At 37.7% G+C, this 72,089-nt stretch overlaps 2 protein-coding genes, 1 long non-coding RNA gene and 1 pseudogene across 3 annotated transcripts; 2 read left to right on the top strand and 2 right to left on the bottom strand.

Moving 5' to 3' along the window:
* Nucleotides 1-20,442: 20,442 nt before the first annotated feature.
* LOC140139762 (uncharacterized) lies at nucleotides 20,443-26,006 on the bottom strand. The gene is made up of 5 exons (XM_072161469.1): nucleotides 25,726-26,006; nucleotides 25,217-25,420; nucleotides 24,451-24,507; nucleotides 23,367-23,442; nucleotides 20,443-22,148 (listed from the first exon to the last, which is right to left on the bottom strand). The coding sequence occupies exons 1-5, from the start codon at nucleotides 25,970-25,972 to the stop codon at nucleotides 21,647-21,649; spliced, it is 1,086 nt and encodes a 361-aa protein (XP_072017570.1). The 5' UTR covers nucleotides 25,973-26,006; the 3' UTR covers nucleotides 20,443-21,646.
* A 662-nt stretch (nucleotides 26,007-26,668) lies between these two features.
* Nucleotides 26,669-29,205, top strand: LOC140139684 (uncharacterized). The gene is given in 4 exon segments (XM_072161386.1): nucleotides 26,669-26,688; nucleotides 27,037-27,818; nucleotides 27,821-27,998; nucleotides 28,470-29,205. Coding segments are annotated over 4 exon segments (1,716 nt in total).
* A 3,682-nt stretch (nucleotides 29,206-32,887) lies between these two features.
* Nucleotides 32,888-51,179, bottom strand: LOC140139559 (uncharacterized). The gene is made up of 3 exons (XR_011857169.1): nucleotides 51,054-51,179; nucleotides 49,989-50,100; nucleotides 32,888-32,993 (listed from the first exon to the last, which is right to left on the bottom strand). It is a non-coding gene; the product is annotated as an uncharacterized lncRNA (long non-coding RNA).
* Nucleotides 51,180-70,875: 19,696 nt separating this feature from the next.
* Nucleotides 70,876-72,089, top strand: part of LOC140139566 (regucalcin-like) — a 4,505-nt pseudogene continuing 3,291 nt past the window's right edge.

The raw sequence follows: 72,089 nt of genomic DNA, 5'->3' as shown, positions 1-72,089 counted from the left end.
TTCATTCGTCGAGTTTCGAGTTCGATAGCAACATTATAACAAGTTGCAATACACCGAGTGACAAACTTTAATGAGCTATGACATCATCACCCAATTTACATCTCGCCGTGATTTAATAGTGTATTTACTATGCAAATAACCACTTAACTTGCTCCACAATGTAATGGAAACTAACCCTTTGTTATGCTAGATAGCTTTCCCAATTTTACGTGCTGAAGGCCACACTCGCCATACTTCATTAAACATCAAAAGAGAAACTAGCTGTTTTCCGTGTGTGGGAATTTCAAGCGTGAATATTTCTGTGTATAATATTTGTGCATTGGCCAAATGCCAAATATGGACATTATGACCAATATGTATTATTACCAGGTATCTATATGGCAAATAGCCGGATGGTTTCCAAATTTGGCTAGAATATGCCTTATGGTCGAAACTATCGAATGAATTTGATATGTTTATGAATGAACTGAAGTATTAATGGTAGTTCGCCGTCATCCACATCCACATTAACTACGAAACAGTAATATGAAGATAACATACCGTAAAAACCTCGTCTACAAGCATATACAGTGCTTTCATTGAAATCTAAAATAATTCAGGCGCTATCCATCGACAAAATTATATCATTATGAAGTGTTGGCAAATAAATTACTAATACAAGCATATACAAACACGTACTGTTGTTAGACCAATCTTTTGTATTAGCATATTTAAGGGTGTTACGTATTAATTTAGGTTTGATCAAAAACATTCTATATGCTTGTAGACGAGGCTTTACGGTATTTAAATCAATATTAATTGTGATATTTTGGCCTAAATACATTTGTTTAGCAAGATACGGCTTTCGAAAGGAGTGGATACGTGCAATTCGTCTATACCCTTGAGCATGTTGAGTGTGTGATTATTACGTAGTCAATTCACCTACCTACCTATCTATCCTCTTCGGGCCCTGTGGCCCATAAGGCTGCAAGTCTCCTCCTCCAGCTGTCCCTGTCTCTAGCTATTGGCTTGGCTTCGTTCCACGACCTCCATCCTAATGTCTTCCTTGCTTTCACCTTGAACCATTCTGACTCCTCCCCTTCATCTGTGTTCCAATATCTGTGATCTAATACAGCACACTCGCTATCTTTATACAAGATCTGGACCATTTTTATTATCTTTGATGGAATTCCATAGCTAGCCATAATTTCCCACAGGCTTTCTTGGTGTACAGAGTCAAAGGCTTTTTCAAAGTCCACAAACGACTTGCTCAATAATATTCCGCAAAGTAAAAATCTGCTCTACAGTACTTCTTCCCCTTCTTAATCCAGCATGTTCATCTTTAAACTTGTTGTCTACTCCATATCGAATTTTATCAATATACACTCTTCTAAATACTTAATGCCTCGCCAATTTCCACATTCGGTGAGATTACCTTTCTTTGGTAACTTGACAATGAGCCTCTGATTCCATGTTTTAGGTACTTTATCTTTATCCCAGATTGTGTTTCAAATTTAAAAGAAGAAAATAAGGCATAAATTGAGTTTTGAAATAATGAAAATTGACATATGAATGAGGTTAATGACCTTGCATCTGTTATTTTTCGGGTATTGTGAAATATCCAAACATTGTGCTGTGAACCTCGGGATATTCCTCGGTTCCAAACCACAATGTTAAGATATTTCACAGTACCCTCAAAACAACTAATGCGTCATTAACCTCTAATTACCAGTATTATTATCTTTAATATTGTCATCATCATCATTATGATGATTAATCATGATAGAAACAAAGCGATGTCCCGCTGAGTGTTGGTGTACTTATAATACCGGAAAGTTCCATACAAATTGTCGACAATGGAATTATGAAACACTGGGCAACATCGCACGGATCACTAAGATTCTGTAAGTTCGAAAGTTGGATCTAATTGTGTACAATATAATACAGGCAACACAACTTCTATGTTCTAAATTCATTTGTAACACTTTGGGTTTTGTAAGACACCAATGCTATGTTTCTGATGTTTCATGACCAAATCTTTGGAAAAAGGGTTTGAAAGTGCTTTTGGCGTGCTTGAAGGGTTCTGAATAAAGTCGGCTTAGGTCTACCTTAATTGGCCCGACCAATCCCTGTCATTTTCACCGCAATTCTCATTATTTTATTTATTTATTACACTTTATCACTGGTATATACAATATTTATAATATAACATCAAAATATATTGCACATGAATATTCAAAAGTACATACAAAAAAAAAAAAAATTTACTCATGCATGTTTTCCCGGTTCAACATTCTCGCAGGTTTTCACCGCGTTCTCTGATTTCCTCCTGCATCTAAAACTGATCTTCCCTATATTTATCGATCCGCCTTGTCTCCCGTAGTATTGAATATGATAAATAAGGGTATAATTGGAAAGTGGCTCAAATGGTCTGAGTAACTGAAAAGCGCCAATAAATATTTCAATATTTATTTATCGACGTTCAGCATCTCGAATTCTTAATATCACCAACGTGTAATTAAATGCTAACGGTACTGTATGAATTTCGTTTAATACAGGAAGCTTTCGGACAGGAATTTTCCTACAATTGTTTATGATGATATGTTCAAATCTCTCATTAATCTACAAGAAATGTGAGAAGGTTTATCAATGCCTTTTTAGTTAATACGTTTAGTTACTTAGTTAAAATCGTTTAGATTTAAATAAACATTTTCAATAATTTGAAGCTGTTAATTTGAAGCTGTCACACTCCAAGTGTGCTCGATCGCGTCATTCCGCTTACGAATGCTGTAGTAGCAACAGCTGCAAATGACGGAGGTAAATATTTTTGTATTGAGATCAAGAGTTACAATATTTTCTATAATTATGTGGATTACCAATGCAAATGAACTTTCATGCTAATAATTGTTTTGTTATTTCGTTTGTGGTTGTATTAGATCCCTCGAATATAGTACGATAACTGAGGTCAACACGAATGCATTCCGGGGAATCCACGATGTAACATTGCTGTAAGTAATATAGTCGTTCGGGAGCTCCAAAATCATCGGACCAAACCAGACAGAAGTCCGAGGGTATATTCCTAGAGAAGCCTATACATAACTTTTATGATAGAATTGTTGGTTATAAGTTCATTGCTAGTCTAGCTCAGCTTCTAAGCCTTTATATGAGTCCTTTAAGTTGTTATAATAATAATAATAATAATAATAATAATAATAATAATAATAATAATAATAATAATACACCCCATTCTCTACAACTTATGTGTATATAACGCAAAATCCAACGTGGAATATTGTGCGTTATAATTTGCTTTTTAAAGCTCAACTCAGTAGTGACCAAAACAAGAGTTGAACTGCGCATAACATGTGATAAGCTTACCACTGTTATAGGCCTAGAAATAATAATAATAATAATAATGATACCCTAACCCTAACCCTAAGCCCTAAACCCTAACCCTAAACACTAACCCTAACCCTAAACTCTAACCCTAAACCCTAACCCTAACCCTAAACCCTAAACCCTAACCCTAACCCTAACCCTAACCCTAACCCTAAACCCTAAACCCTAAACCCTAACCCTAAACCCTAACCCTACACCCAACTCTCCTTTTTTGTACTTTTTACCCCATAATTTCCCTCATTCTTCAAGCCCTGCCCTCTATCGGGGGCTAATTTATAGTTTCAGCTTGTTGGATAGCCATATTTCGCGGTTAGTGCTGCTTTGTAGCCCTGCGGGGCAAACTAGTTAAATTTATCCACATTTCGCGGTTAGTGTTTCTTTTTTTAACGTTCCAATTGTTTATTTTTCAATTAAAAGCGATCTTTCGGGAAATCCAATTGTAGATATCAGTAACAGCTTTATGAAACAAATGCCGAAGCTTGAACAATTGTAAGTACTATTGCATTAAAGCATTTTCTCAGTATATTCTTTTATTGATATTGAAGAAAAGTAATACATCCTGGCAAATATTTGCATCATTATCGGGTCATATTCAATTATCAATCAAGAGCTGCTAAGCTCCAAAACTGGTAGCCATTGTGCACTTTCTGAGAAAAGCATGAGAGTTTCCACACATCAAGTTGTGCGACGAGTAGGAGTTATTTGAGTTACGAGGCCATCTACTCAGATTGTAGGAATTATTTTTCGGGGGGGGGGGGACAAGGGGTAAATGTACCGATGGAAATTTTTTTGCCGACAAAAGTTGTGTATTGTTGACCCTTAGTTTGTTTACTCAGTGCACTCAAGAATAAAAAGTGGGGGGAGCATTTCAAAATAAATGATATAATCCGATTAGTCCAAAGGAGTATGACCTGTGTTTTCTTAGCTGCCACACTATTTGCTCATACTTTGGTCGCTCAAGAAAGATTAACCGCAAAAGTCTACTAACCACGTCCTCCTCCCCCCCCCCCCTCCGAAAAAAATAGTTTCGGTCACATTTATCTATATGTCTATGGTCAACTAAGAAACAACAACATGTTTTATTCTCGTCGGACTAGATAAGATATGAACTGGTGCGATGTGATACGATGTGATGTGTGTTGATGTGATATGAGATGTGATGTGATCATAATCGTCATCGTAGTTGAATAGTAGTGTAAGAATAGTAGTAGATAATCACATGGTCTCGGTAAAAGAATAACTTCCGATTTTACTTCTTTGTACTTTATAGATTCCTTTATAACGTCTCGTTGTCAACCATCAAAAATGGCAGTTTTAATGAAATAAAGAATCTGAAAACATTGTAAGTAATAGTTAAATAGTATTCGTTTATTTTCCATTTTGTGATCCTTATTGAAACATCACTATGCTGAGATTTCATAATTGACTTTGCATCGGTGATTAGTTGTTTCGTTATCAAAAACTTCCTTCACCCAATGGAATTTGGGGAGCTGCAGAAAATGGGTGTATTGTTACAATCTAAGTGCGGATAGGTTTGCGCCGGGTTCGGCTGCAACTAGCCTAGTTGATGCGATCTGATTGTGAGGATTCACCACGCAGCGAAATTACAGCGCTTTGAATCCTCTGGAAAAAGCGCTATATAAATTCCGAAATGTATTTATTTATTTATATTTATTATTTTATTTATTTATTTATTTATTTATTTATTTATTTATTTATTTATTTATTTATTTTATTTATTTATTTTTATTTATTTATTTATTTATTTATTTTATGCTATATAAATTCCGAAATTTATTTTATTTATCTATATAAATTCCGAAATTTATTTTATTTATTTATTTATTTATTTATTTTATTTATTTATTTATTTTATTTTATTTATTTATTTATTTATTTATTTATTTATTTTATCGTAAACAAATAATCGACCATTTCGCATATCACTAGTATTATATTATTTGTACATTTTAGGGTTCTTATTTCTGAAACAATCGAAGTGGACGTTGAAAACGGCGCACTAAATGGACTTGCAACGTTATTAGAATTGTAAGAATACGTAATACGTTCATTCGATACTTTGTAATAATTATGAGCCCCAGCAAGGGTAAAATGTAGAGGTTGGATGCATTTTGGCAAGCCAAGGGGCAGGCAATTTTTGGCAGGTCAAAAAAGAGGGGGCTATTTTTTTAAAAATAAATGACGACAATATTACCGCGGGGTTAAACAGTGGTGAACGATATAAAAGAGATCCCTCCATCGTTTATGAAATTACTCGTCTATGCCCAATATTCTCTCAATATGACCTATATACTGGTTCATACGTTATGTCGCGCATGAGGTCAGGTTTTAATTTAAAGGTTTTACAGGGGTCAGTCATTATATAATGAAAGACGGAGATAAAAAGACTTTATCACGTCTGACGTCATTGTCAATCAAGTTCCCTACGATCCTTGATTTGGATAATAGCGCGTAAAAGGAAGCCCGATTTATCTGGTGCCGATCGGAGAAAAGGAATACCAGAAAATGGCGAAAACGTAATTTTACAAGGCAAAAAGCAACTTTTTCTAGGCATTGTTGACATGGTGCCTTCGCGAAAGAAAGTTTCCTTCTATAAAGTTTGAAGGTTCAAAATTAACAATAAGGCGCCCTTTTATACCGCCGCGTTCAGAAAGGCATCATCACGACACTTGTAAACAAACCCTGCTCGAGTTTGATGACGTCAGACGCGATAAAGTCTTTTTATCTAGGTCTTTCATTATAGTCGCTAAGATTTTCATGAAAGTCAAGGTTCAATTTCATTAACGACATATGTGACGTGTCATGTCAAAATCAGACACTTTTGGGCAGGTTATAAGTTTTGAGGTTTTTACATATCTTAAATATAGAGATATTTTGCTCCATAACGCCATTTTCCCCCAATGAAATCGGACATTCCTAAGCGAAGATAATGAGTTCATAAGTTATGGTATTTTATGTTGAGAGTAGGAATTACCTTGAAAAATGTCTCAAAAAATACAAGATGCCAGTTATATCCGGTCTGAAAGTATCAGGCAATATTTTTAACATTAATAACATCACAAATTCGCAACAAACCAAATTGTGAAAAAATCACCCCGGGCAAATTGTTGGCTATTTATCCATTTACGATCCTGCCCAAAAGTGTCTGCTTTTGACATGACACGTCACATATGTGCCCACCTTACGGGACAATGGAATGAAGCCGACGAATTATATCATCTTAATTATTTTCAACTAGGTAAAAAATCCTTTTTGTTGAGTGGATCCGTCAGAGGTTAATAGCCTACTTTTGAGATCCGCCTATTTGTAATGTACGGATTAAATGTTGTAAAGTAAATTTAATTGGCGTTCTCAAATAAACTGTGCACAATCATTGGTTATTTCAAACAGGTATGTCAGCGATCATAGACTGTGTTGCTACTTGAAGCATTTGGAATCCTGCATCGTATTAGAGAAACAACCGGTTTTATTCCAATGCGGAAGTCTGATGCAGAACAACATTCTCAGGATACTAATGTGGTTACTTGGACTGGGTGCCGTGTTTGGCAATCTTTTTGTGATAATATGGAGGCTTTTTGCAAAGACAAAAAATGACATTCAAATAGTACAGGCAATATTCGCCGGTAATTTGGCAGTTTCTGATCTTATCATGGGCATTTATATGCTATTTTTAGCTATAGCTGATGCTTATTACGGGGACGAATTCTATAAATTTGCTGATGATTGGCGTTCCAGTGTTCCGTGCAGAGTCGCTAGCTTTCTTACACTCCTCTCGAACGAAACCTCTCTTTTCTTGTTAATTTTCATAACAATAGACAGATATTTGTGCCTTGTTTATCCCTTTAGCCCACACCATTTCAGGAAATTCTCTGCAGTAATCGTTGTAGTTGTGATTTGGTGTGTAACAATGCCTTTAAGTTTGCTGGCTTCTATTTTTGCTGATTCTGATTCTGATTTCTATGCACTCTCAGACGTTTGCATTGGTCTCCCTTTGATAACAAAACCAGCAACATACGAGAATAAACTTGATCATATTGAAAATGATATCAAGGAATATACTTTTAAGATTCCTACACCAATGAGTTTTAAAAACTCGTTTTATTTTTCTATAGTTATTTTTCTGGGAATTAACTTCTTTCTGACGGGTTTGATAGTTATTTTGTACATCATTATATTTTACTCCGTACGAAAATCTGGAAGAGCTGCTAAGAAAACGCCAAATGTAAAGGAAGAAGTGAGCATGTCATTGCGCATGTCTGCAATCGTTGTCACCAACTGCATGTGCTGGATACCAGTGATAATTATGGGTATAGTGTCGCAAAGTGGGTATATATCAGTTCCTCTAGATACATACATTTGGTCTGTGGTTTTTATTATACCTATTAATGCATCACTTAACCCATTCTTGTATACAATTTTTGCTTTACTTAGTGGCTAGATACCAACTATACAAGAGAATCGCATAATCAATCAATCAATCAATCAATCAATCTTTATTTCATTCAAAATACAACAATACAATAACAGCATAACATACACATTTGAATGAGGAGATGCTCAGAAGACCAAAAAGGCCTGAAACAAACACCCTTTTAACAGAATGGCCTAAGTTTCATTATTTATCTAATAAAAAACAAATACATACATACAAACACACCCCCACACACCAACCCTTTTTCGTACATTCATATAGAACTAAGCAGAAAAAAAAAGATGGATAAAGAACATGCAGAACATAAGTGTAAGACAAATTAAGATTTCATAACATATAATGACGTATATCACACAAGAAAGCTGATATGTTGTGAATAATAAACACCTCATATAAAGAAAGTCCGCAGCCATGTAACCCGTCCTACACCAACACCTGATCTTGTTATGACAATTTGATTGATACGGTCGTGTGCAGAATCTTGTTAGCCGCAATTTGACACCAAATTTGCTACCGAAAATTCTAAATTCACAGAGATTGATACCAGTATATGAAATTTGGTGCATTTTCAAAAGTTGCAAATTAAAAACGGACCACGCGGACCTGTAGAGGTGAGTGGCAAAGCGCGACTATAGCCCGAAACAACCGCTAGGTCATATCGATCGCATCGTGCCCTTGAATTCATCAGTAAAGCACTGTAGCAATCCATGCGTTTTAAATTAACAAATGAATAAAGCGCGCACTTAGGATAGTCGACAGGGGCCCATCGTGGGCAAGCAAGCTTGACCATATTGCCACGCTAAGCAATTTTCGCGTGCTTCGTTTTGTTTTACAACTTTTGAAAATGCACCAAATGCCATAAACTGGTATCAATCTTTGTCACTCTTGAGTGTTTGGTAGCAAATTTGGTATCAAATTGGAGCTAACAAGTTTCTGCACACGACCGTATCAATCAAATTGTCATAACAAGATCAGGTTTTGGTGTAGGATGGGTTACATGACTGCGGACTTTCTTTATTTGAGCAGTTTAGTATAAATTCTAGGAGATCAGTTAAGTTTAAGCGATTTTTTAAAAGGAGAAAAAACACAATTAAGAAGTAAAAACCAAACTAAGAGGTATTAAGTGTACATTTCCACAAGCGTTGTTTTAATTTGGGACCTAAAGAGTTTTACCGATGAAGCCGTTTTGGCGCATTGGATGCCATTTTCTTGGCCCGACAGTTCTTATTGTTTTGTTAGCAAACTTTGATTCTTTTTTAATCATGATTAAGCACTTATATATTCTACTCGGCACAAAACCTATTATGATAAGCACTACGAAAAAGTGGACACAATTCCCCTATCTTAATATCATTTAGTGTTGACAAAATAGTTTGAACAATGGTTTTGCAATAATATGTTTTTCATATATAACTGTTTAAAATGCACTGACCTCTATAATACGCCACAATTTAAAATGTTCTTAAAATATTTTAATATATATAACCAAAACGCGTTTATAACAAAATGTTAACATTTTAATAACATTTTTGTGTTTGCTGGATTCTCACTGTTTTTTCAAGCACGCTTGATTTTGTTAAATGATAAATCAAATTGTTGGGATCAAATTTAATCGTTAATATCATTTTAAAAAGACAATAATTAAAACATTATAACATTTGCTGAGGAGAACGCCCTCAATATTTTTCTAAATAAGACGGTTTATTATTACGATGGAAATATTAGTCGAACGAGTACACGATGTGCATAACACAGTACGTACATGGCGGACGGGCAGTCGTGACATATCAAAAGAACCGGCACGACCCACGTTCGAATGAGTGAATTGCATTGTCGACATATGCGCTGGTATTAAATAGCGATTTTCTTTGTATTGCCTCGTCTGTTTGGGCCTAACTTAAAAGAGGACATATCTGACAGTGAAACCAAAAGAACACAATTCTATTTCTAATGGAAATTTTATGATATGGCTTTAAAGGGCCTGTTTGCATAATGATCCAGGTATGTAAGGAGCGACCGTATAAACAGACATATTAGAGAGATTGCGATTTGCAAACGTAGCATCGAACGTACGTGGAATCCATTCAAAATCCCGTCACAGGAGAGTGGTTTTGAATAGATTCCACGTACGTTCGATACGTACGTTTGGAAATCGCAATCTCTCTATTATCACATGCACTTGTTACGACGCTTTTATAACAAAATTATTGAACATTGTAATGCCACTCCTTTTTTCGTCACCATACCAGCAAGTTCAATTTGTAAGTTGCAAAATAAATAAAATTAAACATATTCCACTTCCATTTGTTTTTATTCGTGTTTTGTCAGCATGGTCCATCGGTCCCGCGATAATCGTGGGGATTTATGGGTTACCGTTCGTGGTATACAACAAACAAATTAAAGGTCTGAAATATATATTTGGTACTCCAATCCACACACCCCTTCCGCCCACTTTTTATATGCTTGAGTGCACTGGCGAAAACACTGGAATCAACAATTCAGTAATCGGCAAGAACAGTGGCGTAGCCAGCGGGGAGGAGGGGAGGGACATACTGCCCCCGGACACCTAAAATGGGGACGGAGAAGCGCGAAAATGGGACGAGAAGAAGGGGAGAAGAGAGAGATTATAACGTCCCAGCGTAAAAATATACTTACGTTTGACCCCCCTCCCCGACTGACAATGCTGGCTACGCGCATGGGCAAGAAATATTTGAGCAACATTGAATCGAAACTCGCGCCCCTAGCTACCTTTGTTCGGTACATACATCATGCAGTTATTGTTGCCTACATGTATGCACACAACATAGGGGCACTCACAATAGGCAATCGTAGATATAGGAGATGAACTAGTTAGCGTTATATATCAAAAAGTATAAAAGCTATGATTTTAGTACTTGCTCTATGTTTCAATTCCTTATTTTTTTCAAAATATCTGAATTTTCAACCCGGTACAGGCTTTAATAACGGGGGACCATTACATTTGTATGAGAAAGAAATCCTACCGTTATATTCAAACTCCCGTGTTATTCCAATGCACATTTTGCCCTGGGTTGGTCGCATTTGGAAGAGGGGTGTCACGATTACAAATTTAGTACTATCTGCCAAGCAAGTATGGTTTATTCTCTATGTCAATCTTTAAATCATTAGCATAGTCCTTATAATAACGGGGGACCGCCTTGATGAGTAAATAACAGCAAACCATTTAAAAATACCCCAAAACTCTGTCAGTGGAGCTCCGCCCGTACATGTCAATAGCGTCATTATCGATTGGATTAGTCGGTCGTAGCGGACAATTCGATCGCTCATTGGATTAATATTATCACGTGGTAATAAATTTGCATTGGACAATCGATTACTATAATGGTTTAGTAAATTGCATATCTCGGTTTAATCTTCACTAAGCGGGTTTATGGCTGGAAATGTCACGGTGAATTTGCCGTGGACATAACTGCACTATGATACAAGTTTGATAGGTCTGTCACACTACGACGGACTGGATTAACGTACATCACCGAATACAAAAATATTTTATTCGGTGGAAAAATCACCAGTCCGGCAGAAGATTCGGTGGGATTTTGGGTCCGATTCCCGTTCGTCTCTCTATGCGTTGTGGCCGCTAATATTAATAACCCTGCAGGCGTCTTATATCCGATCGTTCAACGTCCGACAAATGACCGGATTTGGGGGTCCGATTCCCGTTCGTTTCTCTATGCGTTGTGGCCGCTAATAATCCTGCAGGCGTCTTATATTCGATCGTTCAACGTCCGACAAATGACCGGATTTGGGCGTCAACGTCCGACAAATGTCCGGATTTTGGGATCCGATTCCCATTCGTCTCTCTATGCGTTGTGGCCGCTAATAATCCTGCAGGCGTTTTATATTCAATCGTTCAACGTCCGACAAATAACCGGCGAATCCGTGGCATGTGGCACCAACAGGGACGTCCACACTATCAGAAAAGTGGGGGAGGAGAGGGTGTTTAAGAGGGTTTTTGACCCCTTAGAGGCAGTGACGTAGCAAGCACTTTTTCAGAGGGTGAACAAAGTGGGGAAAGACAACTTTTAAGGGGGAAAACTTTGACGAAAATGGTCAAATATTGGCTAATAAGTACAAAAGGGCTACAAATCTGATATATCAGGGCAACCAGAGTCCGGGGGCAATAGAGGTGAGAAACCTTTGGACAATGAAGGCCCAATTGAAGCCATTTGTCATTTTTTAGATCAATTTTAGCACTATTATTGGGTACTATTTTAGTTTGAAACAGCCGCAAATTGGTGAAACGAAAGCCTAATTAAAGCCATTGAAAAGTTTTCACAATTATTGTATAATATAAACAATTGTTTTAAAAATAACACGTGGATGTCCATAGCAGAAGCAAAAAGGAAGACTTGTCCATTTTTCAAAATGAAGGTCCAATTGCATGGGGACTGTAGGGCCTATTAGGCCTGGGCCTATTGTGTAAAAAATTTAGTTTTAAAATGGAAAATTTGGACACTTGTTTTTGGTGCATAATTTTTACACTATTATTGCCTTAAACAAAAAAAAAAGAAGGCCCGAACTGAATTTGCAAAATTTAAAATGTTACACTGATCCACTGACACTTTAAGATATAAGACTTCAGTCAGTAATAGACCTAAGTCCGTCTTAAATACTGATTTTGGTGACAAAATGGGAGTACAAAATGTCACGGGCCCTACATATCGACGGGCCGGCAGTAATTTTCACAGGCTTTTGGGCCAAGGAACGACATTTAAAGCACTGCCTATAATAATCACAGGCCTATACTTAGGCTTACTATATACTATCCTGGGCCTACTCAATAACATACAATTTAACCTGTTCCATGTTTTCTCTTCTTTTTCTTTCTTGTCAATCACTAAAACTGGTAGGAATTTGATATTGCGTCCTCTACCCTTCAGAAAGTGCCCTCCCTCAACATGCTCAATACTACTTACATGCATAGGCCTACTAAATTACGTGCAATTTAACTTTTTCTTCTCTTCTCTCTTCAATTTTTCTCACTTTCTTTTTTTTTCTCTCCTTTCCCCTTTTTTCTACTTGTCAGTCACTAAAGTACTGGGGGAAATATGATATTGCGTCACACACCCTTCAGACCCCCCCCATGATTGATGCACATGTTCGCCATAGGCCTACATCCGGCACAAGCGCCTGCGAAACCTTGCAAACACCTGCGGTATATAAACGAAAGAATAACGAACAAACCCAGGGTATATATACAGAACTGTACGAACACACATCGGACAACTTCCGAACATGTGTATTCGGCACCCTCCGTTTCAAGTTTTGTGCATGCACAAAACTTGAAACGTATTGTCGACGGACTAAACAATCATCACCTAACACGAAACGCATTTGGCGGATAATAGCAGGACATATGAAGAACATAAAACGAACATTGACGAACACTAACGGATTTGCTAAAATACCATCCGTTTCTTATACGGAAGACCGATCCGGTGTAGTGTGACACTAACACGGTCTGGGTCAACGTACATCACCGAATGCATAAATATGCTATCCGGTGGTGAAGGCCTCACAGGAACGTATTTGCAACGAACACGGGCCGAGTGCAACGAACAAAGAACGAACATGAACGAAAGGAGAGCGAACAAACTCCGGCAATATTCAGCACCATACGAACACACATCGGATAAATACCGAACATGTGTATTCGGTACACTCCGTTTCAAGTTTTGTGCATGCCGATGGACTTAACGAACATCACCTAACACGAAACGCATTTGGCGGATGATAGCAGGACATAAAAAGAACATAAAACGATCATTGACGAACAACAACGGATTTACTAAAATACCATCCGTTTCTTGTACGGAAGACCTATTCGGTGTAGTGTGACAGAAGCATGAGCACTGTTCATATTAGTTAATCATGGCTTCGAGCATCAATGGAGGTTATAGTGCCCTCAACGGACACACTCCCTAATTAATAGTATAGAAAAACGGCCCTAAAAAAATCACTGATTTGTAAAATGTCCACCCAGACCAAGCTGACCTCCCTGCCACAATGAAGGTCAGTATAATATAGTCCGGCATGTTGCGGACGTTTCGTTAAGACAGCACCGGCTAATTTTCCACAGCGTCTAACTCCGCAGCGTCTAATTATCTGCAGCGTCTAAATTTCCACAACGTCTTTGAGCAGTCGAAAATCGCCGCGGGTAGCACAACGTCTGTTTGCCGGAAAAAGTCTATGGTATAGGCCTAATGGTCAGCCTCTTGGGAACAGCAGCCTGGATTTGCACTAGACAGAAGAAATTTACAGAATTTAAGAGAGGCCTTAATTTTGCCCAGCAGTGGGACGATATGGGGGGCTAATGATGATGATACTGGTCACCAACTTGACCGGACACTATCTTACCAGGAGCAAATAATCTCAATCTGAAAGCGTCTAAACAATAATGACCGGTAACCTAAGTTTGACATTATTATATACAGACTGGCACCAATTGATGGCAAGGACTACAACTACTGCACTGGAAATTTTATTTCAGCACAGACAACAGTTGTGGAGTTACAGTCAAAAATGAGGGAAAACCACTATTTAATCAATAAATCAATAACTACTTGCCTTGAGTTGCTGAATTTTCAGTGCAGTAGTTGCAGTCCTTGCCCCTATAATATACATATCTTACTTGTCACCAATGCGCTATAGTTTTTGAGAAAAATGCAAAAATAGGCACAAAATTGGCCAGGGGTGTAGAACCCCCTAAAAAGTAGTAGGATGAAATATACACGTACAATTTTGTCAAATGTACAGATATAATTATTTTTTAGCTTAATGTCTACTCTGAAGAACGGAGCATTTTTGTAATTTACCAAATTGAATTATTACTGAGGCTCAAATCTTCTATTATAATAGTTTGAAATAGCACAAATCATTTACTATGAGGATGAGTAGGAAAAACAAAACACATTATTAGTTTGTAAGGGAAAAAATCACACAGAAGTTCCCGCCATTGATAAGTAAATTAATAGGTTCAATTAACCAATCAATCAATCAATCAATCAATCAATCAATCAATCAATCAATCAATCAATCAATCAATCAATCAATCAATTAATCCGTCTTCTCACGTTATTTAAACAGGTACAATGGGTCCGCCAGAGTCGGCAGACAATCTAGCCCAAGTGAAGCCAAAACAAGGCTCACTGTTCTAACTTCATTCGGATCAAACTGTCACAAAACACGTCGAGAATGTTGACATATCGAATGGATTAGCCTGGAGTCCTGACCGAAATACTATGTATTACATCGACTCATTAGCTTTTGGTGTCGATGCCTTTGATTATAACAACACAACAGGCGCTCTGAGTGAGTATTTTGTAGGGTTGAAAGACTAAGTCATTATACGAAGATACATTAAATTAGACAACTATAATACATATATTTATGAGATTTATGACCACTTCTTTCAACAAAAATGTTCATTTACGTGAGGTTTAGCAAATACGTAAAATTTCGCAAACGGATTGTTTGACATCCATACAAACCTTACTGAAAATGGTTTTATGAGCAAGATAGACTGCCATGCCTGTTATAATTGTCAAGTTTTAATCCCCCATATTTCGTTTCAATACTTTCTGTCTTTATAATAATCCCGAGTCATTCATTCTTACACGCGTTTCCCGGGACGTTAATTTTTCCATTTTGGACACTTCGATAAAAAAATACAGGTATTATGTCTGGGCTCAAAATTTAGCTTAAGTCCCGGCCCATAAATATAATTACGCTTTGGCGTCTACGAGGGTCATTCAAAAAGTACTGCCTCCATCGTCACATCTCTGTATCGTACGTGCCAGGAAATTGAAAATGCCCATAATTATACTCTGAAATCTTGGCTACAATATAAACGTTTTGATGCAAATGTGATTTTGGTTTATTTAGATATGTTGGTAAACCGAATACAGATTTGGTACATCGGAAACAATTAAAACTGAAGCCAAAAGTTTAGCAATCATCACATTGTAGCTTTGGATAATCTCCATAAAAGATTTTTCAAAATGCGGTTGTCCAATTTCTTACTCAGGTTATTTGGAGCAGTTTTAGTTACCAGTTGATTACAAAGATAAAGATCAAACAATGTGCAATTTTAGTCAAATCCCTGCACCCCTATGGAAGACACAACCTTTATCTCCCACACCATATATTTTGCACTTATTCAGGTAATTCCATTTGAAATTACTCCTCCTGGTACGGAAGATATGGGTCATGTCTTCCGTATGGGCATTATGGGGTATGGAATTCAATTGCAATATTACTTACACCTAATCATTACTTATACATGTAAGCTATCATCGACAGGTAACCGTCGACGGGTGATTGATGTGCCATTTGAGGAAGAAGGTTATGCAGACGGGATGACAATAGACGCAGAAGGCATGTTATGGGTGGCATGCTATGGCAAGTCAAGGGTTAATAGATATAACCCGATAACCGTTAACCGGTGAGATAGCATTGTCGTCGTCATATTAAATTCCAATTATAATGTTGAAAGGCATAATAGACCAGAGAGGTATTCGCCACCTTATAAGTTACCCATTAACACAAAGACATTCATCAACACCATAAACAAAGCAAGGAGAAAAGAACAAAAGCACTCTTAATGTTATTTGTCAGCGGATGCCATAACAAATGACCAAGGTTTTCTTCTTCTTCTTTCCAAGTCAAATTGGATAGCAAAGATAGTTTCATGATTATCTACGGTATGCTATGTCTATTAATTCAACAATTACCTTGTAATACGAATGATATTATTTAAAATCCATATTGTTTTTCATTCATTATGCAATTTCTTTCTAAAATGAATAATGCATAATTACATATCTGTTAAAAAATAAGCATGGGCTTGGCTGAAGATTATTCCTTCTGCTCATGGGCGTCAATCCCGGGGGACAGGGGGAACATTTCCCCTACACATTTTTGGATGACGGACACAATATCAAATGCCCCCCTCCCCACGTTTCGGCAAATACTACCCTGATATAAGTAGGCTTACTGTAAAAAATACAGGCAATATTCGGTGTTAGACCTATACCTTGATTTTTGGCTAAAATGGTATTAAAATTCTAAATTATCTCGCGTTCTGCGCGCACTTCATCAAATTCAAATTCACATTTAAATCAACTTTATCTTGATTGTGGGCCAAAATAGAATATTAAAGTAACAAGTTTCGTTCCGTCCGACTGAAAGAAATCGTCACGCCACTGGGAATGAACTTCTAAACGTCAATTGAGCCTTCATATTGAAGATTTTTCAAGTTTTTCCGACTTTCATTTTTCACAATAATAGTGTAAAACGGGTCCATCAAATTCCTTCATGTGGCGCTCATTTTGTAAACTTGTCCAATGACTGAGGGTGCACATCCACCCGCAGACACGCCATGTCTGTTTACTAGTCACATTTCACAAACATTGTGCCCCCCCCCCACAACTTCGGATTGACGCCCTTGCCTTAAAAATAACGAAAAGTTAGACACTGCCTCATCTTGTTTCATCAGAAGAGACTTAAAATTCTGTCGGTCGGTCGGCATGATCGCTTTTTCCTATTGGTTGCTTTGGTCGATATTTGGCTGTTACATCTCGCCCACTCGGACACGAAAGGGACACTTACCATTGTACTCAATGGAGGAAATCACAAAACACACCATAAAATAAATACCTCTTGATGAAACAATTCCAAAAAAATCGATTTCTTATCGGGGAAATCAACTTTAAATAGTTACCAAAGACAAGATAAATTGGTATTTTATGTGCTGAGAAAATAGACTTGAACTGAAAACCCCTGTACAAACCAATAGGGATTTCGCGAGGGTTTCCCATTTGATAGGTGTGAGAAGTGGGTAAGTGCAATAGATGGAACAGCCCGACCGAAAAAAAGCATAATATGAACTAAATAGCATCTTTTTTTAACACTTTTTTCATAATCTAGGAGAGAAGCTTCAAATGTTGACATTCCCGGTAACGAACATCACATCATGTTGTTTTGGAGGACCCAACTACGACATACTCTACGTCACAACTTCTAGTCTCATGTTGACCTCTGACCAGCCATTGGCTGGCTCTATATTTGCTGTCAAGGATTTAGGGGTCAAAGGTCCTCCCTCAAATGTATACCACGATTGACTTTTACCTGTCCTCTGAGCGACCAGTGGCAATTTTCATAAATTTGCAATTCAAAGGGCCAGTCCGGTGCCGATACCAGAAAAAAAATCCGGTATCAATTTATTGGAATACATGATTTATCAAATATAAACCTATATTGAAATATCAACTCATTGCAGTTTTTAACATGATCCCAGCAAACACAAAAACGTTTTAAATAAGTTATATTTTGGCTTTTGGTTTAGGTTAAAACGTTTTAATAACATTAAAATGTCGGGTTATATAAAGGTCATGGTAACGTTTTAAAACGTTTTGTATGAAAACACACTACAACAATGTTTTTTAATGTTTTCAAAAAATGTTATTGTCAACTATTTTTGCAAACATTTTTGCCAAATATTTTGTCAATACTTTAATAACATTATGTTAAAATATTTGAACCCAGCAAACACAGAAATGTTCTTAAAATGTTTTTTTTTTCAAAACCTTTTAATAACATTTAAATGTTGGGTTATATAAAGGTCATGAAAACATTTTTAAAACGTTATTGAAAATATTTTGGGCAAACATTTTTCGCAAAATATTTTTTTCAACCCCAAAATGACATTCTGTTTAGAATGTTTTGTATCAAGTGTTCAAGAATGTTTTTGGAATGTTATTTAAACGTTTGTATACCCTTTATGTAACCCGACATTTAAACGTTTTCTGTAAAACATTTTTGTTTGCTGAGCAGTAGATTATCAAAAATGTTTTCTAAGGTTATGAAAACGTTTTATACTCTTAATATAATACCCTTTATATAACCCGACATTTAAACTTTTTCTGACAACCTTTTTTAACCTTTTACGAATGATGTCGAAAACGTTTTGTGTTTGCTGGGATGCTGCGTGTTGCCTACTACAGCAATCCACCCAAAATATCCGCCAGCCGTCTGGAAGTAAATCGACCGTTGCATAGTGTACTTACTTTCCTACGGGGTAGGTGGCGGAATGAGCACAATGGAACTATCTTACCAAGTGTATAAGCAAGCGTTTTATGCTGGATAAAAATAAATATCGGGGTGGTACAACCTCCACGCCATACATAAATTCTCCCAGTCACATTTCCCCAATATGAAATTTAAAAAAAGTTAAATTTTAATTCTTTTAAAGTTTGGCAGAGGCGGGGTTCGAACTCACGGCGCACCACGCCGCTTTGGATATGCTCTATGAGCCTAGCGCCTTAGACCACTCGGCCACTTGTCTTGATGGAATCTTTTATGAAACTTATTTGAAGATATAACTTCAATATAGGCCTACCACGTGACAAGCAAAAGCAGAAAACGTACCATATTTTGGAATTTTATTTGCCTAAAAACATTAATGTGTATTAATAGCGCTCAATTGTTGTTAATCCGACAATATATGGACAATACATTATAACGATTTTGACATGTGCTCGCACGGTGTCAGTACATTTCCATGGTCAGTAAAATAATTATAGAGGAACCTACCATTTTTCTTGTATACACGTTGGATGTTTTTATCAATTACATAAAAAATCCATTTTAGACCCCAAATGTTTCTTCAGGAAATAAGATTAGATTACCATAAAAACGAAACAGTAATCTTTTGCCGGGTCTAATGTTATTTATACATAGAATTTTCAACGTTTTATCTATCCTTATTCTTGCTCAATTAAAAAAATATTTTGGCGTATATAAAATTGAAATAAAATTCTCTGCCTCATAAACGACCTCAAATATGCCACAATCGGGTATCACGAATCGTTATAATATATGATGTGCAGTTAATATTCATATTTTCTTTTATACAGAGGATGCTTCAGTTTTGACAGGAAAAATATTTTCTTGAAAACCCTCTCGCTCGGTTATTTCAAAACGGTAACTGCAATAATTTAGCATTAAAATTTTTCTTATTCTAACAGCAAGCGTTTCTAGAATGCAGTATGGCGAAATGTGGTGTAGTACAACCCTACGGGATAAATCACGTAAAACACAATAACTAAGGCTTCTTATGCGGCGCATACACGTTCAATTGTTTTGTCAATATCAAAGACCCTTGATATCAAAATCTACCATTGTACACGCACAATAAGCCTTTTTGAAATATGGCGGGCACAACAGGAGAGGGCGTACTTTGAAATGAGTACACTTTTGTCAGCTGAGAAGCATACAAAAGATTACTCACTTCAAAGTACGCCCTCTCCTTTTGTGCCCGCCATATTTCAAAAAGGCTTATGGTAGATTTTGTATCCACTCCTGCAATATTGATCAATAACATTGATCGTGTATGGGCCACATTACAAAGAAGATTTCACACTGCAGAGTGCATGGTGCGTGCGCAGACATACGATGCAGACAAAAAATCACAGGTACAAAAATATATCCAGTGAATTGCTGTTCAAAACGATGCTTGTCTGCTATCTAGATGGCGCCATCTCTCATTAATGCTACCTTTAAGGTATCAAGTGTTCGAAAACTGTTGGATCCTTCTTTAATGAATTACAGTTCTGCTTTCCATCAAATTGCATGACCATGCTGTAAAAAGTGTTCCCAGTCACAAGATATCATTTCTCCCCCTTTTCGGCGTATATGTAATGCCTTTTCTGAACATATTGTATCTACTCTTTTACGACGGGTATATTAATAATATTTACACCATTACTATTTACAATTCACTGTAGTAAGTGTTTTCAGAAATTAATTCAACAATTCATAAAGTGATTATTTCACGCATAATATTATGATGGAGCATTCTGTTTTCGTTACATTTCTGACGGCAATGTAACTTTCACAGCAGCTGAAACATTAAATCTAATTAAGTGCTAAACTACAATATTTGACTTATTATAGTAAGTCTTAGATCCTGATTAGTGTATGTATGTACAACTTTATGCAACATTGGTGTGAAGCTTTAACATATAGTTGTGCAACTTCCTAATGTAGAAACTCTGGGTGACGGTATCAAATGCTTTTTATACATCAAGTATAAATACCGCCACATTTGCTTTGAATGGTTTTTAACAAGCGTAGCATGATTCATTTGCTTGGTTTCAAAATGTTCATTTAGATTCGTCATGACGCTATACCACTGCATTAACCAATGCTACATATGAGTCCACGTACGTGTATTAATAGCTATTAATGATATTGGTAATCAACAATTGCCTACCGTGAACAACGTTTTATAATAGCTTAGATAATATTGATATTGGCCTATAAATACAATAAATCCTTATTATTTGTACTGATTTTATAGGCATTTATAGGCTAAAATGTGTGAATAGCCGTATCTGTATTCTCGTTGATTGATTTTGTTTATTAAATGTATTTACAATGTGCGTTTTACATGGGTAAATATCACTCGAATTTGTATGACTCCAAAACCCATTGACATCTCAGCTCAGTGACCTACAATCATGGAAACAATATGTTGGCACATGTTGACTGTCTCGTGATGAGTCCGTTTTCCCAATTCAATGCTGGGCAAAGCCACGTTGTCGGCAGGTCTGTGCGATCCTCCACCAATGATAAATGGGAAGTGTGGAAGGGTGAGAAACAGGGGGGAATCTGTGCGTCACATACAAGTGTACCGACTATTTTTTTCCAGGATTGTATGTCAACCAGAAATACCAGTCCTTCTCGCGTACCTTTGAGATGACATAGGGAGTAACTTTAGTTAGAATTAGAGCTATTCGGTTGAGAAACACTATCGGCATACGCATAATCGTATTCGTTGGATTCGCTTTTTTCTTGCTGTGTTGGTTTGGACGTTGTCGTTTGCATTGGTGTAAGATAGCCAGAATCCACGTTGACTTCGCATTCTGGTTGAGGAACACATTGGGCGTACGCAAATGCGTACTCTGATGATTCGTTGGTTTCTTGATGAGTTGCTTCAGACTGGACGCTCGTTTGAATTGGCGAAAAATAAGTATGATCGATGACATCGTGTTTTTCCATATCAATGTTGACTTCGTATTTTGACTCTGCTAAATCACTGCTGTTGTTTTCGATTCCATCGTTAAATTGTGTGGGACCAGAGTTGTTCTTTTGTAGAGCCTCATAGGCTTGGTCACCATCGTTAGCTTTCTTGTATTCCGTATAAACGGCAACCTCGCCATGCTCACCCGAACCTTGTTGCTCATTAGCATGTTCAGTGGCGGCTCTCTTCTTTGACCTATTAATTAAAATAACCCAAGTTTAAACATGACTATGTACAAAATTGATTTTCGGCTAAAAATTCTATGAATATGCGATTTCACTGGATGCTTTAATATGACAGGAAATTACTATTTCAACCTAACTACCAAGTAAAAAGTCGATATCTCTTGCAATAATGTTACAAGAGCAAAATAAATATCATGGATGTTATTGTAGTAATCTTTGATGGACTTCACTTTCCCCATATGTGACCCAATCTGATCCGGAAATTTTGACAATTGAGTTGCTACCTTAGTACACTTACGAACTTGCTCGGTACATACAATAACTGATGTTGAATCCCCAGGTCTTTTGAATACTCAGTGGCAAAGTTATGAACGTTTTAAATGTCCATTTTCTTATGTTTTTTATTGAGGTTTTTTTCCTCACTTTTTGCCTATTATCTCAGTTTCATTATTGCCTGACTGGACCAGATAGTCGGTGCTGGGATAAACATTTTATACTAATATAAGCACAAAGGATGGATTTACGAATTATATATAGCTTAAGCCGTTTTGGTGTGCTTTTTAGGCCGATTAAATGATAGTATGCCATAAGCAGTAAATAAGAAGTAAACTCAGTAAAAACGCAGTGATTTATAGTGCGCTACGCACAGGCACAACGCCTACCGTTGATCCACAAGCCTCAGCACACTTTACAGGTTGTCGCTGACCACTACGGCCCCACGTCATTCCATAAAACATTTAACAACTATTCAGGGACTTTGCTGCTAGAAGAGCGCACACCCTAGACATTCCACAAATAACCTTCGCAACCAGGATCAGCTCCGGGAGTTTCGTACGGGTTACAACGAGACAATTAGCAGTGAATTCCTTGCCCAGGGGAATTTCAAGCTAACTCAATTTTTCACGAGAACATTACTAGGCACCGCCATGGTTCGAACCCGCAACCTCTCGCTCCATAGTCGAACGCCTTATCGATTGAGCTAACTTGACTGCTAAACTCAATGTATTTTCGTAATTGTAATAACGATAACATTTGACGTTTTGTGTTTTCTAGTTGATATAAGGTCTCGAGAATAGAGGATGGAATATCTTTTCTTTATCTAGATTTGTGTTTGCAAGTTTGTACTGAGTCCGATTTCCTCTTCGACATGGCGAAAATTATAAAAAGGCTGTATCTCTTTTCTATTTCAATAACAAACACCCATGTAAAGTAATGATATGCATCTTACCTGTAAATAACCAGAGTGGTAATGAGTACCAAGATAACAATAAGTAATGCACCAGCGGTACCTCCAGCAATGGCATCTGTGAAAGGGTACACGACATGTAACTTGATGAAAACTGAATTAGAAGCAGAACAATGCACAGCACCGAAGACAAAGTTTATTGTGATGTATAACAGGAGGGCAAGTGCATTGAGTTTGTCATTTGCACGTCAGCAACATCATATCAGTCATTAACCTCATTCATAAACATAATAAAACCATCATCGTTATTAACAAATTAACAAAAATCAAAGGGAAAATACAATTCCTCCATTGACGGCCTAGAATTTCTCATTCGTAATTAAATTGACAAAGTCTGCGATGCGTAGATACGGCCAGATCATGCAGTAATACCCGAACGCGAATTCGCGTCCGCTTATTGACAAAAATCAGTCATGAAACACACTTTTCAAAGTTCCGCTGCTTTTACAATGTTCATGCCTCATGAATTCTAATACCGTTTATGAATATCTAGCATACAAGCTGATTCATGCTTGAGGGGCTGTATCAGATCTATAATGAATCTGCCAAATTGTAGTATTTGGTCCTAGCAAACCCACACCGATTTAAATACAAACACTCATTTTGAGTAGCTGCACATGGCTGATTGACTTTCTTCGATTTCTATTTCGCCGAATCAATAAGGGCGCCTTCAAAACCGAAGCGGCAGATGGTGGTTGATCCGCGTTCAATTGTTTAGAACAGTAGAAACCGGCTCCAAAAGTTGAATTTTGAAGCCGTCCCTATACCGTTAACAGGATTTATTGTTAAAATGACAACTTTGGCTTAATATTTGAATTAATATTCAAGAAACAATCTAAATAAAATTCTAAAATAAAAGTACTAACAACATTGAATGAAATGTAAATATTGGATCTCTTGTGCCTCGGGACTGCACATTTTTGGTAACATTTATATTTGAAATTTGCTTGTGACCTTTTATTCCTTAGAAGTATTCTATATTATGAACACGAAATATCAAGCTTTGCCATGTAAGTTCGAATATGCCTCGCGTGACACCTCGATGAAAAGGAAGAGTTTTACTAACCATTTGAGATATTGTCAAATGTCATTCTTGGCGTTGTCACAGCTATCTCTGTCATGTCTGCCCAGGGTTGATAAGAAATGAAAATCAAACGATAACAAAAAGTATAATGCAAATTATTTTGATATTGAATAGGGTCGCGTTATGATGTATATAAATGGAATGTAAATAATAGCATATAACCTATTAGAAAAGAAGACACCCCAACCCTAAACCCTCACCCAAACCCTAAACCTAAACCCTAACTTTTCTTACTTTTTAACCCATAATGTACCTCATTCTTCAAGCCCTGTCCTCTTTCGGGGGCTAATTTATAGTATAAGCTTGTTGGATATCCATACTTTTGGTTAGTGCTTCGATGTAGCCCTGTGGGGCAAAAGTGGATATCCACATTTCGCGGTTAGTGTGTTTTTGTTTTTGTTTTGTTTTGTTATTTTTAATATTTTGTCATGGCTTTAGGCTTTAAAAAAATTGAATAAAATCTGTACATCAAGGCAATCTATGATCAAGCTAGAACCACAGTATTCATCGATTAATTAAGTCTGTAAAATATGAATATATTGCCACCGTAATCGTATTAATTTTAGACGAAAAGAAGATTTCGTTGCGGTTTAACCTTTGAATCAAATGGTGATGATGGCTGTGGACTCGCTATGAATTGACTACTATTGAGTACATATCAATGTTGTATCAATATGTTCATTATACAGCTTCTTCTTCTTCGCCTTCATACTTGTCTTCTACCTCTTCTTTATTGCTTGTTACCTACCTTTACATATAGGAACTGGACTATTCCATGTTGTTTCGTTTGGCTTTGTACCAAGAATGCATTGTATAGATGGTGATCCAACCAATATAAAGCCAGTATCACATATAAAGCTAACAATGCTGCCGAATTGAAAGGTCCTAGTCACATCATTACTGACAGATCCATTGTATGGAACACCAGGATCATCACAAACTCCTAATGTAACTGAAAAAGATTAAGTAGTGACAAATGATTTGTTAAAAACAAATCTTTAAAATTGTTATGTTGTTGTTTTGGATTTCAGGAACTATGCATTCGGAAATCGTGTTAAAATATGCAGTCGAATGTTCGGTACTGAAACATAGGGTTACATTTTGCAAACACATATCCACCACAAGAAATGCATACAAAGCAAACAATATTGTGGTCAATTTGAATATCTTCGATTGGTTATTAGAAACGTGTAATATACTTCTGCAATATTTACAAATTTTACTTAAGTACATTTGGTATTTAAACAAGGTAAGTACCATCGTAAACAGAGTACCAGTTTGAAGCGCCTCCACAAACGTCATTTTCATCACCTGAACAGGGAACATCACAATTGGTATCCTCTGACAAATCAGGAGTATTCTTGAGAAAGTCTTCATCGAGACATTTGCATATATTGCCGCCAACCAAACCCGCATAGCGTAGAGTACCATATTCTTTCTGACACAGGTCTATGCACAATCTGGTTGTCATGTTTTGACTAGAACCAATATTAAGTACGTTCATATCGATGTCATTGCGGCTGAAGCATCCGACATAACCTGGAACTGTAAATATTAAGGTTTATGTAAAATCTTGTCATATTTTGCCTAGAACCGATATCTTTGAGCAGGTTCGAATTGATGTTAGTGCGGTCGAGGCATCCGACATAACCTGGAAATGTAATTTGACAATATTAAGCCGGGATATTAAGCATTATTATGTTTTGATGAATCCAAGTGTGTGAAGATATTGGAACCAAAACATAATAATGATAAAATTGGATGGTTTACGTCCAATATTTATTGGTTTCGCTATGAGTTTAAAAATATATTGGACTCGACTATGTCTCGCTCAATATTTTAAAACTCATAGCTCGACCAATAAATATGGGCTCAATCGATCTAATTTTATATCAACATCTCTATAAAAAGTGTAAAAAGCTTTATGTAGGTGTAGAGTATTAAAACTTTTTTTCGCGGATATCTATTGAACCATATCTCCTAATACGTTTGTGAAGGTTGTCATGCATCCAGGTATAATAAATATTAAATTGGAATATAATCTAATCAACTGGACTCACTTTTATTTGAGAGGCTACGGTATCACACCTTATCCTAGGTGCATCTTCAGGTCGTCTGATGATCTGGCGGTAAAAGGTCATTGACCTGTGACAAGGTGGTGTTGCCAGAGGTCGTTGAACTTGGATCGAACTTCTTAGGAATGTTCTTGATGACAGAATTGTAGGCCCATAGGAACCATCTACGGTTGAATCTACGGTTCAATTTGCGGTGTTTACATTCCAGCGTTATACCGCGAAGTTTATGGATCAAACCCCTGGTGAATGGATTTAAAGCGGGTAAGATCATCGCTAAAGCATAGAAGGAATTGTTAAACGAACGTGTACGCCAAAATAATTTCACGATCAATGTTTTGAACAAGGAAGTAGATCGCATTTCGGAGAAATTACCCACTGGGTTACCAGTTGTTGTTTATGAGGAAGTGGTACAGTTAACCCAACATCGCCGGTCGAAAGAGAGGCAGCTAAACAAGTTCACACGGTCGCGATCTGATTTGGATTCCAATTGAAGGAATAAGGAGGATTCACAACCGGATGATGGAGTAAAAGATAAATGGGTTAAAAATCTTTCCAGTAGATCGTTAAGTGAGACAGAGAAAGACGTGCTCGCGAAAGGATTGAACTTTGCTGTGACGCCGAATTGTATTCCACATGTGGAACTGATAACAGCTATCGAGTCGGCCATTAGAAAAAACAAGTTGAATACAGCTGACGCCGATGAATTAAGAATTAAGGTATCGGCTTGTCTTAATAACGCGAAGGTTCCCAATCCCAACCTCAATAAACAGCAACGTGAAGCTATAAGAACACTCGGTAAAGATGATGACATCATAATCTTGCCCGCCGATAAGGGCCGTTGCACAGTAGTTTTAGATAAACCCGAGTACCATAAGAAAGTCAATGAGTGTTTGAGCGACACCAAAACTTATGAACTTCTGAAATGCGCCCCCTTTAGCGGTTATAGAAAGAAGGTCATTGATAGTTTGCAAGATCTTGAAAGAACTGAAGTGATAGATCGCCTCTTGTATCATAGACTGTATCCTGGGGAATCGGTGCCCACATTTTATGGCCTTCCCAAAATCCACAAGGAACATGCCCCACTGAGACCGATTGTCAGTAGTGTGGATTCGGTTACCTACAACGTAGCCAAACATGTTGCATACATAATTGGCCCTCTGGTTGGGAAGTCAGAGCATCATATCATAAATTCTCAGGATTTTGTCAATAAGATTCAAGACATACAGTTACTTGACGAGGAGACGATAACTTCGTATGATGTGTCGGCACTATTTACTTGGAAGCGGTAGACGTCATTAGCGATTGTTTAGCGAAGGATAACACCTTGAAGGATAGAACAGAACTTAGTGCATCGCAAGTGTGCGGTTTATTGGAGCTGTGTTTGAACACTACTTATTTCATCTATGATGGCAAATTTTATAGACATCGCCATGGTTGTGCGATGGGTTCACCTGTGTCACACGGCTGTTTGATGTATATAGAACTGGTTTCATTATTAACTAAATGCAAACTATAGATGGCGCTATTTATCCTAAATCATATTTCTTTATTTGCAAGGGTTAGGTGATTATTACAGCCATTAAAACAGCTGGAATAGGTGAAACAAGCAACAACGAAATTGCATAAACATATTTTATCAAATAACAAAAGGAATTATTTGTATTAAATGCTTGAAAGGGCAATTTCCAGTAACTAAATAGCGCCGCCAATTTTGTCATTAATAGATACATTTTATATCTGAAGAAGCTTTAAAAAATACTATAAAAGTGAATAATTTTGTAAAAGAGGGGAAATTAAAGTTGCGAACGACTCAAAAGCATCTGTATACATTAGCACGATATCACTTTTAGCTGTTTAAGCCTAAAATTTGGTTATACATGATGTTTTGTTCGAAAAACTAATAAATGATCCCATCAAACAACTGTGGTCACCGATCGTGGTTAATTTGTTCATGGAACAGTTTGAACGCACAGCTCTAGGTACGTTTACTGGCACACCACCAACGCACTGGTTTCGCTACGTCGACGATACCTGGGTGAAGCTAAGGAAATATCAGCTTACCCCCTTCTTTGAACATATTAATTGTGTAAACGAGCACATCAAGTTTACCCAAGAACCTATCAAAGAAGGAAAACTCGCGTTCCTGGACTGTCCGGTTCACGTTAAAGATAACGGCAAAATTGAAACATCTGTATACCGGAAGGCCACACATACAGATCAGTACTTACTGTTCGACTCGCACCACCCCTTAGTACATAAGCTGGGAGTTATTCGCACACTGTTTCATAGAGCGGACACCATCTCGTCAAATGAGACCTTGAAGGAAGAGGAACACAATCACCTCAAATCAGCGCTGGGTGTGTGCGGATATCGCCAATGGACTTTCCACAAAGCTCTGCCTGTCAACAAAACTTCCAAAGAACCGAACCCTTGCGATACGCGAAGTGACGACACGTCTGTTGAGCGAAAGAATATCACCATACCCTACGTGTCTCATCTGTCGGAAAAACTTCGCAGAATCTTCGGAAAACATCGGATCCCTGTCTCGTTCAAACCAATTAACACCTTGAGACAGAAGTTGGTTCATCCGAAAGACAAGCAGGTGGTTCGAAAGGGGTATCAAAGAAGCAATCCACGTAAAGAAAGAACAACCCTCACTTAACAGGGGAGGCGGTCTGCGCCACAACTTGGCGGGGGCCTACAATTCTGTCATCAAGAACATTCCTAAGAAGTTCGACTAAAGTTCAACGACCTCTGGCAACACCACCTTGTCACAGGTCAATGACCTTGTGCCGCTGGATCATCAGACGGCCTGAAGATGCACCTAGCATAAGGTGCGATAGTGAGTCAAGTTGATTAGATTATATTCCAATTTAATACATATCTCCTAATATTAGGAAGCTTAATCACAAAATACGCCTTCAACAAATTAATATGATTAGACGCAATTGAAACTGATTTGGTTAATGATAATAATAATAATAATAATAATAATAATAATAATAATAATAATAATAATAATAATAATAATAATAATAATAATAATGATAATAATAATAATATTAATAAACTGATAAAAGAATCAAAATTCTTGAAGGGAAATGTATTAACTAAACTTAAAGGGTACAAAAACAATTTACCAACATAACATAAATCGTAAAAATATCACAATATCACAAATATCACAACATACCATGATGATGATACCGATCTCTCATTTAAAGAAAACACATTTGAAAGAAAAAGAAATTGAGGAAAAGTACAAGTTTGAGCAAGAGAAGTTGGTAAAGCTATACTCATCAAAATTCTCCTCGAAGTCAGGGTTTGATGATACAAAGTATAATGTAAAGCTTGTACCTACATTCAACGAAAAAGAAGTTGACGAGTAATTTCAACACTTTGAAAAGGTAGCTACAATTTTGATATGACCTAAAGAGCATTGGACCCTACTTTTACAAAGTAGTTTTGTGGGGAAGGCCAGGGAGATTTACTCTGCTCAGCTCTACCAATAGAGAGGTGTAATAATTATGAAGAAGTCTAACAAAGAAATATTGTAACATTGGATGCGGAGGATGCACTCAATTGTTTAAACGATAGTAATGTACTTTGATGGACAAGCATACTATTTAAAAATCAAGGTCTTAGATGCTGTAAAATCAGAGAGTACGAGATTTAATTCAAATGATCGATTAATTGAACTTTCGTATGGCTAAAATGTCTTGCTGCATGTGTGAATCATTTACGTATAAATGAATAGTCTGATATATACGAGAATTTAGGAATTTAATGATGACCCACTCCCTTGAACTCTACCAAACCAATTTTTTTAGTTTCGTTTTATGGTCCAATAACACATTCAAGATGTTAACAAAAAATAATTTCCGGCACTCCAGCCATATTCAAGGTTAAAGGTCAACACAGTGGTCAAAGTTGCTCAAATCTGGTTAACAAGAACACCAAATTATTTCTCTCATTGCAACGATTCGTCATTTCGTCACTATCGACCCATGTGGCATAACATAGCAAATCAGTATAGAAAATTGTAATGGAAAGAAACGCATTATGGGAAGTGTAAGATATGTTATCTGCTCCAAGCCACAACTTATTAAAGGTGTTCCTTGTTATGCAAATGAAACATTTTATGCTCGACAGCTTTTGAATACGGAGATCTCGAACCTTGCTTTTTATTTATATGTTCCGTAGTCAAAAGTTTATCAGTGTTGTGCAATTAATTGGAGGGCTCACGCCACGTGAATAAAACGGAAGATAAAAATACTGCTTTGTGTTTATCACTTTCAAGAAGATATGTGTATTTTGGGAAAATAATTTCAAGAAATCTTTGTAATAACTCACAAAATATCAGAAAGACAGCAATGCCACACATTTTCATATTTTTGCACTTTTTTTGTCAACGTAACACCCGGGACATAACCAGACCCAGTTAACAAGTGTACAGTAGCACAACCCCAAGAAATTTACTTCGTGTGCTCGAATTTTACTGGGTCTAGATATTACATAGCGGTAGTAAAAAGTGTTTCTCTTTCGCTTATAAATACGTGTGATCCTGCAATTTTCTGTGAATTTCTTCAAATCTGAAATCTGGTGGACAATAACTAAAGATAAAGTGACCTTTGAGCGTTGTTTGCACCACTGTTTCTATGCCCAGATTGAACAGGTTTGAGTACAAAACGTATTCACCTGCATCTCGCTCGTGTGGGACATATCTGAGAGTGAAAACTAACATTTTGTAGAAAAATAAAATTATATTTCTATGGACATGTTAAAATGTTGCTTTATTACCACCCGAGCTAGGTACTGTTTTGCTATCCGATTTTTCTTTCTTTTTTTTCTTCTTCTTCTTCTTCTTCTTCTTCTTCTTCTTCTTCTTCTTCTTCTTCTTCTTCTTCTTCTTCTTCTTCTTCTTCTTCTTCTTCTTCTTCTTCTTCCTTCCTCTTCCTCTTCCTCTTCCTCTTCCTCTTCTTCTTCTTCTTCTTCTTCTTCTTCTTCTTCTTCTTCTTCTTCTTCTTCTTCTTCTTCTTTTCTTCTTCTTCTTCTTCTTCTTCTTCTTCTTCTTCTTCTTCTTCTTCTTCTTCTTCTTCTTCTTCTTCTTCTTCTTCTTCTTCTTCTTCTTCTTCTTCTTCTTCTTCTTCTTCTTCTTCTTCTTCTTCTTCTTCTTCTTCTTCTTCTTCTTCTGGCAACAAACTTCAAAATGCTTCTCCTCCTACATGTTACACCCTACAATTACGTAACTTGCACATATGTATCGGCTATATCCAGTGCACATAGGGTGCAAACATTAAAGGGGCATTTTTGGTATATAACCAAATACCTTCAAAATGCTTCTTCTGCCACATATTACATAGCACATTGACGTCAAATGTATGAATACATATGAATACACATGTACATCGGCTTTACCCAGTGCCTATAACTTGCACACAGAATTGGGGTCAAAGGTCAAGGGGGTAAAATCTTACAATTGCATTATCTGGACATCTGTAAGGGGTATGGGGCTCAAACTCAGTGACAACAAATATCATGACCTGGGGAACATTTTGCAGGGGTCAGGTCAAAGGTCATGCAGAGGTCAAATTTCAGAAAAGCATTTCTGGACATCTGTAAGGGGTACGGGGATCAAACTCAGTGACAACAAACGTAATGACCAGGGGAACATTTTGGGAACATTTTGCAGGGGTCAGGTCAAAGGTTATCTGAGGTCAAATCTTATAATTTCATTTTCTGCATATCTGTAAAGGGTATGGGGCTCAAACTCAGTGACAACATTTCATTTTGCATGGGTCAGGTCAAAGGTCATGCAGAGGTCAAGTTTTAGAAATGCATTTTCTGGACATCTGTAACACTTTGCAGGGGTCAGGTCAAAGGTCGTCTGGGGCCAAATCTTAGAATTTCATTATCTGGACATCTATAAGGAGTATGGGACTCAAACTCGGTGACAACAAACTTCATAATCGGGGAAACATTTTTGGAACATTTTGCAGGGGTCTGATACTTCCACAACACCAACACTCCCAGCTAGGTTTGTGGTCTATGACCACCATTTGTCACTAGTAATATTTGTGGTTTGATGGTATAACTACCTGCATACCGTGGAAACATGGCATGTTGCCCATGGGACTCGACACTAAGTCAGGTACCGCGTGAGCAAACTCAAAAATAGCGCAAATAGCGCGAGCGTACACAAACGAAACTTCGCGCGATGTCGCCAGGTCTAAACGCTGTACCGGCGTCAGCTGAATTCGAGTACGCTTAGAGGGCACAGGCGTGGAAAATTCAAATCTGTTTATTTATTAATCTGAGACTACAACCATTAACGATAGTGACCCTAATAAATAGCATACTTACCTGCGCAAACTGCTTGAACATAACTATTTTCTGAGCATAGTCCAATCCTTGGTCTTTCATGCACGCAATTGTACAAAGCTGTACTACCTAGGCACAGATGATACACAAAATGAAATTTAAATTGAATGTGAATGAATACTAGAGAGCTTTCGATTTTCCAAACGCCGACGTAAACCTTACGTTTTTTCCGTACGTTAATACGTACGGTTTTACGTATCGCATGAGGCCACATACTTAACCAACGCTCGTGTGGTGGTGCTATGTCATATAGTCAGTCATGTGATGATCATTGCGCGATTTTGATTTTGCATTTAATCAGTCGGGGTTTGGAGTTGGCTAACGGGGCTCAAAATATATATGTGACGTGTCATGTCAAAAGCAGACACTTTTGGACAGGTTATGAATTTTGAGGTTCTTACATATCTTAAATATAGAGATATTTTGCTTCACAACGTAGTTTTCCACAATGAAATCGGACATTCCTAAGCAAAGATATAGAGTTCGGAAGTTATGGTATTATAAAATTGGAAATTGAGATATCGGCCTTTAAAAATATTATTGACAATGTTGAGAGTAGGAATTAACTTGAAAAATGTCTCAAAAAATACAAGATGCCAGCACAGATATCTGTGATGCCAGTTATATTCCGGTCTGAAACTATCAGACAATATTTTTAACATTGATAACATCACAAATTCGCAACAAACCCAAATTGTGAAAAAACCACCCACCGGCAGATTTTTGGCTATTTCTCCATTTACGATCCTGCCAAAAAGTGTCTGGTTTTGACATGACACGTCACATATATCCTAATAAAATTGATATCAAGCAACAAGTTTGTACACAAAGGACCAGAAAGTATTAATATCATCATTATCATCATCATCATCATCATCATCATCATCATCATCATCATCATCATCATCATCTTCATCTTCATCTTCATCTTCATCTTCATCTCCATCTTCATCTTCATTTTCATTATCATCATCATCATCATCATCATTATCATCATCATCATCATCATCATCACCATCACCATCATCATCAACATCATCATCACCATCACATCATCATCCCCACCAGCACCATCATCATAATGACCATCAACGTCATCATCACCAGCACCACCATCATCATGATCATTATCATCATGAACCTATTATCATTAGGATTATCATCATAGTAGGTATAATATTATTGTAGGCATATAAAGGGTATTAAATACTACGTCACTCATGACAGAGTCATCCTCATTTAAATACAATTATGTCCTCCATTAGGTACCACAGGGCAATTTGCGGTATTGTATTTATACGGTTGGTATAAATGGTTGTGGAATCGATCTAGAGACCTGCCCCTCTGTTATCTTAACAGTCACCTACCTGGACAACCGATTCTTTAGAAATGCTTAGTCGCGCTAAAAGTCGATCGATACATGTTAAAATCAGCACAATTCAGAGATACACCTTTTTGCTATGAAATTAATTTTCTCGGTCAAATATAAAGCAATATTTTTTTTTCTTCAGTAATGTCAGTTAAAAACTTGGTGCTTGGATATACATTTTGTTTTAAAATCCTGGTGTTAAAATTAAGCATCAAATTGTATCTTTTAGTGTGATATTTTTGATTTTTATAGGCCTTGAGTTCGCCTGCGAGCTTTTTACGGAATTGATTTTTTAGCGTCTCAAACTAATATAGTTTGCTAAAGAAAGATATTTCCCACCTCTGTAAAGCACATCGTGTGGGTCTATATATTATAGTTTTGTCATAATTTCCGTTTTTATTTTACCCTTTTTCCCTTCATGCTCTGAAAATGTCAAACTCGGTGCTTTTATCTCGTGCGCAACCAGCAGAAATAGTCGATATTTTCATTGTTGTCATCCAGGGCAATTTTCCATTGAAAAGCAAAGATCATGAAGATTGCCCGACTAGCGATTTGGTAGCCCAAATCCCCAATTGGTAAATGAGGTGAATTTTAAAAATTTGCTCCCTTGATATAGCCTGCAATTTCAATTTATATGCATTCCATGATTATGAAAACCATTTTGTCTGTCTGTGTGTTTGTTTACCTAGGTTAGTCCGTATTAAGAGACGCACGCTTGAGGTTCATGAAAATCCACGGTCCAAACCTAGAAAAATTAGCGTGTTATTATAGGGGATTTTAATCTTCTGTCCCTCCTATCTCCATGTGAATTTTGTATGACCTAACATAAAAACAATCAATTTATAAAGATGTTTAAAAACAAAAACCTGTTTAAGTTAACAATGATAATGAACGGTTCTTATAAGCCACAATCTCTGATGGTTCTTATAAGGACAATCTATTTCTGGCGTTTAAATAACGAAAGTCTGGGGCGTTACCCTGGGGCTTTACGAAGGTTATTTCTTTGGAAGTGTGTTCCAAACAGTTTGCTTGATCATAAAACATACAGCATAATATAATGTTTTGTAAAAGAAAGTTTTGTTTAAAATATTGCCCAATTGCATGTAAGCCTTCGGGCAAAGTTGTTTTGAGGAGAAGCAAATTTCAACACATTGGTCCGAATCACTCACGTGATGATGAAATATCCTCATCGTGCTATAAACATGATCAGTATAGGAGCGCTATTAGGCCTGGGAATTTCGTTGCTATATTGAAGTTCTGGCAACACTGTATCATGCCGGTATTCCTATTAAACCCAGGGATATCGATCCACAATGCTAGTATTATTAGCCTTATATTTCACGCGTTGATTTTGAAAAAATTTCAGCCGGTGAAAAAATGGTGAAATCAAAACGTAAATTCTGACAAAACTATGATATATCGCTCACGGTGATGTGCGTTAGAAAGTTGGGAAAAATCCTTCATTAGCGTACTATATTACTTTGAAAAGCTAAAAGGTTGATCCAAGAAAAGGCTCGCGGGCAGAGTTTAAGCCTATCAAAATCGAAAATCTTACACGAAATGACTGAATTTCACGCCTAAGTTTAACACTAGGATTTGAAAAAAAAATAAGTATCAAGCACTACAATTTGACCTGACATTTACTGAAAAAATGAAAATGATTGCATTTCATTTGGCCGAGAAAATTAATTTTACATTGAAAAGGTGTAACTCAAAATTTAGCTCGTTTCAACACCAAATTCGATCGTTTGTATTGCCACATTAAATGACTGAGTGAGCCTTGCTAAATAAAAGAATCGGTTGTCCAGGCTGCTAACTGTTAAGGTACATTAGAACTGTCCTCCAGCCTGGCTGCTATTTCAATTCAATTTGTTGTACTTTTATCAGAGTCAATACACACAGATCTTAATAATTTCATACAAGCGATGTTTTTAGAATTGCCCATTTATTAGGCCTACTACAGCAGCGGCCGCGATTCAGCATTAAGTGTTTCTTAAAGCCTGCTAAGAATAAGAAAAATTGTAATGAGTAAATTTTTTCAAATTATGTCATGTGCACAAAATTTATTATGCATTAGGAAATTAATTTGGAGAAAACCTTCTGTTAAATACTATGCTGACCTCACGCTCCAGTAATTTCAGATGATTGAGCTCAGTAATACATCAAAGAATGTCTTCCAATTCATGAAAACAAATAGATAATCAGCCTATCGGATTAAAAGCTTGAGGCATTTCAATTGCAAGAACGGGCTAAACACCAACAACAACATAGTACATAATAATGTAGCATGTGCACACATTATCATGTTGTGGATGGTGAATCAAGCTGGTCCCTACACATTCCCAAATGAATGCAGTGACCAGCCGGTGTTCACTCATGATGGACGTACTGATCATTATGTATGATGCAAACTCATAGGTGTTGTGCGAAAGTCATTAAATTCGAAAAAAATAAAACTGGCAAATTAATGTGACTGAATTGCATAAATATGCATGATATGCATATTAAGCCTGAATAAAATATTAAAATCCAATTTTATAGTGTTTATACAGTGCAACAGAGCACAAATGCCCTAAATTTAAAAGCTATAATATACACTACACATAAAAAAATACTACTACAAGGGATTTTCAACATAGGAATCCAAACAATCAAGTACCAACATGCACAGCTTTATGTCCTTATATCACTTTTGGGTTTTTAGCAAAATGTTATCAAACCTCTACTGTGATTGGCAGCTGCATAAGGCATCTCTTTGATAGCTGATAATGCCCAGCCATTCAGCAAGTGGCTAATAGCTGACCTTGATAGGCTTAAATGAACACTGCCATCTGCCACGGTTGTTTGATGGGATCATTTATTAAGTTTTCACACAAAACATCATGTACAACCAAATTTTAGGATTAAACAGCTTAAGGTGCTATGAAACTAATGTATACAGATGCTTTTGAGTCATTATCAACTTTCATTTCCCCTCTTTTACAAAATTATTCACTTTTATAGTATTTTTTAAAGCTTTTTTGGATATAAAATGTATCTATTAATGACAAAATTGGTGGCGCTATTTAGTTACTGGAAATTACTCTTTCAAGCTTTTAATACAAATAATTCCTCTTATTGTTTGATAAAATATGTTTATAAAATTTCCTTCTTGCTTGTTTCACCTATTCCAGCTGTTTTAATGCCAGTATTAATCACCTAACCCTTGCAAATAAAGAAATATGATTTAGGATAAATAGCGCCATCTATAGTTTGCATTTAGTTAATAATGAAGCCAATTCTATATATATATATATATATATAATGAGAGAAGTGTGGACAATACACCACTATATATATAGTGTGCGAGATTTGGTCTTGGCTTTTATACGACTTGGTTCATCCATTCGTGAAATATAGGCGAAAGAGATTTGAATAGACGACAACGTAGCTGTGTAACATTAACTTTTATTCCAAGCTTTCGCCCTCAGGGCTTCATCAAGGTATAGGCAAACTGTTAAATAAATAAACAGAGAGATGATACATAAATGCCAGGCAATAAATCCCTACATTACAAGAAAATATTATACAATCAAAAACCTGAGCAGACCAGAAACAATGTTCATGTACAAAGATTATAAAGAAAAAGGATTATTATAAACGGATGATAGCAAAAAATAGCAAGATTATGATGCTATGGTGTATAGAGCCAACAATAAAAAACATAATGAGTATGGGAATATTATAAAAACCTAAGTAAAACCTTAACTTACCGAGAGAGGAGATGCAACGTTTGTGTGCTGGTTACGGAAAGACAATGATCAATATGTCTCAGAAAGTAGTAGCACACTGGTGGCGGGGGTTGTGTATGTTGTTGGGGAGGGGGGTTCAATTGCTGCATTGGGGTTACGGTGGCTCGGGACGGGCGGTTCAGTGTATATGATGGGAAACGGGGTTCATCCTATCGGTACCTTATTTCTTATCATGAATAACGGACCGCTTGTCTTGGGTCACTGGGATTCCGGTGTGGTGGTTGGATTCCTTGCCCCTGTGATGTGCATGACTCTTGTTGCCACTGTGTTGTTGGTTTTTGGGAGGGATGCGAGAGTGGACGCAGGTTTATCGAGGGGTGTAGTACCCGTCTAAGTGATATTTTCTGATATTTAAATCTATGTCATGCTTTTTGTTGTTTTTTAATGATTGTAAATTTCACAGCAATTCAGCTTTTAGCTGCTACCGTGTCTTTTAATAAACCATGAATGAATGAATGAATATGGAACAAGAACAACGACAAAAACAGCGCATCCCTTTAAGCCCAAGAGTACATGGAATCCTCCTAAACGTAACCATCTTCTTGAAAGTTTCTTGGATAATGTCTCTGCTGATATCAAGAAAATCCAAATGAACAGATATGTCGACAACCTTACAAAAAATGAACGTCAGGCTCTTAGAGATCTACGTAATAACAGCAACGTAATCATTAAACCCGCTGATAAAGGTTCGGCAGTTGTAGTTCTCGATAGATCTTCCTATATAGAAGAGGGCTTGCGACAAATAAATGATACTAATTCTTACAAAAAAATCCGATCTGATCCTACTCTTAAAAACACGAAGGCTGTCCAGACCACCCTCTCCAAACTTGATCTTGACGATCAAGTGCTCGCAGTCATTACTCCGGATTCCAGGAACGTGAAATGCCCTTAATTTTACATGCTTCCTAAAGTTCATAAAGCCAACAATCCAGGTCGCCCGATTGTTAGTGGTTGTTCTTGTCCCACTAAACAAATCTCCAGATTCGTCGATTACCACTTACGCCCCCTCGTTGAATCTCTTCCCTCATACATAAAAGACACTACGGACTTCATTAAACACATCAACACCCTCAATGAAAATGCTCCCCTCCCAGACAACACCCTTTTAGTTTCTGCGGATGTCACAGCTCTTTACACAAACATCAACCATAATGAAGCTCTTCGTGCCTGCCAACAATACCTCGATACCCGTCGTAACAAATCCCCTCCTACAGTAGACCTAATCCGTCTCCTGGAACTGGTGATGACCCTCAACAGCTTTGAATTCAACAGTCAATTCTACAACCAGATCCTTGGCATACGGATGGGAACTTGTGTAGCGCCCTCAGCGGCCAACTTATTTATGGGCTCTCTGGAAGCCAGACTTCTTGACACTGCCACCACCAAACCCCTGGAAGGATCGTGGGTCAGATTCATTGATGACGTCCACTTCCTATGGACATCCGGGGTGGACAATCTCGAGGCATTCAAATCTCACCTCAATACCTCCCACCCAACGATTAAATTCACTTTTGAGTCCTCGCCCACCCAAGTCCCCTTTCTAGACACTTTAACTATTCTCAAACAGGGCCATATCCAGACTTCCCTTTACAGCAAACCCACGGATAAACACACTTATCTTCTCCCTTCATCTTGCCACCCTCCCCATACATTCTCCGGTATCCCATACAGCCAGGCCCTTAGAGTCCGTCGTATCTGCTCAGATCCTGAAGAAGAAGATCGTCACCTGAACAACCTTAAATCCAACCTACTTAAACGCGCTTATGACCCCAATACAATCGACAAACAAATCGGGAAGGCCAAACAACAGGATCGCAAATCACTTCTCACGTATAACCCAAAAAGAAAATGGACCGCGTTCCACTAGTCACCACTTACAATCCTGCTTTCAACAACATTCGCTCCATAATATCCCGCCACCTCCACATATTAGACGCCGATGACAGATTAAAACAGATCTTTCCATCTCCCCCATCTTGGCGTTCCGCCGCCCACGGAACTTACGGGACCTTACTGTTTCATCCAAATTACGCCCCACCCACGACAAAGTAACCGCCGGCAGTACAAAATGCGCCGCCAAGAGATGCTCAGTATGCCCATTCATGACAGAAGCCACCAAATGCACAAGTTCTGTGACCGGTGAATCTTTCCCCATAACAACAAAGATTCACTGTAAGTCTGAATGGGTCATCTATCTCATTACTTGTAACAACTGTAAACTTCAATATGTCGGCAAAACCACCAACAAGTTGTACACCCGCTTTACCGGTACCAAATCTGATATTAGACTTAAAAAAAAGAAACTCCCCTATGTGCATCATTTTAACTCACCCGGTCATTCAGTCTCCAATGTTACCATCATGGGCATCGAGTCTATCCACAACCACCGTGAAAACATAATCCGCAAACGCGAGTCATACTGGATAGCTAAACTACACACCTTAAAACCCCACGGTATCAACGCCGAATCTTAAATATAGGCCTATTAATTTTGTTCTTCATAACGCGTCGGTACTCCAGTGCTCCACTTTTTTCAGCCTCGGACCTTTTACGTAATTCCGCCCTCACCTTTGGTTTCGGCCGTTTACGCCCTCATTTCTTTTTCGCGCTGTTTTTGTCGTTGTTCTTGTTCCATATTGATCATTGTCTTTCCGTAACCAGCACACAAACGTTGCATCTCCTCTCTCGGTAAGTTAAGGTTTTACTTAGGTTTTTATAATATTCCCATACTCATTATGTTTTTTATTGTTGGCTCTATACACCATAGCATCATAATCTTGCTATTTTTTGCTATCATCCGTTTATAATAATCCTTTTTCTGTATAATCTTTGTACATGAACATTGTTTCTGGTCTGCTCAGGTTTTTGATTGTATAATATTTTCTTGTAATGTAGGGATTTATTGCCTGGCATTTATGTATCATCTCTCTGTTTATTTATTTAACAGTTTGCCTATACCTTGATGAAGCCCTGAGGGCGAAAGCTTGGAATAAAAGTTAATGTTACACAGCTATGTTGTCGTCTATTCAAATAATTTGTCATGATTTCAACTGAACAGAAATGTTTATACGTGTATATACATTCTGCGGTGTCAAAACCATGACAAAGCAAGCCAACCAGAACAGTCTCTACTCCAAAAGTAGTCGAGAGTGCTCAACCACTAAAAATAGTGGGGGCGTTTAATAACAAGTTTACTTTACAAGTGACTATCTTTGGAATTATAGAGTGCTCAAACCCATTACAGGTGAGCTAAGAAACAAATTCAAAGTATAGACCTCTGGCAAGGGCTAACCGTTACTACTTAGTTTCACAGCATACCCTCACTTACGATCATTGGGTATACCGATCATCAGACGGATAATTTGTCATGATTTCAACTGAACAGAAATGTTTATACGTGTATATACATTCTGCGGTGTCAAAACCATGACAAAGCAAGCCAACCAGAACAGTCTCTACTCCAAAAGTAGTCGAGAGTGCTCAACCACTATTAAACCCCCCACTATTTTTAGTGGTTGAGCACTCTCGACTACTTTTGGAGTAGAGACTGTTCTGGTTGGCTTGCTTGCAATTGTAGACAGAAGGATAAATGCCCATTAAGTGGAAAGTGCGTGGTCGATGATGTTGTGTATAAGGCGACAGTAAATTCAGGTGGATTGTCTGTATCATACGTAGGCCTAGCAAGCGGCCCTTTCAAGACAAGATACAATAACCATACCAAGTCTCTAAGAAATGAGAAATACGAGAAAGAGACTGAGTTATCCAAATACATATGGGGTCTAAAAAGAAAAGACAAAACTTATTCAATATAAGTAGTAACGGTTAGCCTTGCCAGAGGTCTATACTTTGAATTTGTTTCTTAGCTCACCTGTAATGGGTTTGAGCACTCTATAATTCCAAAGATAGTCACTTGTAAAGTAAACTTGTTATATATATATATATTAAGGGCCCTTAAATCATGTGGGTATAAAGACCCAATTAGTTACAGTACAAAAAATGAAACCAAGACAGCTAGCAACAGTAATAAAAAGAATAGGTCCAGAAAAATCATATGGTTCAACCCCCCATACAGTAAGAGTGTAAAACCAACGTCGGGCGTCACTTCTTCAATCTCATCGACAGGTGTTTTCCACGGGGGCACAAACTTGCAAAGATTTTTAACAGAAGCACGCTCAAGCTCAGCTTCAGTTGTATGAAGAACATGAAGCAAATAATAAAATCTCACAATGCTGGTGTTATGAAAAATCTAAACCAGAGCCTCAGGCAAAACTTGCAATTGTAGACAGAAGGATAAATGCCCATTAAGTGGAAAGTGCGTGGTCGATGATGTTGTGTATAAGGCGACAGTAAATTCAGGTGGATTGTCTGTATCATACGTAGGCCTAGCAAGCGGCCCTTTCAAGACAAGATACAATAACCATACCAAGTCTCTAAGAAATGAGAAATACGAGAAAGAGACTGAGTTATCCAAATACATATGGGGTCTAAAAAGAAAAGACAAAACTTATTCAATATACTGGGAAATTCTGAAACAATCCAACACCATAAAAAGGGAATCAGGGCAATGCAATTTATGCATAGAAGAAAAACTAGAAATAATCAATCTTAAGGAGGGTATAATCAATAAGCGCAACGAACTGATTTCAACATGCCGTCATGGCAACAAGAGAAAGAAAGCACCAAGCCGTGCAAAGAAGAAAAAATAATCAATGTGTAGGGTTGAACACATCAGTTACCTGATGATCGTTGCTCGGCTAGAGCGGCGTGAAACTCAGAGTAGTAACTAAATGTAAAAATACGTGTATTTATATTATATTATTCGCTCTGCTTCGGCATTGAGCACTCTTCACTTTTGATAGTGGACATATTATATTATTATTATATATATATATATATGTATATATATATATATATATATTTGGAAGGTCATTGATGCAGTGACGTAGCAAAGTTGCACACTTAATTGGTAGAAGCTTTCGACTTTATTAAGTCTTCATCGGCCAATATACATTGATCAGTTTGTTTGTGAATTTTTTCTATGCCCATGATGGTGATATCGTCGAGTGAGTGATCTGGAAGATTGAAGTGACGGCCGGTGGGGAGGTTCTTGCCTTTTGATGTTGAATGAAGTTTGATGTCACTCTTGTGGTTGGTGAATCTTGTGTAGAGGGTGTTCAAACAATCCTGAGGAGAGAATCCTACTGGATATTAAAACTGCAAACTCTTCACCCAAAAGGAATTAATGTCGAATGCTAATTTGTGCTCATGTTTCACACACCATTTTCCGGCTTTTTACCCAAGTGGTCTTAATATTTTTGGTTCGACCGTATTTCTCACAAATTTACTTTGGGTCAGTTCTTTTTGAACCACCCTGTTTTCTTCATCATCGCATCATTAAGTTTCAGTCAATTACCTCTTTTCATCTTTTGTATTCTACATAATACCCTAATTTACTGTTTGCTTGCTCAAGCTTTTTAGTGTATACTTACAGCATCCTCCGTTGTAGCCAACGCTCCGGTCGTATGTCCTAATTACCATCATTTTAATAGGTATGTTGTTGTTTATATGCTATCATATGTTATTGTTTATACGCATTTCACATTTCACTTTATCATGTATAATTAGACTGTTTGTTAGAATTATATTATCTCATAGTATATCATAAGGCATTCTATCATTAGGTATTTTGTGTGTATTTTTGTACAGGCATGTATATTGGCCGATGAAGACTTAATAAAGTCGAAAGCTTCTACCAATTAAGTGTGCAACTTTGCTACGTCACTGCATCAATGACCTTCCAAACATATAAATTCACGCGGGCAATCCCTGCTGTTTACGGTTGTAGAAAACCTTACAAATATATATATATATATATATATATATATATATATATCAAACAACCGTGCTACAGAACCATCACACCAGGACCTGGTCACTCCATAATGCTACAGGGAGCACAGTACTTTAACAATGGAGTGAAAGACTCATTATTGATTAGGCGCGTATTTTAAAGGTACAGCTCCTGTGCGTGTATAGCAGCAAGAAGTGTAGATGGTATAAATATAAGAAAAGGTTTAGGGTTGGGATCAGGTGAAAAATACATCAAATGAGCACGAAACTTCACATTTATGTTCAGAACTTGCTTGCTTGCTTACTTACTTGCTTATTTCGGGTGGTTTTCCCGAACCATGACAGCTCTCCATATCCTCCTGTCCTGCATCGCCGTTCCCAAGTCAGATGCTTCCAGTCCAGTGTCTTGCTTGAGTACATCTACATATGTAAGGGGTGGTCTACCAGGGTTTCTTGTACCATGTTTGGGTGCACAGTTTATCAGGTTGGCGACAGGTTCACGCTTGCTCCTGAAGCAGTGGCCAGCGAAGCGTGTTCTCCTTTCTCTGATCTTCTCTGAGAGCCTTGGGAGGTCTCCATACAACTCTTTGTTGCTTATGTGCTGTTTCCAATGGATGTTGTACACTGCCCTTAGCATACGGGTGTAACAGCCATCCAGCTCTTTGGCTAGTTTGGGAGTTATGGTCCAGGCTTCACATCCGTACGTTAACACAGACTCCACTGTTGCACTGAAGACCCGTAGTTTGAAGTTCTTTGGTAGAGCAGACTTCCAGATCTTGCTTAGGCTGTTGCATGCTCTCCAAGCGGCTGCCTTGCGTGTTTTGACATCATGCTCAGTGCTAGCCATCCATGCTCCTAGATATTTGAAGTCTTTCACCTCATCTAGCTTTGTACCGTTATTTGTGCAGATGTTAACTTGCTGATCTTGGTTAAAGGACATGAACTTTGTCTTGGTGGCATTCATCTTTAAGCCGACTCTTCCGACTGATGCTTCTATCCTTTGTATCAGTTCCTGAGCTTGTTTTATTTCTTCTGACAATAGGGCGATGTCATCAGCGAAGTCCAGATCGGTTACCACTTCTGGCCCAACTCGTCTGCTTTTTCGCCTTTCAAGCTGGAATCCTAGTGCTTCTTCCTTGCCATCTATAGCCATTCTCAAGGCATAGTCAAGCACTATCACAAACAGATACGGGGCAAGAGTATCTCCTTGTAGAACGCCGGCTACGATGTCAAGCAGCTCAGTTTCTCCATCAGGGGAGATCACTTTGGCTCTGGTTTTCTTGTATGTCCGGCCAATGGCATCCACAAGTTGTTTTGGTATCCCATAGGCTCTGAGGATTTGTAGCATCTTGCCTCGATGAATAGTGTCGAAGGCTTTTCGGAAGTCAATGAATGTTATAATGGCTGGTAGATTTTTGGCCTTCACTCCTTCTAGTATCCTTCTAAGAGCCAGTATGTGGCTGACAGTAGTTCTTCCCACTCTGAAGCCATTCTGGTTGTTTCTCAGAAGTACGTCAACTTTGGGTCTTATCCTGCTGAGTATCAACCTATTGAAGGTTTTGGCCACTATTGAGGATAGGCTGATGCCACGGTAATTACCTCCTTGACTTAGGTCTCCTGACTTTGGTATTGGGATTATGTTAAGAATAGACCACTGATCAGGCATTCTTTCTTTCAGCAATGCATCGTTGCAAAATCCTAGCACCAGGTCATCCAGGTCACATCTCTTTAAGACTTCTGGTGGGATGCCGTCTTCTCCACTACTCTTTCCTTCTGCTATTGCTGTCTTTGCCTTTGTGTATTCTTCATGGCTAAAAGGACCAACCTCAATCGTGAGATCATCTGTGATGGGCTCTATCGTATCATCTTCTCCCTCTATATCTGGGCAACTTCCTAGTAGGTCTTTGAAGTGATGAAACCAGTTGCTAACCCTTTCCATCTGAGTGTCTCCTTTCAGCTGGCCCCTCATTGACGATTTTCTTCCTGTAATATCATTAATCAGTCTCCAACTCTGACTGTGTTTACAGTTGTCATGAGCCATATCTAGCTTGATGTTGAGATCATCCTCTCCTCTATTGCCTGAATATAGGCTCCTGCTAGATCAGACTTAGCCTGATTATAACTGAGCCTGTTGTCTTCGGTTGTGCATTCTTGATATGTCTCATAAGCCTTCTTGATTTTCTGTCTTGCTGTTGTTACTCTGTGATCACTTGAGAAGCACGCCTTCCTGATTTTCTTTCTAACAGGGATGATCTTCTCTGTTGCTTCTGCAGTGGCGCTTATGAATCTCTCATATCGCTCGGTTGCATTTTCATTGATGTCTTCTAGAGGCTGGAATCTGTTGCGTACCTCAATTGCGTATTGCTGCTGTAACTTGTTGTTTGAACACAGTACCCTCCAGTCGTAGTGCTTCTTTCTTGACAAAGCCTTGCTCTTTCTTAGACTTAGCCTGATCCTTGCAGAAACAATCCTATGATCAGATCCTATGCTGGAAAAGGTGCTATAAGCTTCAGCGTTCAGCAAGCTGTTCTTCCACTTTTTCCGAATCAGAACATAGTCCAGTTGATATTTGCTTCCCGTAGGGCTCATGTACGTCCACAGCTTTCCATTCCTCTTTCGGAAGTAGGTATTAGCAATTATGAGGTTTTTCTCTATTACCAAATCTACCATATACTTTCCATTTCTGTTGGTTGTGTCATGATAGGTGTAACTTGCATCTCCAGTTCCAACTCTACCATTGAAGTCTCCTACTATAACAAGGACATTGTGAGCTGGTATGGAATCGATGGCTCTTCTTAAGTTGTCATAGTGTGCTTCAATGTTGTCTTCATTGTCCACGTTAGTTGGACAATAGGTTACTGTTGTTGCTGTGTTACCTTGAAAGTTGGCAGCCAGGATACGGTCTGTGTGTTGTGTCACGCTAGCTAGTGAGCTTTTTGCACTAGAACTGAGAAAGATGCCAACTCCGCCAGTTGCTGCACCTGCTCTATTTCTGACAGCTGAAGTTGTAATTAGCGTCTGGCCAAGGATGTTCTCATATCTGACTGGTTCCTTATGGACTATACGATGTTCCTGTATACCCAGGATGTCTATGTTGTATGCCATTAAGCTGCACACTAGTTCCTCGCTGCATCTTTGTTCTCTGATGGTCCTCACATTCATGGTGGAGATTGTGACAATTTTCTTGCAGTTCATAAGGTTACTCCTTTTGCTTCCACATATGTCAGCCTTGTCCCTTCCTTGCGGCTTTGAGGACAAGCCATCATTTGATTTCTCAGAATCCGTGTCAGCTCCAGGAGTTGGTGTTTTTGTAGGGACTCTAAACCTAGTGTAGTTTAGGTTTGCTGTCATAGTTTTTCTTTTGCTGCTTAATTCTGCGGTCGCAACTCCTACAGAATGGTATAACAAAGGAGTTTACCTTCTCACAGTTGTCTTGTGGCCGCTGTATAATAATGAGAAATCATTTTATCAACGCCCTTCACTCTTACCACTTCCATCTCCAACCAGATGTGGTAAGTTGTACAGGTCTCAGGACTCCCTGCTTGTGTTCACTGACCGTATCCATAGAGTATTAACTATTATGAAACGCCCTTCTGTCGGAGACAAGAGATTGAGCTCAATTTAGAACTGTCTGTGCAAGCAGTGCACAGTTGAGCTCTCTGCATGTCTATGGGAGTGTTCTAATCAAGTTGATGGTTCATTGGTCATCCCTAATCAAATGGTCATAATTGGCGGTCACTTCAAATCATCCCCAACTGAACGAGGTTCAGGAATGTCCTCTCATTGTTAATTGTTGGTTAACCCACCACTTGAACAGGATTTAGCCAAAGCAAACAAAGACTTAAGCTTTTTACTAATGCTATACATAAGTATAAGCTTATTATCCTCTTCAACAATAGGATTAAAGATTGGTGTTTGACTGGACTAAGATGAGAAACATGTCGGGCAAATATTAGGGACATATGAATACAACCTCTATGCATATTTTGCACTGTAACTCGAAATACAATTTGCCGACTTTACGAGCGGTTTGAGATGGATGGTCACATTATGTGCTAGTGTCATTGGTTATTGTTAAAGGGCAATAAGGTGTGTAATTGCAATATTTCCTCTGAATAGGAAAGACTCTCTACATCGAACCATGCACACCGACACCGCCTGGCTAATAATTATTTGGTGCAGAAGGGACACTAAAATGAATACACGGGATCGATACACGTGAATTGCTATGCACGATTTTGATATCAGACGAAAATCTTCTGATACCGGGTTAGAAAATGATGAATATCTCCCGTCATGATTTTTTTCTCAAGAAACCAGATTTGGTCTCATAAACTTGGAAATACGTGTTGAACAGATATGATAGTCGCTAGAATGCGCTTTGAAAATTGGCCGTGCGCTTTGAACTCAAAATTTGACCATTTTATATTGCGTTGGTCCTGTTATGGACCGGGGTTATGGACTACAGCGTGCAGCGTGTAGTACAGCTGCACTCACTGTAGGCAGTATAAAAGTCGATGACCATTGACCTCAATGGGGTATACAAGCTTAATCACGCACAACCAAGATCGATTACCCGGCTATTGTGAGTAGCCTTAGTTATGTCCCTCGACTAATTATTAGTTTAAAAGAGCTTTAAAGGTTTGAACCAAATGGCTAATCGTGGCTGTGGATTTAACCTACCATGGCGATTCCTGCCATGAAGATATAGGGTCGAAGACACTGTGCCATGGTTACTGGTTGTTCGAATTAGGAGAAGGTATCTTCCAAACCCAGATTCAAATGGGGTCAAGTGCCCCCTACCTGTGCCAGTTTTTTACTAAAACCTCTGAAATTTACAATTATAATTTTTAATTTTTAATTTCCATATGCCTAAAATCAAAAGTTCAGCTGGCACTACTTTCTATTATAGTGCAATAAGGGATTGGAACATGCTTCCAAATGATATCAAAAACATCCCCAATCTTAATCACTTCAAAGGTGCAATAAGAAAACATTTCAGTAACGGCTAATTTCCAGTGGGTCTGTTGTTCATTGTGTAACACGCCTGAAACACTGGCTTTATGGTTTGTTTATCCTGGTTCCTAGTGTATTTTTATCTTCACATTATATATCTTTGTAGTTCTTACTTTGTCAAGTGTCATATGTAATGTATTTTTAATAATATATATTTATGTACTTTGCATTTTTATAATGCTATTTTATATGGAACCAAGTAAAATCATTAATCAATCAACCAATCAATCGATCAATCAATCAATCAATCAATCAATGCTAATTTATTACACAGGCTGAGGAAACCTGATTACCTTTTTAATGGAATATTTTCAATGGAATATTTTTATGTAAAAACTGAAGCATATTATTTATAAAAGAATATTTGAATATGTGCTTGTAGCTGAATTCGGCACCAAAAATAAAATACGACTCTCAACTTTACACTAAAAACATACCTGATTGCTGAAAAAACCTACTTATATGATAGGAAGCAATCAAAAATCGACCGTTTAATTTACTTAAATTTTGCAATATCGAGTTCCGAGCTGCAAAACTGACTCGAAACAGCGATGAAAAAATTGCTGTAACTTTGGTAATATTTGTCCAAATTCGCCGGGGTAAAAAGTATCTTGATATAAGACGACACCGGAAGGGTATCGTCATTGGTTTGCAATGGGAATCAATGTTTGCTAGTCGTGATATCGATTGATTCGCCCAGCGCTCAGATTCTCCTGAAACAGCACATGATCAATGACGTCATAATGAGCGGCGCTGTTTATTACGACTTGCCTTATTTGGATAACGAGCTACCGTATTTGGATACGATAGATAATTTATGTCCGTTGAAATTCCCTACACAGTTTTGTATGTGGGAGGGGGGTCATAGCCTAGGGGAAAGTAAGTCCTTATTTGCAAGACTATCCATGTCTTCAAGGTGAAATAAACCTACTCATGTTACCATCTGACCATGGTCTGAGTTGCTGTCTGATCTTTCCAGGGAAAGATGACATTCCAATCTTCCCCTTTAAGACCAATGTAGGGCATCAAATATCTTACCAATTGTACATCTATAATCCTCGGTATACATAGCAGCAGATGACCTGTTATCAGCTAATCCAACACTGTACGTTAGAAGTGATCCGGGATACCCGAGCTGGTTGCAAAGAACCTATAGTGGCAATAATGAAAACACTTTGTCAATCGTAATACCCATCATATCTTACTTCCATCATTTTGTATTGAAGTTCATTATCCAAACCTGTGCGACAGCAAACGCATATATAAACCAAATTGGATTGTTTCCAGATCAGTACTTTCGTTATATTGACAACATCAAATAGAAAATAACATAAAAATAGGCAATAATCTTGCCAAGTTGAAACTACAAAGTTGACCGTTCATATCCCTTAACAGAATAATTCACAAGAGAAAAGTAACAATCGTGTATTTTGCTGTAAAGTTCAACAATTTTTATCACTAAAATGAGCCAAAAGGTGGACCTACGATTAGATTAAGCCTGTAAACAAACGCATTTTAGTATGTTGTATTTAAAACCTTGGGGGATGTGTACAATAATGCAACTATATTGTTAAATGCTAATTTCACACTTTGTTTAGTTTTCAATAAAACTGATGTCATTTTTGTGTCGCTGATATAAATTATTTGAATCAACTTAATAACGCTCAATCAATTCATAAGAATGAACGCCACTAAATAAAGTAACCTTGCAGACGACGCGAGAGCAACCGGGCCTGTCTGTCGACAATGGGAGCAGTTGTCCTGGTCAAATTGAAAAAGAAAACCTTGGAGCAAATGTGTTATCAAATCAAAAAAAAAATGAGGACCTATTACAGGACTATTTGAGTTAATATTATCTTATTAATTTATATAGGGACAGCGGTAACTTAACATAAATGGGTTGAATCTCAAAATTTGAACCTTTCACCAAACACTTTTTTTCATGATGTACATTTGAAACAACCAATTGCTGAGAAAATTGCATGTGAATTGCTGCTATTTTTGTTACACAGTACCGTATAAGGGAATTTATCATATGTGTGTACCCTTCAGAACTTTCGAGCATACAGGTAAAATTCTTTAATCAAAGTATATTATGCTAACCTTCAAATTTGTAAGTTTAGAATCATCCCAGGGTCTGTCATAGCCTTGCCCCATAAAGCATACGTCAGTCATAATATCATCGTACTGGACCTGAAGTCTGCCTATGTTTGGACGTTCAGACGGGTTATCAACCAGGTAAACTGCGCTATAATCTGCGGTAAGACATCGGAGTGGTTGAATGCAGCTTGGGTTAGAGAACAATACGCACCTTTAATTTACACGTGACTTATTCCATATTAACGTTGACATTAATGGTTGACATTTTTGGTAATACAGGTCATTAGTAATATGGTATTTAGGGCCTGCTTAATATTCATGAAGAAACAAGGTCAACCGAGGTCATATTCTACAAAGTCACTTCCAGAACATGAGTCACCAGGTCAAATGTTAAGAGGTTAAAGTTCACGAGGTCAAAGGGTCAACCGGAAGTGGTCAAAGGTCAATAACGCCAGTTTGAAAGGTCAACTGGAAATGTCGTCATTTTGAATCAAACACACCCCATATACAGCAAAATACACAAATGCGTCAATATGCGTCGATTGTGTAACAAACTGCGCCAAAGCGTAACAAATTGCGTCAAAATGCGTCATTGCGTCGTGAAATGCGTCAAAGTGTCATTAAATTGCACCAATTACGCAACCAAAGGCTTTTTTATGACGGATGAAAAACCTGGAAAAATAAGAATTAGTAGAAAAAGGTTCATTGTTATCATTTTAAAGAGATTTTCATCAATATTATTGTGTTGATGTGCGTAAAGTGAGAGTCTTGCCCATCACAAAACAATAGAACAACAGTGGTAAATGGTGTTCTGCCCATCACACCATTTTCGTCGAGTAGATGACATTTTTATTGCATGTTTACTTAAAGCAAATGTATTAAGTTTGGGTTTTGAATGTATGTCAAACTCTCAATTAACCTCTTTAAAGGGAGTTCAGCTTGTTTTTTGTCAGCTGAATTTTTCGCAAATTTGAGTTTATGATCTCTTTCTTTAGCGTCTCGTTTTCTTTTAGTAGAGTTTCTTGAGTTATCAGCAGTGACTGTTGGTCTTTCCTTAGCAATTCATTTTCCCTTTTGAGGATGTCTTGGCTTTTCAGACTTATCTGTTGTTGAGTGTTCACTTCTTTTTGTTGATTCGTTAGAAGATCTACTGCTATTTGGAAGTTTTTCATTGTTGCATGAAAGTCTGCATTTTTGGCACGTCCATTTTGTAGGTTTTGGAGGGCCATTTTTTAAGGGTGGTAAATGAGATGTGGTAATCATTTGCACAGATGGCACAACTTATTCGGGAATCTCCTGGGTCAGCACTGCATCTGGGACTGGCGCAGCTAATTTTGGGGGAGTCGTTTCATCTTCAATGGGGGGGGGGGGCTTGATTGGTACCAGCATTACCCGACTCACCCCCCACCCGCCACCTTCCTATTAACTCTATAAATCTAATCTTTTCATCATTGCTGAAAAAACGTGTTGCAGAGATTAAGGTTAGTGGATTGCTAGCTTACTGTAACATTGTACTCCTAGTGTTTCAGTACAATCCGGGACATCTTCTTTAGATGTAACATCACACGTCTCCAGTGGTGCATTCACTGAAAAATAATGAGGTAGACATTGAAACTGTTTACAAACTGTATTTGTCGTCACTTATTCATATTTGAAATTTCTGAATAAATGTGCTTTATGCAAACATACATAAGAAGTCAAAACACATTATGGACACAAAGAAGAGAATTGGCTCAAGCGAGGAGTTAAAGAGGCCATCAACATAAGGCGAACCAACAGCGACCTCAACAAAGACAGAGAGCGCCACCACCTCCCAAGATCCTACAACCGGCTCATCACGTCACGTGATTCTAGCCCTAACGGGCTAACCTCCAACTTCCCAGTAACATCAGTTGGCACCGAAGGTCGATGGATGTCGGCCGCAGGCCACCACAGCTAAACAAGTAAGTCGTGAGAAATTGGTTCAACTTTTCTTTCATTCACATTATGGACTTGGTTTTGGTACGTTTTACAAGAAGAGCTCCAAAATTTATTCCAGAATGATATCATTTTGTTAATAAAACAAAAATATGTCGTTGTATGTGATAATGAATGAATTTTTGAAAAATAATAATAGTAACATGAGTTCTATTGAAAAACAACAGATCTGAGGAAAACGGTGAATATTGGGGTAGACATAAAACACTATAAAATTGTATTTTAATTGCACTTTAACGTATGTCAGAAAGACGTATAAATGATATAATGGTTTTTACAAATTATACACACATTGATAAAACAACTGAATCTTTAATATTAAATGCCAGTATTCCTTAAATTCATGCCAATGCCAAATATTTGAAAAATATTACATCGACCAATTGAGCCAGCAGAATCACGTTGATCCAAAGAAAATTTCCTTGCATAAAATATTGATCCCATTCTCAAGTAGCAGAGGTTGACATTTGTTCATTTAATATTATTTTTACTACATGGTGATTTTGATAAACATTGACAAACAGTAGCCAGATTTTATCTGAGTGCCTACCTTGCGCACAACTAATTTCAAGTCCATTTTGTGTCGCATTATTCTGGTGAAATTGAGTCCATCCACCTAAATATCCAAGATGTTGACAGATGACATGAGCTTCACGTATGTAGTCCATTTCTGTACAGACCGCACACCACTCTCCGTTATATTCTACTCTAACCTCGCCGGTATTGAATATTTGATTAATAAGTTTGGCATCAGATAAACCTGTATTTAGGACAATATGATACAATTTGAGTCATCGGTGTTGAATATTTGACATTAAATAAAACTGTATTCAGGGAAATATGATACAATTAGAGACATCGGTATTGAATATTTGATTAAAAAGTTTGGCATCAGATAAACCTGTTTTTTATGGAAACATGATACAATTTTAGGCACCGGTATTGAATACTTGATTACCAAGTTTGGCATCAGATAAACCAATGTTTACGGAAATATGGTACAATTAGAGGCATCGGTATTGAATATTTGATTAATAAAATGTGGCATCAAATAAACATGTATTCACGGAGATACGCTCGTATGATACAATTTGAGCCACCGGTATTGAATATTTGATTACTAAGTTTGGCATCAAATAAACATGTGTTTACCGAAATATGATACAATTTGAGGCACCGGTATTGAATATTTAATTTACAAATCAAGATCGGAAAACCGCAGTATTTATTCAGTAAGCTAGGGGTCAAATTGGTGCACAATGAATCAAGCGGAATCACGTACCCTTTTTTTTGTAAAAATACAACGTATTTAGCCAAAATCGATATGAGTGATCACAGAGAAATATTTTATAAAAGGTATTGAACTAATGCTTCCACTATTTGGCACTTCACAATGTGACAGTAACAGGAAGCAAAAATGCAAATGCTTGTCGTCTGTGGCACATTTGATTTGGTCTTCGTGTGGGATCTTCACGTGGTCTTCGCAATATAAATATCAATCTCTTTCGCAAGCCATACCCAACGCTTGACCGTGTCTTTCACGCAGATTTATAGTTGCGTTTGCGTTAGCGCCGATGACCCGGAATTGTAAACGGGGTCATCCATAACAAACTTCGGAAAACTTCGATTTGAAAAGGTTTGTTGAATATTAGATCAATAGGTATTTTCATCAGATACAGCTGTATTTAGTATTATGATACCGATGTCGACGGTATCGAATATTCGATTAATAAGTTCGGCATCAGATAAATCTGTATTCAGAGAAATATGATACAAAATATGATACAATTTGAATCGTAGACAACGAAAGTTACGTCTACCCACATGATTGGACTTGTGAAGAAGCACATTAAAGAAGCCGTTGTATGTAATATATAATACAAGCTGTATCAAAATGATTGGTACCCATCAGTTTTCTGATCTGACACATCGAAATTCAACATAAGCTCCAAATAATTTGAAGATAAAAAGTCATAAACTACACTTTCTGGACATTTCACGAGATCCAATGTTGCAATGAAAAAGGCAGGTTTTCAAAGGTAACAATCATTTTATACAGCCTGTATAGTTATAAAACATTGCTAACATAAGCAGGTAGTTCACTTTAACACTAAGTACGTTGTCTTTTATTTTGTAATTGAACATTGCTAATTTACTTGGTTATTTAGCATTATCATATTATCGTATAAATATATACCTGTGCATGTAACATATCGGACAAGAAATATGATAGTCGACCAAAGCAGTAGGCACCATACACCGACATCAGATGACTTCATCCTGGTATAAAGTTGCCTTTAAATTCTTGACTTATCCGGCATATAGAGACAAACCACATTCCACATGTAAATTATGCACGTTTGTGTAATGTGTACCAGTGCAACAGTATGATCTGATTACCTAGTGCATTGTAGAGTTGTATTTATTTGCATTTTGTGTAGGTACTTCCTTGTTTTTGACCCATGGTTGCTTCGATGATTGAGTGCACTTTTTATATTTTGTGCAATGAAGCCTTAAAGTCAGGTGCGTATCTGAGCGACAGATCTAGGGGGGGGGGCAAAATTTCCAAACCGTTCCGCTGACCTGCTACTAGATCTACTGGGACAAATGCGATCAAAGCGCCCCAAAATATGCCTTAAAGTCACAAACCTTCCTATTTAAACACATGTATTATATTAATAATTGCATCATTTTGTTGTTGTTGTTGATTTTGTTGTTGTTGCTGCTGTTGTTGTTGCTGTTGTTGTTTTTGTTGTTTTACTAAAAATCACCAATGTAAGACTAACAAAATGTTTAATGAAAACAAAATTTGGAATATTAAAAATATTATATTTCAAAGGAAGTGGAATGATGTTGTTGGTGTGTAATAGGTCATTGATCTTCGACAAAAAAAGAATTAACTTCCTTGATATATAATACACTGCCAAAACGTTTGCCATGTTTACCCAACTACCGTAAAACCTCGTCTACAAGCATATAGAGTGTTTTTGATGAAAGTTAAATTAACACGAAGCAGCCGTAAACATGCCAATACAATAGATTGTTCTTACAATAGTACTTGTTTGTATATGCTTGTCTTGTTTATTTATTTGCTCAAACTCCATAATGTTATGATTTTTTCGATGGATGGCGTCTGGATTAATTTAGCTTTCATTAAAAACACTCTATATGCTTGTAGACGAGGTTTAACGGTATGCAACATCAACAGTTCCTTGGGTAAACGTTTAATTACTGCAAATGTTTAACTAAAGTTTGTCCAAGGTGGTTTATTGATATAAAGTTGGTCCAAATTTAGCCTACATAGTAGTGCGTATACGTTGTTCAACATATCAACATATGAAAAAAACATTTAAAAACATACATTAAAGGAGTATTTCGTGATCCTATCATCCTCTTTTTATGACATTTGTCAGTAGAATCCACGAAAAAAGCTTATTCCCCAAATTTCAGTTGATTCCGATTTTGCGTTTGCGAGTTATGCATGATTATGAGTATTACACTGCTCCATAGAAAATGTGTTGTAATTTCGTTCTGGTATACCAGAACAAAATTCAAATTTCACGATATCTTTGCTAAACGAATTAATCTGCAAGAAATTTTTTGTACACAAACATTATGTAGCCAGAGGTTTCCAGTGATATAAAAATCTCAACTTTTGAGAAAAGTGGGGGGGGATGACAGTGGCGTACCGTGACCGACACCTCCCCGGGGGCTGAAGAAAATCCAATTTTGCCGCCCTTCCTCAACAGCCCGAAAAGGTTGCCCCAATTTTTTTACGGTCGTTTGAAAAGTGAAGAGCAAAAAAAAAAAAAAAAAAAAAAAAAAATTTATAGGCGCTACCGCCCCAAAAGCAACACATTTTCATGTATGGTCCAATTTTTCGTTTTGCCGCCCTTTTTCTTCCGCCGCCCTCTTTTTGCCGCCCTTCTTCTTCCCGCCGCCCTTCGATTTTGCCGCCCCCTGCTTTGACCCCGGGGGCTGGCGCCCCAAAGCCACTCCCCCCAAAAAAAATACGCGCATGGTTGAGGCTGTGGATCACGAAATGCCCTTTTAATAGAAAAGTCACGTGGAATATTTGATGTAACATATCTACGTTATTTAATCTAGTCCCATTCTATTTCCAGTAATGTTGAAGTTCTAACGGACGTAAAATCGATAATATATTAGGTAGAATATCTAGCCGAAATATGTGATGCGATCAAGCAAAATCAGTCGGAACTTAGAAATGCTAAATTTTCAGTTTCTTATAGGATAGTAACAAACATTTACAAATCTAGATTTTGCAGAAAACCCCATTGAATTTGAACAACCAGTTCCAAAGATATGAGCAATTAAAGTTTTTCCAAAACAAGAGGAAACAAAAAGAAATATTTCCTTTGTATGGCTATATCTCAAAATCAATATTACCGAGTTCCGACTGATTTTGCTTTATCGCATCACATATATTGTCGATTTTACGTCATCAAACATTCGTTAGAACTTAAATATCATTGGAAATAGAATGTGAATAGATTAAATAACGTATAGATATGTTAGATCGTATATTTTACGTGTCTGTAGGGTCATCTGATAAACTGGACACCCAAACATGGAACAAGAAACCCTGGTAGACCACCCTTACTTATTTAGATGTACTCATGGAGATTGTGGAGTGGATGACCAGATTCATTATCACACCAGTCAGCTTCTTACTCAACATATCAGCATAGACAGCTTCGAAGTCCTACCGCGACACTCCTTTGCTACATTCCCTCCCCAACATAATAAACAATATCCCGTGTTCCTTTAGAGATTAGGTATAATACTACACTGGCGCTGAATGCTGATGCGTCCAATGCGCTCCCCCTGCGGGGCCCATGCATTGGACGCATCAACATCTCAGCGCGCGCATTATTTAGAGGTTAATAACTGCGAATCGAAAGTTATTTGGAGGGCATTGTGAAAATTTAAACATTTTGCCTTTGGAACCGAGGAATATCCCAAAGGGCGTAGCCCCGAAGGATATTCCGAGGTCCAAGGCAAAATGTTTAGATTTTTCACAATGCCCGACATATTACCGATGCATGAAGTTATTAACCTCATTCATAACTGTCACTTTGATCTCTTCACTGTATAAAATAAGACAAAAGTGCGTATCACAATCTGTGCAAATATGGTAGCGCAATCCAACTACGGCAGCCAGCGCGCGCAGTTTATTCGACGCACAATACGGCGCTCGCAGAGGTTACTAATATTTACTTTCGAACAATTACGCATTTTGCAGTCAATTATGAGATATTAATGACCTCGATTTGCGTTCGCGTTTTCACAAATAACTAAATGTAATTGGATCGCACGCATCGCGTTTATAAATGAGGTTATGAATGAATACCATTTCTCTCTAAACAAGTGATAAGCATTTACTTACGTGGCATTGTGGTGAGAAATGACAACAGGTAGATCCAATATTTTGAGGAGTGGATGCCGGCAGGAGGCAAACGCGTATACAGAACTCCGGCAAACTGGGCGCGAATTTTCTTGGTGAGCCAGGAAAGGACCTGCCATGAAATGTGTAAATAATGGACGCGGAGTGGTCATCACGATGCGCTTGCGCGACGCCGCGGATGTCAGTGGGTGCCCCCTCATTTAGGAAAATAAAGGCCCAACTGAAGTCATTGCATGCACCATTTTTACACTATTTTGCTTTACACAACAATTTGCGGTAACATGTCCAAAATAAAAGCCAAATCGGCCACTTTTTAATCCATACGCAGGGGTTGGCTGAGGAGGGTGCTCACCTCATAATTGGACAATTAAGGAAAATTAACGCCCAGTTAAACACATTTGGTGCACCATTTTTACACTATTTTGTTTTATGTGTACGGTAGCATGACCAAAAAAGAAGCCAAAACGGCAACTATTTTTTGTATCCATACGCAGCGGTTGACTAGGGGAGGATGTGCCTTCTGAGAAATTGGAACAGTTGGGACACAGAAGGCCCAAGTGAAGCTATTTGGTGCACTTACACCCTCATAAATATTATTGCTCAACAACAAGTGTACGGGACTACGGGTGACCAAAAAGGGATAGCCACATGTTTTCTCTTCGAACGAATGAATGAATGAATAAATGAAGTGTGTCAAAAAATCAAAATCAAGAAAATTCCTGATTCATAAGTATTCAATTGTAACACGAAAGATATAAACGGAATAATAACGGTTAATGGACCAACAAAACAAATCTTTAAGATTAGTAACTATTTGAAACTGTTGTGATTTGGTTTCACAGCATCGTGCAAATGGTAGTGAGCTTTGGCAAAATTTGCATTGATCATGTCATATCGAGTGTGTAGAAGAAAATTCAAATATCACAGATATACTTTTGTAGGTCCTGAGGTTCTTGAGTTATCTTATAAAGAGGGCTGAAACAACAACACTTTTGTAAAACATCGTCGTCGTGGTCCTATGGGTCATGACTGACCCTTTGTAACCCTGTTGATGATGGTATTCCAGCAGCTTCTGTCTTAAGCCAGACGGTGGGCTGCGACGAGAGAAAGGCCTGTTAATTGTTTAATTCCATCAGTCCATCTAAGCTTCTGTCTACCTCTTCTACGACTGCCTTCTACGTGACCTTGCATAATTATCTTCTCAATGCTGTCACCATCTCTTCTAGAAATGTGGCCAAAATACGCCAGTTTAAAACGATCTATTTTTTGGCACATGGAAATCGAAGCATGGTCTCCAATTTGGTTTCTTACAAATTCGTTGGTCTTATGTTCTTTCCACGATATTCTCAGCATCTTCAGCCAGCACCACATTTCAAACGCCATGATCTTTTTCTTATCTGTCATTCCAACCGCCCACGTTTCACAGCCATACAAGGCAATCGGGAAAACCAGAGCATCCATAATATGAATCTTGGTAGCTTTGGAAATGCCTCTGTCTTTCCATATATCTGTCAACGCAATTGCCGATGATCTTGCCATGGCTAGGCGTCTTCTGATTTCCTGTGAACTGCCCCTGCATTGTCTATAAGTGATCCCAGAAAGTTGAAAGTGTCAACTTGTTCCACATCTTCTCCATTCACCTTCACTTGCTGATTTGTATCTCCTCCACAGATCATTATCTTTGTTTTCTTGACATTGAGATGCAGCCCAAATTCCTCACTGCTTGCTTTTACTTTGTCTATGAGGTCCTGAAGCTCATCTGATGACTTTGCAATAAGGGTGGTGTCGTCAGCGTATCTGAGGTTGTTTATCTTTCGTCCTCCGACTGACACCTGACCTGTAACACCAACCAATGCTCTCCTCATGATGTACTCTGCATATTATATGTTGAAAAGGTACGGTGACAGAATGCATCCTTGACGAACACCTTGGTCAATAGTGAACCACTCACTGTCTCCACTCTCTGTTCTAACGGTGGCTTCTTGGTTGTGATATAATGAGCAAATCAGATTGGTCACATGCTCGGAGAACCCCATTTCTTTCATTATTCTCCATAGCTGCTTATGCCGCACACAATCAAATGCCTTTGAGTAGTCAATGAAGCAAAGGTATAATGGTTGCTGGAATTCCCTATTTTTCTCCATTAAATTCCTCAAATTGCCAATTTGGTTTCTTGTCCCTCTTCCTCTTCTAAAGCCAGCCTGCTCTGGTGGTAATTCATTCTCAAGATGGTTTCTAATTCTCTCAGCAATGATATGGAGGAGGACTTTACTAGCATGTGAAATTAAGGCGATGGTGCGGTTGTTAGCACATTCCCTGTGTCTCCCTTCTTTGGTAAAGGTAGGAATACTGCCTTTTTCCAGTCCTCTGGCCATTTGTTACTGTGCCAAATCTTGTTACATAGTCTGTGAATTATTGCAACACCTTCCCCTTCACTCTCTTTCAACAGTTCTGCCTGGATGTTGTCAATTCCTGGTGATTTACCATTCTTGAGCCTCTTCATTGCTTGGTTTACCTCGCTCATCAGGATCTCTGGTTCACTGTCAGTGTTGTTGTTTTCAACCCCATCTTCCTCCTCTGCCTTGTCTTCTTGAGATGCATATAATTTTTCACAGTATTGTTTCCATCTTGATTTAATTTCTTCAATCTCCGTTAGGATGGTTCCATTTTCATCCTTCAGTACGTTGAGTCTTGGAACGGGTTTGGAAGTCAGTGCTTTGATATTTTTATACATATCTTTGGTGTTGCCTGATACACTATCCTTTTCCACTTCAGCACATTTCTTGGTGATGAAAGAAGTTTTATCTCTTCTGATTTGTTGCTGGATTGTCCTGTTCAACTTACGATACTCTCCACGTTGATCTTTGTTCTTCAAACCATTTGCTTTAACCTTTCTTCTTTGATCCGCCAATTTGAAGACCTCTTCTGTGAGCCAGGGTTTTTTCTTGCTCTTACATCTGGGAAGAGTCCCTTGAGCTGTTTCTGTCACTGCTTTCGTGATGTTTTGCCACAGTTCTTCTGGAGTAGATTCTTCGGAGTCAGTCTCCATTAGACTCTGGAACTGGTTCTTAACTTCCACTCTGTATTGGTCATTGATCTTGCTTACATCAAATCTGGCTGGTTTTCGCTGTCGCTTGATCCTCCTTAGTTTCATTTTCATGGTAGATATCAGAAGTTTGTGATCAGATCCACAGTCCGCTCCTGGGAGGGTCTTCGCAGATATGAAAGTAGATTTCCATCTTCTTTGTACCAAGATGTAATCAATCTGATTTCTGGTGCTTTGATCTGGTGATGACCAGGTATATAGTCGTCTTGGATGTTGTTTGAAGTAGGTGTTGATGATTGCAAATTTGTTCTCTTGACAGAAGTCAACAAGCATCTCTCCCCTCTCATTTTGTTCTCCTAAGCCATTACTGCCCATCACATATGTATTGGTGCTCCTTGCTCCAACTTTAGCATTGAAGTCACCTGTGACGACAAGAATGTCTCTCTTGTGAATGCTGTCTATGGCCTGTTGTAACTGGTCATAGAATTGTTGGATTTCTTCATCACTTGATGCAGAGGTGGGTGCGTATGCCTGGATTACCGACATATTCATCGGTTTGCCTTGGATACGAATGGTAATGATTCTTTCGTTTACCGGGTTATAACCTAGAACACATTTGGCGACTTCTTCATTGACTACAAAAGCAACTCCATGCTCTCTTTTACTTTCTGTACCAGAATGGTAAACAATGTGTTTACTTAGTGTGGTGAAATGTCCTTTTCCTGTCCATCTAGTCTTTGAAATTCCTGTTAGGTGCACATCATTTCTCTCTTATTCATTTGTTAGAATGTCTAGCTTTCCCAGATTCATCGTCCTGACATTCCAAGTCGCAATCTTCAATGTTGATTTCCAGAGGTTACGGGATTATCAGCTTTCACGCCTCCTTTAACGTGACAGCGTCATTGATGCCCAGGCAGCTGCCATCTGTTCTCTCTTCCCCAGTAGCTTTTGAGACACCTTCAGGCCTGGGGGTCTCACTATCCAGTGTCATATCTCTCTTTACGTTAGTTGTACTCATCATCATAGGTTTACTTGGCAATTAGTCGGTGGTGGTTTGCCGTTGCCTTCCACCATTGCGCAGTAGAGAGGAGACCATTCCCCAGACTCCAGCTAGTAGCTCTCCAATCTCTAGAAAAACCTGCCAGTAAGACCAGTCAATTGACTTCATCTTCTGCCTAGTATCTCCTACTGAAATCTGCTGCTGCCCAGATCCAGTTGTCGGTGCCGCTGGCTATTCCCCAAAGAATAGCCCATTTGGCTCTAGCTGACATTTCCTTCATCAAGGGTCCCACTACCCCACTCAAGCTGCCTGAGTTGGCCGGGATTGTTTACCACCGCCCGGGGCTCAGTGGTGGCAAGATGTTATTTGCATCCCAAGATGTTAAAACAACCTACTTATACTCTATGATTGGGGAGAAAGAAAGAAAGAAAGAAAGATGAAAGAGATAGACACATACCAGTTAGCATCCACACTGCCTGCTCCTGTAGACAGTATAACTGAACACGGTGTACAGGGGATGGCACATAAGAAGGTGCCCATGTGGCGCTCGCCTTCACCATCAAACTGGGGATCTGTATCCTGTACCCCAGAATGATATTACAGTCGGTAATCGCCCCTGTGATCAGGCGCTATACCCTATACTAAGGACAAAACCCATTGTCCTAGACAAAACCTGATGTTAAACATCCTACCAAGCCAACTAGTTTGACTCACCTATCCTTGCTAACTGGATTGCGAAATGAAAAAATGATAGCAAGAAAAGATTACAGAAAGAGTGAAAGGTGAAAGGTAGAGATGAGTAGGTTGGGAGCACCCCCCATAGATAAATCCATGAGGAAACAAAATCAGCTTTTATACCTAACGGTACAGGTGCTGGCAAAGGGTTATTTTCAGCTCCTCGGCACTGGGACAGTGCCTCCCCTTTTCACATATATAACTCATTAACAATGAATCAATGAAGTTTTTAAAGTAGAAGGGTTTTTTTGTTGTTTTTGTTTTGGTAGAACTTTTGCAAAACATCAAAGTGTTATTTTTTAATAATATATTAATTTAGATGATGAAAATCTATTGGCTGCTTCAACCAACAATACCTACTATACCCTTAAGCCATACAAGACAAAATACCTACGCAAACCAGGAACACGTCGCTTTTCTCGTTATTCCATAACCTCATTTCTTTCTCACAATATTCTTCACCACTTTCACCAGGAAATAAAAAGATTATGAAGAAAAGAAAAAAGGAAAATCGTAGCAAAGTACAGAAACATGGAAAAAATAGTTCCGGAGAGAAGAGCAGAAAAACTCAGCAAATAAAGATACAAAACCAAGATAGAAAAAGAGGGAAAGAAAAGAAATAACAGGAAAAAAGAAACAAGCAAGTAAGAAATATGAAAATAATAGATTTCGAAGAAAGAAGCAAAGAATACAGAATGAAAGAAAACCCAGAGTGAGAAAGAAAAAACACATGAGGAAGTGAAAGAAGATTAAGTAAATTTACAATGAAAGATAAGAAATGGTAAATTGAAAGAGGTATGAGGAAAGGAAAGAAATGAATTGAAGCGAAAGTTGCATTATTCAAAATGTTATCGCAACATAAAACCCTTTTTTTTTCATTTCAGACAGAGATGTACATTAAGGCTCTCCACTTTCTGCATTATAAGATAAGAAATTGTATAAGACTTCCTGTTAAGAATTATTGTAAAAGTGCAATACGTATATCAATGTATACGGATGATATTACAGTACTTCTATCACATGACCACCAGGTCGGTCAAGTTTTACAAATATTGCGCGAATTTTCTATTGTATCAAGTCTGATGAAAACTCCCATAATATGTAGCAAAAGACGTTTATACAACCCTTTTCCAAAGGATGGTTATAAAGACAGAGTAAAGAGGAAGCCACTGATTTAACCTTGGATTCCTAAAGCCCAACTGTCATTTTTGTATGTTGTTGGGCCCTTTTGGATCAAATGTCCAACTGTATGTGAATATAATAATACAACTTGAACAGCCCACGGTAATTATCTTGTAATCGTGTTGCTTCGTGGTTATGTTTTTATAAGTGGTTGGCCTGATCTGACTGTTATGGAAGCTTGTCACCAAAAGAATTAATTTAAAAAAACCTTTAAAAGGGTTAAGCAGCGTCAAGGGATTATCTGTTCTTTGAAATGTTGGAAACTGTGACGATTCAATTTTTTTTTTTGGGGGGGGGGGGGAGATATTGACTTAATGAGGTATACAAACCAAAGCAATAACGTGTTGACATGAATGTTAAGTTTGTTAGGATTGGTTTAATTACGTACACTGTAAATCCAAGTGTTTAGTGTTTCTGTAACACTTTATAAACACTGCAACGTGTTTAATTTTTCATTTACACAGTAAAGGTATAGGACACCTAAACACAAAAGTAAACACAAGGTAAACACATATTCATGATCTGGTCATGGGGGGCCAAAGGCGGCAAATTCGAAACTGAGATAAAGGTAAAAATATGGAGTAAAAAACAATAAAATACATAAGAAAATAGACATCAAAAAACTTCTTAACTTTAGAACGAAGTATGCTAGACCTTTGGTGTTTTCAGTAAATGATAGCCTATTGTATGTATAATGAAATAATTACAGTAACTCAATTTTCAAAAATGCCTCCGTTGGCCGCTCCCCGTGGACCAGATCGTGTCACAGTCAAAGAGTAAACGTATGAGAAAGTAAATGCACATATGTTTATTTTGTAAACATTTGGTGTGTTTACTTCTAAACAATTTGAAAGTAAACATGTTGAATGTTTATAATCTAAATACTCTCATATGTTTACTCTTTGTGTTCATGTGTTTACTTTGTGTTTACTTTGGTGTTTTAGGTGTCCTATACCTTATGTGTAAATGAAAAATTAAACACCTTGCAGTGTTTAAAAAGTGTTAGAGAAACCCTAAATACTTGGATTTAGAGTGTATGTTTTATACGAAATGTTGGGTATTAAATGGGTGTGTGTTATATAAACATGGCTTGAAGTGGAAGTAAATAAGTTATATACTGTAAGAACACTTTTTAGTAAAGCACTTTAACACAGAAATTGTACTTCGTATGATTTTATTTGGTGGAAAAATATAACTTTCATATGTACATTATAACAATATTAGTTACGTGCAAAAACAAGTCTGTGTTGAAAGATTACATGAAATCTGGTTTGGCAGACGGTCACTATGGCCATACGTATAAATTAACGCGGAAGATCTGCTCAAGTAAAAGAATTAAAAAGGGGCCCGTAGATGCGCCACTGCCCCCTCAGAAGTTAGAAATGTTTTGAAAATGAAGGCACAATTGAAGCCGCTTGGTGCATAATTTTTATACTATTATTATTATTTACTTTAAACAAAAAGGTGTACGGGTATAATATCGGCAGAACTAGTACTAGTAGTACCAAAACTCGTTATACTACTGGCTTGTACAGGTGAACGGCAATCAAAGATCGTCAGGATGTGGTAGCAGGTCACATAATTATGGCACATGAAGCACTATAGTTTGCACTCTCTTAATGGCTTGATAAATGATGATATACACATGTATGTCAACAGCATTGCATAATAGTTACATCTTCATAGCGAAACTTCGGCATATCGAATCTACATAACGAACCTTATGCATATCCAATCTACATAGCGAACCTTTGGCATATCGAATCTACATAACGAACCTTAGGCATATCCAATCTACATAGCGAACCTTCGGCATATCCAATCTACATAACAAACCTTAGGCATATCGAATCTACATAGCGAACCTTCGGCATATCCAATCTACATAACGAACCTTAGGCATATCAAATCTACATAGCGAACCTTCGGCATATCGAATCTACATAACGAACCTTAGGCATATCAAATCTACATAGCGAACCTTCGGCATATCTAATCTACATAGCGAACCTTCGGCATGTTCATCGGGCAAAGTAACTGACACACCGGACGCGAGTTTTTAAAGTCTATTTGCATCTCTGGTGACATCATTGAGTCCAAATTTCAGTTTTACGACTTTTGTGAGCCAGATTGCCCCAGAAATGATTTCATCTTGAACATTAACTTACCGCATAACATCGGGGTTAAATTTAAGTCACCTGCAGATTTAACATAATCTGAACTTAAATTTTTCCTGATTTGACCACGTACTTCCACGTGTGATGCAGCAGGAAAACACTATTGATGCTATTTTTGTTCCCACGCCGATTTTGATTGTGGCTTCGCTTCGGGGGCAACTATGTCTTGTCTTTAGCTACAGTTACACCCCCAGTATGTTTCTTGTACGTATTGGGGATAACGTATATGTGGTAACGTATCTGTGAAGCCCTTCCCCACCTTTGTCTAAATCGTGCAAGTGTAAAAACTTACCCACTTAATACCTATACTTGACCAGTCATCACCAAATGTACTAAAGTCTGGTATGGTATTTGGCTTCATTTATCACAGCGTTTTTCCGAGGGAGTAGAATTTAGGTAACGTATCTGTGACGACATGAACGTAACGTCAGGACTTTTTGCCATTAATAGCCCCTTTTGTTTTTACTTTGAAACCATTGTGTTATGTACCACATATATAATATAACTATAGAGCCTGCTTGATCCAACACATATGAGAACATTCATCTAGCCAATTATTTTCACAGATTATTATCCATTCGAAATATGGTAACGTATATGTGAACAATATTGGCGACATAGTCTCAAAGACCTGTTGGAAAAATTTAATAACCTGTGTTGTGATGTCTTATACTTTATAATTAGGGCATGATACCAGCTAATGAAAAGTACCTATAATCCATTATATGCGCGCATGTTTAGCGAGCAGGGACACATTATACGGAACGCACCTTGGCTGGCGACATGGAGGAATACAATGGATATGCACAATCAGCTTTATTGTTTTATACTTTCTAGGCATGTTACAACCTCTAGCCCCACATATTTTAGAAAGCAACTCCTAAGTATACGTTATATTAATACAAGTTATTTCTTTCTGACGAAACAAGTCTAAATACGACTTCAGACTATGGGCGACACATATTTGGCATTTTGAACACTTTACCGGAGAATGTGCCTGGTAACAAAGGTTATGTATATTATAGGGGCAAGAAATCCAATTACTTCACTGAAATTTCAGTGATCCAAGACAAGCGGTTCATTATATAAGGTTAAGAAATGAGGTACAATCTAGCGGTATCCCTTTTCTTAGGATAAATAATGTACCGCTTGTCTTGAGTCACTGAAACTCCAGTGTAGTAACTGGATTCCTTGCCCCTATAATATACATAATCTTTGTTACCAGTGTGTTATTATTTTTTGGGAAAAATGCAAAAATAGTCACAAATTTATCAAGGAGTGTAGTACCACCTTAATTCACACAATCAATGTATCAACACAGAAAGATGATCCAAAACAGTAGGCACCCTATACCGACAGTAGATGACTTCATCCTGGTATGTAAGGTTGCTTTGAAACTCCTGATTTATCCGGCATAGAGGAAAAACACATTACACATGTAAATGGTGCATTTTTGTGTGATGTGTACCTACATAGTTAAACAGTACGACTTGATTAACATAGAGTTGCATTTATTTGAACTTTGTGTTGCTACATCCTGATACGTGTTTTTGACTCATGATTCGGAATTGCTTCGATTGCACTTTTTATATTTTGTGCAATGAAGCCTTAAAGTCACGACCTTTACATTTATTAATAGTTGTAGCACTTTTTTGTTGTTATTGTTAGTGTTGTTTTTGTTTTGGTGTTGGTGTTGTTGTTGTTGGTGGTGTTATTATTGTTTACAATGACAGATCAATGTAAGACTAACAAAATGTTTCATGAAAACAAAAATTAGAATATTGATATTAAAAGAACCAAAATATAATGGAAGTGCAAATCAAAATGACTAGAGTATCCTTTCATGTCGTTATTAGTACGGTTTTGGTATGCGTATAATGTCTCTGTCACCACTTTAATACACACATAAATTATACACGTAACACAGTTTGTCCATTATGGGCACGGATATTCTGTATTAGAGCATACATATGGGCACGGTGTACGACGTTGTCAAAATACGTAGTACGTATATTTAATTTTCAGCATCATAGAATATAAAAAAACTAATATTTTCATAAGTTACATAACATTTCCAGGACGTTACATTAAGGTTACTTAAGGTTTTAACATTAAGGTTAATTTATTATAGACAGCCCGGCACCCTTAAGGGGCTGTGCAATAATTATCAGCCCCCAAAATTTCCGAACGGCTCGCCAAAAATCGGTTTCCCCCTCCTCTCGGCCCGCAAAAAATCGCTTGCCCCCCCCTCTCGGCCTGCCAAAAATCCTTTGCCCCCCCCTTTGAACATGTCAAATTTTTGGGATCCCAAATTCCAAACTTTAAATGGTCTAGATGTATGTTGTGAGCGCAGCGAGCATGAAAATTTGCATATTTAAGCGTTTCCGTACCGTTTTTCTGAGCCTTTTTAGAGCGTTTTATTAAAAAGGCGCCCCGTGAATGCGTGCCAAAATCGCTTGCCCCCCCTCTCGGCTTGGCGAAAATTGCTTACCCCCCCCCCTTTCGGTTCACCAACAAATTCTTGCCCCCCCTCGATTTTACCCTCCCTCAGGGCTCATAATTATTGCACAGCCCCTAAGGTTACTTTTACATTCTTGCCCTGCGGGGCCCTTATAATGGGGTCTCACTTAGACTGTTTAGTCGTCATATGAGAGTCACCGGCCTTGATGATATTGTTGATATGTGGTAGTTAGGATTAGTGACCAGTGGCAACTTCCATTTCTAACTTTAAAAGTATTTGAATGGTCAGTCCGGTGGCGATACCAGAAATATAATCTATTGGAATTCACGATGTTTAAGGTATAGGCTATTATATTACATATATTGAAATAAAAATACAACTGATCGCCATATACTACTTAAAAATTAAAGATACGTACAAACCTGTGGTAAAAAGAACGTCATAACAAAATTAACATTCTTTATCTGATCACCCCCTCAGGATTGGACCCAGAAGGTGAGATAACATAATATCACGTTATAGAGAGTTATTTAAGTTATTATTTTTAATTATTTGTTTGTTCTTGTTTTGTGTGTTACAAATGTTCCCATATAACCCAAACACATCAACATTGTACAAATAAATAATGAAGATTTCCTTCAAAGCTGTCAAAATCAGGCAACCAAAATGTTTGGAATATGGGATGGAATATGTTGGGCAAATGCACACGATTTGTCCGTTTTATAATATGTTAGAGACTGTCAAGAATATTGAATATACGTAAGGCAGTACAGTGTAACTATTAACATGGTCCATTATGTTTGTTAGAAACCGTTATAATATAGCAGCCAAGTAAGGTGTGAAAATTTGACTTCGTTCATACATTTTCATTCAGATTTAAGGCGACGCGATCATTTGTTGGTCAAAGCAACCAAACAAATCAATATATTATTGAAAAATAACACTTTGATGTTTTGCAAAAGTTGATTCTACAAATCATATACTTTGAAAACCTGCTTGAATTATTGTTGTTAATGAGTTATGTACGTTTTACAAAAGTGTTATTGTTTCACCCCTCTTTACAGCATAACTCAAGAACCACATGATCTATATGCAAAGGTTGTCCGTGCGTTAATTTCTCACGTGCAGAATCTTCAATATTTAATAAAAGACCCAGCTCAGTCATAAAATGAAATACAGAGATGAAAAGACTAAATTGTGTCTGAAATTCTGACAACTAGACAGAAAATGCCGTACTGCGCCGGTCGGCAATCAATCACGGCGCGCCTTTGCCCTGACGTTAGACGCAAACAAGTATCTTTATCCCTGTCTTATATTATAGGACTTAAGAGAGAGATTTTGAATAGTTAGACTGGCGACGGATCACAGCGAATCGCAACCTCTGTAGTGAGCCAGTCCAATCTTGGCTTCGCAATAACATTGGTCTCGCCAATTTTGCGATTTATTCCGTATTTTGGTGACGTGATAAGGATTTAGGGGACTGGAGCAAGATCCAGGTGGTTGCCCTGGTTGCCATGGTGGCCCGACCAATTATTGATCGGGCGAAAACCATATTTGCATCAGACAACCTCGATTCGGAAAATTTCTGAATAATAATGATCGAAGTTCGACCTATGATAAGATAAATTAAGAACGAAGTCCAAAATTATAATTATTTTGATTCAAACGCGGTCATAAAGGAAGGCTACTGAAAGAGCTAGCACAAGAGTGGTAAAGCGGCTAATGTTATCACAAATGAGGATATTTAGCTTTATACTAGTCAAGCCCTCTACCAAACCTTAGATCATATGTTTTGATGGTCTATGACCATTGACCAAACATCATGTCCATTGAAGTGCTCAATAGTACGTCACGTGGCCCAGGGGCCCTGTTAGAAGGACCACATTGGGACCCGGTCACACAGACCTTGTTATACGTGGATATTTATGCAATGAAGGTTCATCGTTATACGCCAGCGACAGATTCGGTTGAAACGGTTAATGTCGGTAAGTAGGACTACTTGTGTTTGAATTTCTATTTCTAATACTACTACTACTACTACTAGTCTACTACTACTACTAATAATAAAAATGATATTACAAATTAGGATGTTTTAAATTATTTTTCCCGTCTTAATTTTTTTTGCGACTCTGATTTTTTTTCTGGGAACGCCGGTATCACGATACCGGGGATTTCGTAGCCCTGACTACTACTTCTACTACTACTACTACTAATAATAATTAATAATAATAATAATAATAATAATAATAATAATAATCATAATCATAATCATAATCATAATATTAATAATAATAATAATAATAATAATAATAATAATAATAATAATAATAATAATAATAATAATAATAATAATAATAACAACAATTTGGCTGTAGAATGTTTGCTTTTATTTTTATTTTATTTTATCTTTATCATTTTTTTATTTTTCACACAGGTGAATTTGTGGGGCAGTAGTGCCAACAAGATCCGGAAAAAACATTATCGCAGGGCGCCGTCATTATGCCTTCTTGGATTGGAAAACCGGAGCTTTGAACAGGATTGCCGAAGTAGATGCGGATAAACCGGGCAACCGATTGAATGACGGAAAGTGCGATCCTATGGGAAGGTTTTGGGCCGGTAAGTACATTCAACCGATACAGAGGAGAGAGACAAAAAGAAACAGGGACAGACAGATTATTATTATAAAAATAATGAATTATTATAAAAATCAATATGACATGGGGTCCCAGCAATCACAAAACATTTTGGACATCATTCGCAGAAGGTTAGAACAGGTTGACAGAAAATGACATATAAAAGGTATAAAATGTTTTCAGAACATTCAAAAACATTTGTTAATAACAACTGCAAATATTCTAACATAACGTTTTCTAAGTGTTTTCTAAGTTTTTCTAAGTTATTTGGCAAAAAATGTTTAGCAAACATATATTTCAATAACATTTTGAAAACAGTTGAAAATGTTTTGCGGTGTGTTTTCATACAAAACGTTTTAAAACGTTTTCTTGACCTTTATATAACCCATTCATTTAACGCGGC

The sequence above is a fragment of the Amphiura filiformis genome, chromosome 18, assembly GCF_039555335.1.
Source record: "Amphiura filiformis chromosome 18, Afil_fr2py, whole genome shotgun sequence".
NCBI lineage: Eukaryota > Metazoa > Echinodermata > Ophiuroidea > Amphilepidida > Amphiuridae > Amphiura > Amphiura filiformis.
Note: the sequence above shows the minus strand (reverse complement) of the source record. Positions and strands in the feature narration are given on the sequence as shown.

Bases quoted from the DNA above. Each gene is read 5' to 3' on its own strand.
- LOC140139762 (XM_072161469.1), bottom strand. From the start codon at position 25,972: ATGAACGTACTTAATATTGGTTCTAGTCAAAACATGACAACCAGATTG. The intron at 25,421-25,725 runs GTACTTACCTTG...AATCTTTTTCAG, and splicing joins CTGGTACTCTGTTTACGATG to TTACATTAGGAGTTTGTGAT. The intron at 23,443-24,450 runs GTTAGTAAAACT...ACCCTTTCACAG, and splicing joins ATTTGACAATATCTCAAATG to ATGCCATTGCTGGAGGTACC.